Here is a 72089-nt window from a genome sequence, read left to right on the forward strand (position 1 = left end):
TGAAGCCCCACCCAATTTTCGGTATTTTGAAATTTTGTCACAGATATCCCACCGAAGTGGCTGAAATTTGGTATTTGGTCTTCGTACTTGTCGTTATAGGTCTGAAAGCTTTAGTCATAACTGAAATATGGTATTTAGTCTTCGCTAAATGCACAAAACATTTTTACAGGCACAAAACTTCAGTTGCAAAAAATCAGACAAAATCGCCGTTACGGAAGCCCACATTTAAGATTTTTTGGAGATCTTAGTCACATTTTCTACCGAATTGATTGTTAATTTACTCGCAAAATACTATCCATGTGTATCCGGGTTTTAGCATTGGCGGTATTTCCCAATTTTATGTATTTCGAGGGTTTTCTGTCAAATTTTCGAACCGAGATTGCTGTAATTTAGTAAATATTGGTCCATGTTTTGAAAAGAACAACTATGACGCATCATATGGGCTCTTTTAAAGGGAATAGTATCAGTTAAGATACTCTCTCCTGCAATGAATAAAAGGAACAGCTTAGTACTTTCGTAAACGAAAGGGTACTAATTGTTCCCATTCATTACAATATAGTTCGTGTATAAAAAGTTCGGCCAGGCCGAATTTAACGCTTTTTTACTTGTTATTGATTTATACTGCTTTAAACCTAAGCGAGTACATTTTAGTGATTTCGAACAAAACACAAAAGATAGGTTCACTTTCAAGATAAAATCGATTCATGCCCAAAATGCAGACAGTCGGCTTATTATACAATTCACAGGTATATATATTATTTATATTTGTATTTAGATGTTGTCTATTTTCCATGTTTTCATCACTCTTTCACCAACATACAAACAATATACATAATGTGAAGAAATATTGGTTTGAATAGCTACCATCGCTGGAACCGTATTTCAAAAGACAGGTATGACAGACATTTCTTCAAAATCCTTTAGAATTTTCCTTAGCTTAACTAATGCGGTTATTGTTAAGCAAATGCCAATGTGTTGCTATCCTGTCACTCTACCGTGTTTTTCATTCTTTTTCTTTCAATAGATTTCGTTTTGTTTTTTGTTTGTGTTTCAGACTGTTTGCCCCGTATATTGTTTAGGTGTATTCATAAATACATAACTCCAATCTGTTAAAGAAAATATTCTATGGGAAGCTCCTTTTCTTTTCTGTTTTACATAGATTTTTTGTTTTGTTTTATTCTGAAATTTAAGTGAAAGAGAATTCGTAAGCGTAGCAAAATATTTAAGCTGTCACAAACGTGTTTACACCCTTTTTGGATGTGTGACTGTGATTTTTTTAAAAAATTATTTGTCTTCAAATATTCTTCATGAAATTCATTGTACGTATTGTGTACATTCAGTGCATATAAAAAGAGTGTCTCTATTGGCATTATGAAATATCGAAGCATAGGAAAATAACTTGAGAACAATATTATAATAATCCTACTGAGAAAAGACTTAAGCTTGGAAATGACTTGAGAATATATTGTAAAATACTTGTGCAGCTGCTAAGCTGCTAAACACTTTTCCAATTTGTGGACTTTTTATAAAACACAACATGTGGAGGTATTTAAATCGAAATAACATATTAAATCGAAACAACGATCCTGGCCGGCTTTAACATGTCAAAGCCCTGCATTTATCTTGGTCTCTTTTTCATCTCAAGTGGACACTGACCTCCCCGTGGTGTCACCTGGGATACCTTTAACACCCGTTAAAGGTAGTGAGCTAACATTGCCGCTCGTTCACCCACAAGAACGTTAAAAATTTGGATTGGGCGTTGGGCTTGTACACCATCCCTCCAAAATTCAACATACTATGAAAAAACAATGAAAAAGAAGAATAAACTCCTCTAAAGTTGACGACCCCCGGAAACGACCATGATCTGCGAATCTGCACCTGGAATAGTAACACTCTTAATTAATCAGTTAAATTAATCAATTAAAGCCATTTCCCATGATTTTATTATTTTTTTTTTTCAAGAAAACGATGAGATTATTTTTTTAGATGTTTGTTTTATCTGAAAGAGCATATCTTAATCTACTTTCGAATTTTTTTTGTATGTTTATATAGAACAAAAAGATCTAGTCCATCATGGATCGATTCTTTAAAAAAATATTAAGTTTAACAGAAATGTTAAAAAACCTGACGTTTTTTGGTCATAAAATGTGACAATCGGTTTTTAATTTTTTGAGCTATAGTTAGCACCGTTTTTAAAATATCATTTCGAGAAAAACACGTTTTAGATTTCTATGCTACATACAAATCACAATGAATATTTCCCTTCTAACAATCATATCGCAGTAAATTTTGTTCCGATTGGCTTGAAAGTTTTACCACATATTCTATGCTACTTATACTTTAACATAAGATTTGAAGTATAGTCTCCAGATATATTCGGATAAAAGCTACATTTTTCAACATCATCTTTATTTGCGCTCATGCTCCCACTGGAGATAAGGACTAACAGACCAATGATATATTTTACTACCGCTTAGAAAAAACATATGGCTGTTGCCCTGCACATGACATTAAAATTATTCTAGGCGTATCTAATGTCAGAATACGAATGGAGAATATCATTTCCCCAACAGTCGGGAAATTTAGTCTCCACAGTGAAACGTCTGACAATACACACTGGTCTGAAATCCAATTTATCTGGCCAAAACTATTTGTACGTCCGTTTTGTATTGATATTTAGTTTTATTTATAATTACTATCACAACATATTAATTCAGAATTATTTTCACCCTCAATTTTCGGTTCAAAATTGTGTTTCTTAGAATTACATTTGTACCAGCCAAATATGAAATATTTCGGAATTTGATGTAACCTGAAAAAATTGTGCTTCATTTACCGCAACGAATCGCAGCTCGAAATGATTTTTTTATTAATGTATACACATCAAAGTATTTTTGATTTTTTTCTAACATCGACCACTAGCGACCAAAATTATTTCGGTCCAGAACAATTTTACCATTGAAACAAAATGTAAGAATTTAAGAGTGTTCCAGAAATATGTTGATAACTTTGTTCTTAGACAGAATTTTTCTTCTGTTCGTTTTGGAAAATCAATCTATTTGCATTCGTCTTTCTTTTCCATATTTGAGTTTTACCTTTACATTTTTACTTATTGCTATTTTATAACCCACAAATTATCACAAAATACTGCGCACTCAACTCGATTAATAACGCAGTAAACAAATCTCTACTTTGACTCCATCTCGTCTAACGATAAATGCAAATTTGGAATAAACAATCTTTGTTTTTGTTGTTTTGGAGTGTTTATTGCGAAGAAAAAATCTCAAAAGAAGAATGTCAAAAAATTGACTTTTGGGCAAAAAATTCACATTTGCGACCAATGCGCAATGGTATGAGGGTGACAGACATCTCAGCGGATAAAACCTGGTAGTTAGTAGTATCAGATTTAAGCATCATAAGGACACCTGGCTGTCTCCAGATCAGACAGCAAGAAAGCAAATTGAACACGTTGTGATTGATGGTAGACATTCATGGAGCGCTGTGGACATACTTTCGTAGCAAATACAGACTCGGACCAACTCCTTCTTGCAGCAAATGTACGTACCCGATTAAACGTTGCAAATAAAGTACAAACAGACACAACAAGAAACTTGGACATCGGTAAGCTGCAATCACAACAGATAGCCACATCATATTCTACTCAACTAGCCCAATTGCTTATCCAAACCACTTAACATCTTGATAACATATTAGAACAGTGGCAAATTATTGTCCAATCCATACAAACAGCCGCGAAATCTATACTTGGATACCAGAGACCTCCACCAAGGGACCTATGGTATGGTACAGGCACATCCTCTTGGTCATTTGGTAACTGATACAGATAGTTTGCTCAGGATATGGAAATATCATTTTTCCAAACTGTTCGAATCCAATAGTAGCGAAGACGACAAAAATACCACAGATCGCCCAATGAGGTAAAGACAGCAAAAAACCGGCTGAAGAATAATAAGGCAGCAGGAGCCGATGGTTTACCAGCTAAGCTGTTCAAAACCGGAGGCGACACGCTTATAAGGTGTATGAATCACCTAGTTAGCACCATCTGGCATCGTGTGGCCCGTTCACGAGAAATTAGATAAGACTATATGCTCTAATTATAATGCAAATGGCAAATCCACCATTGACCAGAATGGAAAAACCCCAAGAGAAGCAGATCGACACCTACCACGTTTTTGTCTATTATAAGCAGCTTTCGACTGTCCCCTACATTCAAAGGTATTCCAAAGCAGGTCTGAATTTGTATCCCAACAAAGCTCATTCCGCTTTGTAAAATTACATTAATTGATACACGGTCCACAGATAAAGTAGGAAAGAACCTCTCCCTACAGTTCAGTACCAAAAGAGGTTTCAAAAGGAGACATACTTCGTGTGGTCTCTTCAACATCCTGCTGGAAAAGGTTATACGAGATGCAAACGAAAGTTGAAGGAGAATCTGCATAAGTGAATCTGGCGGTAAACGGCGACAAGACCAAGTTGATGGCGTTGACGCGCAATGCGTACAGAGAGCTTGGACCAACTGTGGCAGTTAGTAGCTTTAATTTTGAGGTAGTAAAATACTTCGCCTACCTCGGCACCGCCATAAACACAACAAACAACATCAGTGGTGAAATAAGAAGAAGAATTGTATTGACCAACAGATGCTACTTTGGCTTAATTAAGCAGTTTAAAAACAAACCCACATATCATCCAACAAAAATTGCGTTCTACAAAACACTTATACTACCCTCGCTAATGTATGGCTCCGAAACCTGTTCGCATGTAGATAACGCAGTGCTTGGTGTGTTTGAGAGAAAAATATCCACGGGATAATTTGCGTTGACGGTGAATATCGACGTCGTATGAACCACGAGCTGTATGTGCAATACAGCGACATCAGTATTAACACTTGATTAGGGTTTTGGGTACGGAAATACCGCTCCGGGAATTCCCACGAATTCTCGTTGTTTTTGACTACGGGATTTTTCCCGCAAATCGGGAAATACCTATTTAAATTTAGCACAACTCATAAACAGAGTAATATTTTAAGAACCTTTGGTGAGGAATTATATGCCCGCCTCTTTTATACAATAGAATCAGAATTCGAATATATTGTACAGAATCAGGAAATGACAAAAGGGTTGGAAATAACTTTAATCCGCAACATTTTTCATTGTTATAAGTTTTTTTTGGTTAAAGTTATAACAGCACGAGAAAAACTTTGGCTATAAAGACATACTTTTGTCCTATTTCATATTTTACAAAACATACGATTTTCGAGTTCCATAAAATTGGAAATCTCTTTCCATCGAGCGATTTTATTAGCTTTGAATAATGGAAATGATCAGTGTGGGGTTAATCCGGACACTATGGTGGCAGAGGCGCAAATTCGTAATACAATCCAATCCATGGATTTTTTTTTGGCATATATTTTTCTTTTCTACTTGATAGAGCGAAAACGCGTCAGCCATTTTTCGGACCAGAACTCTCTGAAAAATTTGGTCTGTGTCTCTGATAAATGAAATCGGTATTGTATTTCATATATGTATGAAGCTATGGGAAGATGGAAAAATGACGGAAACACTGATCCAATTTTAAAATTTCCCGGAAGTCCCGGATACGGCGATTTTGTGATAACCGTTTCCCGGAAATGATAAAAACCGTGAAAACCCAAAACCCTACCCTTGCTTCATATTTGCCCAATGGTATGTTGCATGCTTTTTATCGCCGGATCCGAACGGCGTGTCTTAAGACAACAGTTGTAAAGAAATTTTACAACACTGAAATCTTCAAGAAATGTTTCGTGTATTGTGCTGAAATGAAAGTGACATTCTTTAGTTAGAATGTTCCACTTCTCCTAGGAATAAGCCTTGACGTTACGGAAGAGCTTACTATTTTCTATTTAACTTCAATACAATTCGTGGTGGAGGGTATACAAAAAGTTCGGCCCTGTCGAATTTAATGCTTGTTAAACTATATGAAGTGTAAGAAATTTCGAGATAGTGCAACAGAATCACAATATTAATATGGTTGAATTTTGGCATTTTCAATTAATTTCAATCACTCCTAAATCTCTATTAGTTTACCCTTTATTCACCGACTAAGCTATGACAGACATCTAGACGCCTGTATGTCATGCTTGTTAACATAAAATGGTGCACAGTAGCAGCGCCCTTTTTTGAAATACTTTATTTTTTGTTTCTTCTTTTTAGGGGGATTATTCCTTTGTAAAAGTACTTTCGGATTCGTGAATTCTATCCATTTCTTATACATTTTTTTCTTTGTAATTTGAATTTCTTTTTCATGGTTTATTAGCATAAGCCTTTGTCGTCAGGTTACAATGCTCGGGCACATTTCTATTTAGCGTCCATACACAGTTTTAAGCATACATATGTATGTGCATACATATGTATGTATGTGCATACATACATGTGTATGTATTTTCCTCGATTTCTTCATCATATCCATATTTCAATTCAAAGCTATGAGCATGTACGGTTGCTGTTGTCTTTTGTTTGGATTTCTTCTTGCTCTTTCTCTGGTTCCTTTACCCTTTCCATGAGGGTTTCATTTTTCATTTACACGAATCCTCGTAGATACTTGTCATCGTAATGCATACAACTTGAGTTGCTTGGTGCATTGTGTTGTTCCCCTTTAGTAATGTTTGCAATGGTGCGTCATTCAGTCAGATTTGCAGCATTCAAATAACACCTCTATTGCAGTGAATTACTTCTTCGCCTCCCTCCATGCCGAATAGAGAATAACAATTGAGGGTCGGTGCAAGAGAATGAGTGTCATGAGTTTTACACGGGACACAAAATGTTGCAATTATTGTGATTTCCATTTTGATTGTTCTGACGATGTGATATGGTTGACGATGTTGCAGGAATTGCTTTTCTTTTCATTTTCCATGTGTTTCGAGTATCATTATCTTAAGCCATTGAAATGCAAAATGTATACGGTTTTAGTCAAATTTTACCTATGTTTGTATGTTTGTTTGCAATAATAGGTCGTCATAGATTCATATGGCTTTTGTTTGTAGTAAAAAATGAAAAGTCTGTTAATTGACTACCAAGCGTTGCTGATTACCTATACAAAAATCTAAAAAGTCATGCCTTGCCCTTAGATTCCGTGATTACTTGTATGACTTCTACTTATAAACACCTTTTGTTTATATTTTTTAATTTTGGCATATCACTTATGAATACATTTGGTAGGAAAATATGCTATCGTTCTGAACAAATGCATTCTATAATGCTGTCATACTACCGCTTATTATTTAATATTTAATTTAATATTTCATAATATAAACAATTTTCAAACATATATGAATTCCCAAAAAACTTTTATAGAAGTTTCTCCATGCGATGTCATCTTTTTCATTCATTTAAATGAAGTCGTGAAAGATCACGTCTTTTCTTCAGCATTTGAACGAATTCTGTGAATGTTGAATGCAATTGCAATGAGAATATTTCGTCATAACCTACTCCACAATATGTAAAGTTTGGTTATTAGACCCCCATGTGGTACCATACCATTTTTATACCGCGGGGAGATATAGGGATTTAGCGATGTAGTCCGTCCGTGACGATTGTCACGAAATTTTGTTTGGAGATCATGTTCCGACCAGAATAAAATTGATTAGTTATTGGTGATGATCGTAAATTATTTGAGGAGTGAAAATGGACCACTGCAATGTTGGTCGCATCAATAGCCCGCGCTCGGCTCGAATTTTGGAGAAATGTTTATGAAACAGAAGAAGAAAAGAGCAGAAAATTGGTACAATTCTTGATATAATGAATAATCCTTATTCCTGGGAGACATCTTTAACCCACGTAAGTTATATTTGGAAGATGAACTCCAGCGGGTAAGTTTTCTGACCACTAGCCAAATCCCAAATGTAGCTAGAGACGTTAAAAGTACCTGAAATCGGCCGGTTCTGATATATGGGGGCTATAAAAAACGTGGACCTATGTTCATAATGAAAAGAGAGGCTATATAAAAATTGTCACATTTCCGTATAGACATACACTTAAGCCAGTATGGAAAAAATATTACTATATGGGTTATTTTATTAAGTTCTCATCATTTAAGAAATTCTGTGCCATTGACATAATCTCTTAAGTTTTTGAACTCGCTTGCCCCAATTCGGTTGAGTTTTTCTATAGTATCGTTCCACAGGATTTGGTTTCTCAGCGTCGCGAAGGCTGACAGAAATAGTGTTCCAACGTTTCGTCGTCCTCTTCACATGATCTGCATTCACTGCTTTCTGCACAACCTATTTTGTGCAGTAAATGTACTTACTTAGTTGGCCCATTACAGAACATTTGTTCCATAAGCCAAACTAAGAAAAGATCTCCAATTCCCTCTGGTTGTTGCTTGGCTTTCTGGAATAACGCGCCTTTTCATCTCTTCATCCACTTGATTGCTCCATCTAAGCTTAGGCCTACCAATTCTGCGTGCACCGCCATGTGGCACGTATTTATGCGCTTATTTAAGGGGGTTCATCATAGCACAATCGTTGCATCTCGATACGTTTGACTATCCTGATGCCGTTGTATAGCAAATACAGCTCATGGTTTATACGACGTCGATATTCAACGTCAACGCAGATTGGTCCATAGATCTATCGAAGAATTTTTCTCTCAAACAAACTAAGCACTGCCTTGTCTGGTTGCGCACGTACCCAGGCCTTGGAACCATACATCAGCACGCGTAGTATCAGTGTTTTGTAAAGAGTTATTTTTGTTTGACGAGATGTGGCTTTGTTTTTAAAGTTCTTATTTAAGCCAAAGTAGCATCTCTTGGCCAATACAATTCTTCTTTTTATTTCACAACTGATGTTGTTTGTTATGTTTACGGCGGTGTCGAGGTAGACGAAGTCTTTTAATGCCTCAAAATTATAAGAACCGACGTCAACAGTTGGTCCGATCTCTATGGACTCATTGCGCGTCGATACCATCAGCTTTGTCTTCTCGCCGTTTACCGCCAGACACACATTAGTAGATTTCCTTTCGACTTCTGCAAAGGTATCAGTTACTTCCTTTACCGATCGACCCATGATGTTAATAATAAGCAAGTTACATATGGCTGTTTGTATATATTGTGCCACTTCTTTTAACCCTCGCATCTCGTATAACCCTTTCGAGCTGAATGTCGAATGAGTCACACGGGAGGCCGTCTCCTTGTCTGAAACCTTTTTTGGTAATAAACTCTTCGGGGAGGTTCTTTCTTATTTTAACTGAGGACCGAGTATCAGTTAATGTCATCTTGCATCTTCTTTAGTTGTTCGCACACTACCTTGTAGGCAATAGGGAGAAGACTTATGCCCCTATGGTTAGAGCATGCAATCTTATTTCCTTTCTTGTGAACAGGGCACAGGATGTTCAGTTTCCAATTGTCGGGTACTCCTTCTACCTGCCAGATGGTGCTAACTAGCTGATGAATTAACATCTTATCAGCGTGTCGCCTCCGGTTTTGAACAGCTCGGCTGGTAACTATCGGCTTCTGCTGCCTTATTATTCTTTACGTCACCTTGGCTGGGAGGTAAACTTTCAATACCATCTTCTGGGATTGGATCTGTGGTATCTACGCCGTCTTCGCTACTATCGGATACCAACAGTTTGGAAAAGTGTTATTTCCATATCCTGAGCACACTATCTGTATCACTTACCAAATTACCGTGCTGGTCTCTGCAAGATCATGTGCCTGTACCAAAGCCATCTGTTTGATATTCCGCTTTTTTGATATTTGATCAATTTGATTACTTGTTCTTTGATCTGGAGACAGCCAGGTGCCCTTATGAATATGGAGATTCTTAAATATGGTACTGCTAACTACCATGTTTTTTAACGCTGCAAAGTCTATCAGCCCCATTCCATTGTCAGACGTTTCACTTTGAAGACTGAATTTCCCGGCCGATTAAAATCGCCTAGAATAATCTTAATGTTATAGGCAGTGCAACGGTCATATATTTCTTCTGAGCCCTCGTAAAATATATATTTTGTTTGTTCATCTTTGTCTTCAGTGGGAGCATGAGCGCAAATAAAGCTGATGTTGAAGAATTTTGCTTTTAATCGAATTGTAGCGAGTCTTTCATTCACTGGGGTGAAGCTGGAGACCAGATGTTTTAACCTCCGACCAAATCAGCAACCAAACTCATGCTTTACGTCATAGCAGCTATAATACAGTGCGTCATCTTTAGGCGTTGTTGTGGCGCTTTTCCTAATCCATCGTATTTCCTGTATGGCAGTATATCGGCCTTGTACTTTTCATGTACATCTGCCAAAGCGTAAACTGCACCTTCTCTAAAGAGTGCGAACAGTCCAGGTGCAGATTCGCAGATCATGGTCCCTAAAACGTTTGCGGGCTTCGTCGAATTTAGAGCGCACAGTGGATCCACTTGTATGGAGAAAGTGGCCAAAAATATGTAGAGTGTAATAATCAAGGCAATGCGCCGGTTACAGCTTTGTGCTGCTGCGAAGAGTGTTTTAAGAAACCACGAGCGTAACATTCTCCCCCCATGCCCCTTTCCCATCTGGAGGGGGTATACGGTAAGAATCGTTTTATGCTGTTAATACAAAATGACATGAACAAAGGTCATGATTATCTTATGATGCAAAATAGGCTTGGGGAAACAAAAAAATCTCCAAAACAACATAAAATACAACCAATTTAGCGGATTAAAAAAATCAAAATTTTTGTCCGAAAATTGGTAAAATTTTTAATATAGATCTTATAGTGTTTTTCCTGGAAGGCACGTACCGCCAACGTAGGACAAATTTGGAAGAAGATTTCTTCATCTTGCCACTGATACCAATTATGTTAATGTACGTGGTCAGATAACAGAGTTATACGCTAATATATTCATAGAAACCCTATTCTAGGACAGCTTTAGTCAGCGGCCCACCATTTATAGTCTGGCACTAGATGGCAGCTGATTTTAATACTGAATAATCTTAAACCCATAAACTACGTTGGAAAATTATTCCCGAGGTGGGCACTGGTGGGCATCATGACTAAACCCTTAAGTCAAATTTAAGTATATGATCGAATTGGCATTACAAGATACACTAAGAAAATACGCAGAATTCCACAACACGCTAAAACACTACTTTTTAATGAAAATTAAGCTGTTACCTCCTCCTTCAAAATCCCCTATAATATTTTGCTATACGTATTAGTTTCACGATATTTTGAAAATATTTACTTGCACTTAAAATATAGGGTGTACTCACAACAAAAAATATTGGTCAAATGTTCCGACTTTTGAAGCTATTCTTAAGAAGATCGCGTTCTAATGAAATAAAAATTAATATATTTTTAAAAAGGTCCATGTCATAGCTGTCAGATTTGCCAGATGTTGTACCAAAATTTTGACATTCATTTTTTTATTTTTGGCCAATGGGTGGATCCACTGTGGAGGGGTTTGTTTTTCTTTTCTTTCGTTTTTTCATAGTAGCCCAGCAAAAATTCGGATCCATTAGTCATTACGTAACCCATTACAAAGTAATGTAAACAAGCTTCTTTTCCCATTACAAGTAATCTGAAAAGTAATGGGATACTTCTTAAAAAAATTACAAGGCAAACCTACTTACTTTGCTCCTCACTAAGTAATGAGGACGGCGGCACAGTGAGTGCGTGTCCGACTATAAATCCTAGGGTTGTGTGTTCAACGCTCACTGTCGGCACGCGAGTTTTTTTTTTAATTAAAAAGTAGCAGTTCGTGGTGCACATGTGTACTGCACATTTAAGTTCTTAAGCAACCCTTAATGTTCGTGTGCGTGGCATAGTATGTAGTGTCTTTGGCTAGAAAACAGAGGGTTCGTGTGTTCAACTCGCACAGCGAGCGAAATAAAATAAAGTAAAATAAAAGAAGTGTGATGAAATTAAAAAAATTGTTCTAAAAATAGAATTTTTTCAACTTACTTTTCAACTTTTAGTGGCCACAGAATAATTAGTTATTCTAGTGGTCATAAAATAACTACAAACTGAGTGCGACATGCCCTTGTAAAAATAATGGGGAAGAAAGGAGGTTTGCGACTAGTTACGGCTGCAAAAAATCCCTTACAAAACCCATGATTTTGTGAGGACTTTTTTTGCTGGGAAGCTGCTTTTTTCTAGGGGAGGGTTACTAACCCATAACCCATGTTTGCTCACTACCTTTAACGGGTGTAAAAGGCAGTTCCCCAGGTGACACCACGGGGAGGTCAGTGTGCGTTTGAGATGAGAGAGGGACCAAGATAAATCCTGGGCTTTGCCATGTTTAAGCCGGGCAGGACCGTTCCTTGGTATTTTTATCCTCTACGTCACCCACTATACAATATTTAATTCTCGTCTGCTCTTACAAAAGTGACTGAAATTTAATATGGTTTTAGTCTTTTCTGGGGCTACAAAAATTTCCCCCAGAAATTTGGCTGTATAGGTCCACGTTCTGATATAGCCACTATAGAAAGGTACCTCCAGATTTTCGGTATTTTGAAGATCTTAGACACATTATCCTACCGAAATGACTGTAATTTGGTATTTGGTTTGGTTTGGTTTTAGGACGCGCAGCTACCGTTGTTGGCAGCTACTTCACTCGGAGACCTTGAGGTCCATTGTGATCATCCTTAGAGAAACTGTGTGTTGAGGTTGGGCTATATGTGATGATGATAGATGCTGGACTATTGCGGATTTGTTGTGAAGTTGAGTATGTAGGTGATGCTGTGATGATGGGTGTGAGTTTATAGGTTGTTGCTGAGGTTGTGATGGTGGATGTAAGTTTATAATTGTAGAGTGGTTTTGATGGGATGGACATGATAATGAATGATGCTGATTTATAAGATGGGTGTTGAAGGTGGTGCCTGTATTGTTCTGAAGTAATATGTGGTGGTTGGTTTATTTCCGGTTTGTTGATGTAAAGTGGTTTGGTGTGATGGGTGCGATGAGCAATGTATATGGATGCGCGGCTGCTGTGATTTGTGACAAAGATGATGATGTAGTGGATGTGATGTGGGTGTGTTGCCGCTGAGGATGTTGTTCAGTGTTGAGCCGATTTCTATCCCCCTGTGTGAAGGAGAAAGAAAAAGAAAAAACAATGATTAATTAGTTTTGTTTGCCAGCCATGTGAGGTTTTTGGCAAATTGGTACAAGTAGATGGGGTCTATGTCGGAGAAGAAAGTCAGAGTATTTATCTCATATCTACCGAAGAATCGATGTCTCCTCGTGAGTAACGAGGGGCACCTACATAGTAGATGTTCGACCGTCTCTGTTTCTTCTGGATCTTGACATAGCCTACAGTAGTCTACACTGCTGTTGTCCCATCTAGAAGTTAGGGAACTGACCATGTTGTGTCCGGTAATGAGACCTACAGTGATCTTTATCCCTAACTTATTTAGTGAGAAAAGAGAGTTGGTTCTATGCTGAGAATAGCTGGGCCAGATTGCCTTGGATACCTTAAAGCCAGTTTCCATTTGCCATCTTTGCCCCGCCTTCTCATGGAAGTAACCTCGAAGTTTCCGGATGTAGTAGCACTTTGGTGGTCTAATAGATGACTCGACTGGTAAGTCAGTCGACTGAGAGCCACCCCGTGCTAGTTCATCCGCCTCTTCGTTTCCCTTTATATCACGGTGTCCTGGAACCCAGCAAAGATCAACGAAGTCGCGTACTTCAAGCAGAGCGTTTTTGCAATCGAGGATAGCTTTTGAGTTTATGGTCCATGACTTGAGAGCCTTAAGGGCCGCTTGACTATCGACAAAAATAGTCACCGGTCCTTTCAGGACACTCCCAAGTTCTTTGATCATCTCTGCTGCTTTCCTAATTGCAAAAATCTCTGCCTGAAAGACGCTGCAGTTATCGTTGAGTTTGAAGGATTGCTTAATTTGTGGGTTTTCGCAGAAGACCCCGGCACCTGTGCCATCCTCCATCTTTGAACCGTCGGTGTAGATGGCCAGACCGCCAAGAGGAGGGCTACCACTAGACCAGGCATCCCTGCTTGGGATTATGACGTTAATTTGGTTGAAATTGAGTGCAGTGGGTATATAATCACTGATGTGATCGGGTCCACTGGACTCAAGTAAATCGGTGAAGGGGAAGAGGACCTTTGCATGTCCAAATCGTGAACACTGCCACATACCTGCCTCTCTAAGCCTGAAAGCCGTTCTCGCCGCCTGAAAGTTGATAGTGATGTCCAGAGGTTGGAGATCCAGTATCACATTCAGGGCGGCTTGAGGTGTACTTCTAATGGCACCAGAGATTAACAGAGATGCGGCTCTTTGAACACTAGATAATTTGGACAGAAGTGCACTGTTCCCGAGTGCATGCCACCAGACAAGCCCTCCATAGGTAAGGATTGAGAGAACCACGGTATCATACAACCAGTGTATGATCTTTGGTTTGAGACCCCAACTTTTACCAATGGAGTTCTTACAGGAATACAGTGCCATAAAACCCCTCTTAACCCTCTCCTCAGTATTCCTTTTCCAATTTAGGCGTTGGTCCAGGATAACACCGAGGTATTTGGCTTCCGATGAGAGTTTTAGGGCAACACCATCCAGCTCTGGTAGCGGGAAATCGGGAATTTTGCGCTTCTTCGTGTAGAGTACGGGCTCGGTCTTCGTTGGATTCACACCAAGTCCATTGGTGCGAGCCCAGCGAGACAGCTGCACTAAAGCACGTCGCATAAGGTCTGATATAGTCGACAAGAATTTGCCGCTTATGAGGATAACAACATCGTCAGCATAGGCTACCACCTTTGTCCTTAGTTGGTTGAAATTCACAAGAATTTCGTTTATTACAAGGAGCCAGAGGAGGGGTGGTAAAACTCCTGCTTGAGGCTAACCCCTGCAAACCTTTTTCCTTACGGAACTCTCTCCTAGATGGGAGTTGATGATTCTACTCTTCAGCATTTCATCAACCCACCTAACAAGGATAGAGGAAACTCCTGCGTTAGTGAGCGAATTATGAATGGATTCCAGCTTCACATTGTTGAAGGCTCCCTCTATGTCGAGGAAGGCTGCAAGTGTGAAGCACGAACCCTCCATATTCCTCTCAATATATCCAACCACCTCATGTAAGGCGGTGTCCACCGACTTGCCTTTAATATAGGCGTGCTGCGAGTTGCTTATAGTATTGGAATCTAGATGAGACCGTATGACGCGGTCGAGTAGTCTCTCTAGAGTTTTGAGGAGGAAGGAAGAAAGACTAGTAGGTCTATAGTCTTTAGGTAGTGTGTGACTAGGCTTCCCAGCTTTGGGAATGTAAGTTACCGTTACCTCCTTCCATGAGTTGGGTATGTACGACAGACGCAGGCAGGCCCTGTAAATTTCCTTTATGGTTGCCAGTACCGAGTCAGCTGCATTCTGCAGCATGGCCGGGATAATGCCATCCGGTCCAGGAGACTTATAGGGTTGGAAGCTGTCTATCGCCCATTTTATTCTTGGGATGCTAGTTAAGCTGTCAATCAGTTGCTCGTCCTGTGCCGTACAGCCCTGATTGTGACTCGTTCGTTGCGAGTCACTCTCTAGGTCAGTACAGCCTGGAAAATGCACTTCAGACAGCAGATTTAGAGTCTCTAGACCAGAGTTAGTCCACGTGCCGTTTTCTCGTTTGATACTACCCATGGGTTTGGGATCCTTGGATAGAATCTTACGAAACCTGGCAGCTTCGTTTACTCCTTCTACAGACTCAGCGAAGCAAGCCCAAGATCTCTGTTTAGCCTTTTTAATTTCACTCTTGTACTTATTGAAATTAACCCTGTAGGTATCCCAATCTGTACTGAGAGAAGATTTGTTGGCTTTGTTGTATGATTTCCTGGCCGCCTTGCGAAGACTGGCCAGGTCTTTATTCTACCATACCGGCTGAGATTTCTTCCCAGGGTAGGTTATTGGGCAGGAATCCTCGAAACACCTCAGGAGGGACTTACTTAGATCGTTTACAGCAACCTCGACTTCCTTTGATGTAGACAGCCTTTGAGGATTGCCTAACACCGAAGTCGTTTGTAAGCTGTAATTGTTCCAGTCTGTCCTCCTGGGATTCCTGTATGGTTTTTGTTTCTCCGAACTTATGGGGACTTTGAAGAGTATCATCTTGTGATCTGAAAAAGAGCACTTTTCAGATACCTTCCAGTCCATAGCTTCGGAGTCTTCCAAATTAGTTAGGGTGATGTCAATTACTTCGCCTCTAACTCTATTTTGGAAAGTGGGTGTGGTACCCCTATTACAAATTCTTAAATTGTTTTGCAGAATGAATTTGAAAATTGACTCACCCCTAGTGTTGGTATCGCTGCTTCCCCAATGGAAGTGATGAGCATTTGCATCGCATCCCAGAATGATGTGGCCTGTGCTCCCCATTTCGTCCATTAGATTTTTTATGATACCGCCGGGTGGGTCGGGGTCTTCATAGGGCATATAGACAGAGGCCATTATAAGGCGTTTTCCATGCCCTCTGTCCATCCTTATGGTGGTGATGTCTCCTCTGCTGAAATTAGAGAGAAGCATTAATTTTAGGTTCTTTTTTGCGACTACACATGTTCTCACCTTGTCTCCGTTCTAGGCAGCGAGGACAGTGTAGTTGTTATTACTCAGTCCAGCAACCTTATTATTGTATAAATAAGGCTCCTGGACTAGAGCAATATCAATCTTGGAAGTAGAGAGTGTGTAGGAGTTCGGTAGCAGCAGCTTTACAATGATGCAGATTAATCTGCACCACACTGAGCTGCTGTCGCCTACCTCCTACTGTTGCTTTGTTGGGATTTTGAAGCATAACCTTCCCAATCCAAATTTAAGCAACCCCTCTCGACAACGTAAGTAGGCTTCCCCGCTAACATCCGTTGCAAAGCGAATGACAAGACCGGCGTTCTTCGGATAGGAGCTGAGAATTCTCCAGTTCTCCATCTGAAGACCGACGTTCTGCCTCTCACCATCCCACACGGAATCTCAGCAATGCTGACAGCAGCCAAATCACTCCGTAGATCTAAGGAAATCTGCAGATTCCTTATTCTCGCAGTTAACAACCATGATCCCCTTATAGGGGGCAGACTGACCGAGTCTCACTTTACTGCGATCCACCTCGTCTGAGATGAGGACGTCTCTAAGATGACCATCGATTTGCAACCAATGACTTGTGCTGATCCTTCCATTGGGGTCAGCCTTGTCAATGATGGCCACTCTCAGGTCATCCGGAACTGTCCGTCGCAACGCACTGTCACCCTGCTTGGATGTGCAAGGTTTCTCTTGAGACCCGCTGGCTGGTTCACAAGGTTTTTGTGAAGGGACAACGATTGTGGAAGTATTACTCTTCCCTGTGTTGTCCTTCACACTCTCCTTGATCACCTTCGGCTCGCAAGGTTTTTGCGTGGTGGCGGTCGCTGCGGAGTGTGTAGCCCCACAGTTACTGGCACCTGCACTGACCTTGATTACCGGTATTTGGTATTTGGTATTTAGTATTGCACGTTTTTATATAGCCCTCCTAGAAAATGTATTTCGGGTTGTCAGATTGGAAGATACTACAATGAGAAGCCTTTTAAAGGATTTGTCAACTGTAAATTGATAATTCGGTTAATCAATGAGTAGAACAACTCAATGAAGAGAATGATCAATATTGGTTTACATATATTGTGGTATACTCCCAGCATAAAGGTGCCTCCAGATTTTAAGTATTTTAAGCCTGTACGCTAGGGCGGCCCAACACACGACAAAGTTTTTTTGAAACGCCTAACCACTAATTTTTTCCATTTGATCCAAAAACCTTATATATGTATGTATATATATTTATATATAGGGGTTTCAAAAACAGATCGTGTTTTTTGGGCCGCCCTGTTGTACGCACATCGTCCAAATGGAGGGACTGGAACACGGTAACTCTATCGGATTCATAAACAAAAGGAAACTAATTGTTCCATTTTACTTCAATACAATTTGTGGTGGAGGGTATGAAAACTTCGGTCCGGTCGAACTTAAAGCCGTTCCTACTTATTTTTTTTAATTTTTTTATTTGTATAATTTATTTATTAGGGCTTCACTTTTCTAACAAATAGGATAATATAAAAAAATTCACAAACACTAATATTTTGATGCAAAATATTAAAAAACGCAAATATTGAATTTGTAATTTTATAAATTTTATTTAATATTAGTTTTCAAATAGTTTAATAGTTATTTAATGTTTAATCTTTTGTTTTCTTTTGTTGAAAATTTTTCACGTTTATTGTTTAAACAGTACCTAGACATTTGCCAAAAGTATAAATTTATTAGTTAAAAAGGTTTAAGTAAGTGCATATATATGTATTTGCCTTTTACGACAAAATTAGATTTTGTGAAAATAATTATGCCTGTATTGAGTCGCAGACTAATATTTGTTCATTTTCGAATAAACAATTACGATCCATTTCCTAGTTTTATCCTGAATTTCTATTCTGATTCTACCAAAATATGTTCAATTTTATGTCGATTGATGAGATAAATACAAACAAATGCTATTCTTTGCAACCAATACAACAAATCTACAACCAATAAAATGTCAACCGTACTTATAAAAAGCTTGTTCGAAAAGGTCAAATAGAACAGAAAAGAATAATTTCTGTGGTTTTCCATAACACCAGAAACAAAATAATGTGCGAAATTTTAGTAAATTTTTGCACCCCAATTATTTTTTATCGGATAACGAATTTGCCACAATACAATGCTGAGGATGTTGGCCGATTTTGGAAGTTCGACAGCAACACGTTTTAAGGCATTAATGAGTACGGTTCTGTTGAGTGTAATTTTTGGCATTGTTATGCTGTGTTTGAATTAACAAAAAATTAAAGCAAAAACAATTGTTACACTTAAGATTGTGTCCGATTATTTTGTCGGTTGTTTTGTTCCATTCTTTGCTGCTGTGGCTGACATTTCTGGCTGGGTTATTAAATTTCATTCAAAACCCCAACATACCGCAAAATTGTGTAGTTTTATATAATTATCCTGGCAAACACAGTAGTTACATAACGACAAAATTGTTGAAGAATTTTAGGGTATGGAACGATGTGTGGAAATAATTTATATTTCAAACATACATCACGGAACGTGAACTCATTCCATTCGGCCACATTTCGCGACTATTTTAGCTACGTAAAACTTCTCGTTATAAGGTGTCATACCCACATATGTTCATATTTAAAGAGATGAAATTAAATTCTGCATGGTTTACGAATGCAAAACCACTGAATGATGGGCATAGCCGAAACAAAAAACCTGTCGGCACCAACTTTAAAATGTACAGTGTTGGTCACGTAATTAGCACACCCTCTTGAAGCAAAATTATTTCAGCCAGCTAATGGTTTTGTTGGGGTATATTGAAACATTTTCGAATTCAAAATCCTTCCCTATGATGTACCAAAGCAGATTCAATAATATGTGTAAATAGTATCATCCGCGGTTGTTTCAAAATAGGGGATATATAAATTACCACACCCTACAAAAATTAATTTATGTAGAAGTTAAATCTTATTGATGACGTATTGAACAAATAATTACAAATGAGCAATAATTAGTAATGTACTCTGAAACTTCAGAAAATTAACAAAACTTAAAAGAAAAACACTGCAACAAAGGTACAATTGGATATGAAATTATTAGAATTGTTAACCGATTACCGAAATTTTAATGTGAAGTGTAAAAACTTTTCAAAAATTGTTTAAGGTCGTGTATTTATTGAAGGAAATCCTCGACCTGGATAGTCTTTATAGATAGGAGATCACCTATGTGAAGAAGTATCAATTTATAACACCATTTGCAATTAAAAACAAGTAAGCCAAGGCTATAGTCGGACGGGGCCGACCATTTGATACCCTACACCACTACCCCTGGGAATTAGCTTTCCACGAATCAAAATTTCTTTAAATTTCCATATGTAGGCTACTTTGCCGGTATATGCCCTCCAGGAAACAAAATATAGACCAAAAATATTTTTTATTTTTCATACAAAAATAATGTTCCTTTTCACCCGCTAAATAACATCAGATCATCATACAAAATTGTAGGCATCTTCTTCTACCTAAACTCCTACCTCGTGCAAAATTTCGTGATTATTGAGCTATAATTTCGACCTCTAGCGTGTTTATGAATACACTAAAAACAAATAACTTGGTATATTAGGCTGTAACTCTGTTATCTTATCATTAGACATCGGATTTTAGCATGTTTTTTTATTTCTTATCCGATTGGACTCAAATTTTGGATCTAGGCGTTTTGTGGGTCAATTTTTCCATATTTGGAGTCATATCAAAACCATGCAAAAAATATGTAAAATATATTCAAAAAATATGCAAACAAGTAAAAAAGTATCAGTCGGCTTTGCCGACAGAGGTATACCCTCAGCATGTATATATTGAAACAATTTTTTCCCAAAATACGTATGTATTTAACGGGTTTTAAAAAATTTGGGCGTTTGAACCGACAAAAATGTTGATTAGGATTAAAGATCAAAAATTTTGCGGAGGAGATACTAAAAGGAATGGATCGACATTGACCGTTATGGAAGTGGATCTCCAGCCACAACATATGGTGTCATAGGGGGTTTTTACACTCTTCGGGCTGTTTGCTCAAGAAGTATGGACTTGCCCCTAAAAAACATTTAATATCGTAATTGAGGCAGCGAATGCAAGTTGCTTCAATAAAAATCAAAGTTAGTCGATATTAGGTCTTAAAGTGAACTTATCCGACATTTTGTGTGGGATGTACCGGATGGAGTGGACAAGCATAGTCCATATTTGAACCTGATCTATATCTGGTAGATATATTAGGATGTGTAAAGTATAGACCAATTCGGCCACTCCCTTCAAGAGTTACCGTACGAACAATTTTTCCGAACATTTTTGAACTTTTGGGGGGGAGGTACCTGAAGGAGTGGACCGATATTGCTTATCTTCAAACTTAAACTATGTGTGAACAGAATGTTACTAAGGCCATATTTTGGACCGAATCGGCCAATCCGTTCAAGAGTTAACTTGCGCTCCAACCACCTCACAGGGTGTCATAGGGGTTTTTTGCAACTTTCATGCTATTTTCTCAGGAAGTATGGACTTGCCCCTGATGAAACTTGTACCGTTGTATGGAGGGCAGTGAATACAAGTTGCTAAAATAAAAATCAAAGCAATTCGAGAGATGACCCTAAACTGAACTTTTCCGAAATTTTGTGTGAGAGGTACCCGAAGGAGTGGACCTATTGAGACCATATTGAAACCTCATATTACTCTGGTAGAAAGTTTACACTAGACAGAGTATGGACCAAATCGGTAACTCCCTTCAAGAGTTATCGTACGCACAAACTTTCCGAACATTTTCGAACTTTTGTGGGGGAGGTACAGGAAGGAGTGGACCGATGTAGCTCATCTTCGAACTTAAACTTTGTTTGGGCAAAATATTACTAAAGCAAAAATTTGAACCGAATCGGTTCATCCGTTCGATAGTTATCGTGCGCTCCAGCCAGCAGTACAGACAGACAGACGGACGGACATGGCTAGATCGACTCCAAATTGTCTGAAACACATTTCGTCCAAACATACATGGGGTCTAAAACCACTATTTCGATGAGGCACATTTTCATCGTATCAAAGTGTATATACCCTCCTTAGCCTAAAGGCTGAGGGTATAAAAATATGCTGAATATGCAAGTGTTTTTTATGAAAATCAATTAAATTTGGAAAATCATCAAAAAAGCGGGAAAAAGTACTAGAGTACCTTTACGATTCCAGGTTCTGGAATATAACTATAATTAGAAGTATACGTTTTGAATATCCACATATTAGATTTGAATATATTTTATAGTGTTTAGTCCTTTATCTATCTATATATATAAAAGAGTAGTGAGGTGAGTGACTGACTGACTGATTGACTGACTGATTCATCAACGCCCAGACGAAACGGCTGAAGCTAGAAAGTTGAAATTTTGGGTGTAGGTTGCTGTTGGTGTGTAGGGGTGAGATAAGGCTGGGTTTTTGGAAATTCGACCTAGAAGTGTACGAAAAGTACCAAAAGGTACTAAATATGGTACCCTTTGTATTACGCGAACGCGTAGAGCTAGAACTCTGAAATTTGGAATGAAGGTCACTGATAGAGAGTTAGAAAGATGTACCAAAGCGTTTTTGGGAATTCGAACTACAAGGGTACGAAAAGTACTAAATGGTACTAAATTTAGTACAATGTGGATTTGTGTGAACGGATAGAGGTGGAATCCTGAAATTTGAAATAAGGGTCAATTGTGGAGAGTAACAAAAAAAGGTTTTTGGAAATTCGAACTATAGGTGCACGAATAGTACTAAATGGTACTAAATTTAGTACAATTTTGATTTGGGTGAACGGATAGAGCTGGAATACAAACATTTGGAATGAGGGTCACTGATGAATAGTAACAATGAAAGGTTTTTGGAAATTCGAACTTTAAGGGTACGAAAAGTACTAAATGGTACTAAATTTAGTACAATCTTGATTTGGGTGAACAGATTGAGGTGGAATACAGACATTTGGAATGAGAGTCACTGATGAAGAGTAACATTGAAAGGTTTTTGTAAAGTCGAACTATAAGGGTACGAAAAGTACTAAATGGTACTAAATTTAGTACAATTTGGATTTGGGTGAACGGATAGAGCTGGAATCCTGAAATTTGGAATTAAGGTCACTGATGGAGAGTAAAAAAGAAAGGTTTTTGGAAATTCGAACTATAAGTGCACTAATAGTACTAAATGGTACTAAATTTAGTACAATTTGGATTTGGGTGAACGAATAGAGATGGAATACAAACATTTGGAATGAGGGTCACTGATGAAGAGTAACAATGAAAGGTTTTTGTAAATTCGAACTATAAGGGTACGAAAGGTACTAAATGGTACTAAATTTAGTACAATTTGGATTTGGGTGAACGGATAGAGCTGGAACCCTGAAATTTGATATTAGGGTCACTGGTGGAGATTAACAAAGAAAGGTTTTTGGAAATTCGAACTATAAGTGCACGAAAAGTTCTAAATGGTACTAAATTTAGTACAATTTGGGTTTGGGTGAACGAATAGAGCTGGAATCCTGAAATTTGGAATTAAGGTCACTGATGGAGAGTAAAAAAGAAAGGTATTTGGAAATTCGAATTAAAATTATAAGAAAAGTACTAAATGGTACTAAATATAGTACAATTTGGATTTGGGTGAACGGATAGAGCTGGAATACAAACATTTGGAATGAGGGTAACTGATGAAGAATAACAATGAAAGGTTTAACTAAATTCGAACTATAAGGGTACGAAAAGTACTAAATGGTACTAAATTTAGTACAATTTGGATTTGGGTGAACGGATAGAGCTGGAATCCTGAAATTTGGAATTAGGGTCACTGCTGGAGAGTAACAAAGAAAGGTTTTTGGAAATTCGAACTATAAGTGCACGAAAAGTTCTAAATGGTACTAAATTTAGTACAATTTGGATTTGAGTGAATGGATTGAGCTTGAATCCTGAAATTTGTAATGAGGGTCACTGATGGAGAGTAACAAAGAAAGGTATTTAGAAATTTGAAATATAAGTGCACGAAAATTACTAAATGGTACTAAATTTAGTACAATTTGGATTTGGGTAAACGAAAAGAGCTGGAATCCTGAAATTTAGAATGAGAATCATTTATGAAGAGTAAAAATGAAAGGTTTTTGGAATTCGAACTATAAGTGTGCGAAAAGTAATAAAAGGTACTAAACTTATTACAATTTGGGTTTGGGTGAACGAATAGAGCTGGAATCCTGAAATTTGGAATTAAGGTCACTGATGCAGAGTAAAAAAGAAAGGTTTTTGGAAATTCGAATTAAAAGTATAGGAAAAGTACTAAATGGTACTAAATATAGTACAATTTAGATTTGGGTGAACGGATAGAGCTGGAATACAAACATTTGGAATGAGGGTCACTGATGAAGAGTAACAACGAAAGGTTTTCGGAAATTCGAACTATTAGGGTACGAAAAGTACTAAATGGTACTAAATTAGTTACAGTTTTGATTTGATGATGGAGAGTAAAATGGAAAGGTTTTTGGAAATTCGAATTAATTTTGGATATGGGTTAACGAATAAGGTCGGAATCCTGAAATTTGGAATGGGGGTCACTGATGAAGAGTAAGAAAGGTGTACTAAAGGTCGAAAAGTCCTAAATGGTAGTAAGTTTAGTATGATTTGGATTTGAAGAACTGGAATCCTGAAATTTGGAATTAAGATTACTGTTGGAATATAGAATCGAGATATGGAGGTAGCTTTGGAAAATCGTACTAATGTGCACGAAGCAGTACTAAATGGTACGGAATTCGCTACAATTTGTATTTGCGTGAACAGATTACTGTTTGAGTGTAGGATTGAGGAAGTTTTGGAAATTCGTACTTTTGGAAAAGTGCTAAATGGAACTACATTATCAATAAATTGGGTTTAGGTGAACGGATAGAGCTGAGATATGAAAGTACATTTCGGAAAATCGTGTACGAAAAGTGCTAAATGGTACAAAATTTGGTACCTTTTGGTATTTGGTATATAATTTTGTACAATTTGTGATTTTGTAAAGGGTAGAACTGGAATTTCGAAATTCGGTATTAGATTAGCAATTGGTGTTTAGAGTGGAGGTAGGGGTTTTTGAAAATTCGTACTTATTTATAGTACCATAATGGGTTTCAGGGGAACAGATAAAGCTGGAAAAGTGAATTGGGGTTAGGATATATGTTGAATATAAGGAAGTAATTTTTGAGACGTTTACCTATGTATGTGTACGAAAAGTTGGGTAACATGTACCAAAACCATTTTGGTATTGTGTAAACAGTTAAGGTACTAAATTTGGTGTTGGGTGTAGGAACAAAGCTGGGATTATATAATTTGGAAATACGCTATTTGTACAAAAAATACGAAATGGAAAAATATTTGTTATGAAGATCACTCTAAAATTCGAGACAAAGTTCTGAGTTTGAAAAATTGTACTGAATATTGTTCCATTGATTTGATGTTAACGCCAAGTCGTTTCTAAATAATGTACTGAAATTAAGTAGTCAAACGTAAAGTATCTTTTCAAAAAATGTTTTTTGTTCTGACTGCTTTGGTATGTGAATTTGAAAACGTGGTCCAATGCGACAATTTTGTTAACTAGAAGTTATTTACCCCCTGGTAATAAAAAAGCCTAAATTGAAATGCCTCCAAAAAAATTTCCGTTATATACGGTTGACATACCCGTGCACATTAAGTAAAATTTTTTTTGTAAAAAAAGTTTTTCTAACCTTTCATTTTGAATTCCGAAAATTTAACGGACCTATTCGGGTTCTGGACGAAACCGCTAAAGCTAGAACCTTGCATTGTAAATGTGCGTGATTGTTGTTGTGAAGGGGTGAGATAAAGTTTAGTGTTTGGAAATTCGTACTGAAAGGGAATGCTGTGTTAGTGAAGGGTTAAAACCAGGAGTCAAATCTAAAATTTGCAATATGATACGTAGTTTCGAAAATTCGAAATAAAAAATATGGTAGTTGTGTAGGGATGCGATACGGCAGATATTTTTTTTTTTTTTGTAATTCTTACTACAATCGAAAAATATATTGGTAATAAAAATAGGTATAAGTACAACAGAATCTCCAGTATTCACCATTCCCGTATTAAATATTGTTTATATATATTTTGTTCCCTTTCCGCATACGAAGTAGCGGGCATTTGCTAGTCTATATATATAAAAGAGTAGTGAGGTGAGTGACTGACTGACTGACTGATTCATCAACGCCCAGACGAAACGGCTGAAGCTAGAAACTTGAAACTTTGACTGTAGGTTGCTGTTGGTGTGTAGGGGTGAGATAAGGCTGGATTTTTCGAAATTCGAACTGGAAGGGTACGAAAAGTACCAAAAGGTACTAAATATGGTACCCTTTGTATTACGCGAACGCGTAGAGCTAGAACTCTGAAATTTGGAATGAAGGTCACTGATAGAGAGTTAGAAAGATGTACCAAAGCGTTTTTGGGAATTCGAACTACAAGGGTACGAAAAGTACTAAATGGTACTAAATTTAGTACAATGTGGATTTGTGTGAACGGATAGAGGTGGAATCCTGAAATTTGAAATAAGGGTCAATTGTGGAGAGTAACAAAAAAAGGTTTTTGGAAATTCGAACTATAGGTGCACGAATAGTACTAAATGGTACTAAATTTAGTACAATTTTGATTTGGGTGAACGGATAGAGCTGGAATACAAACATTTGGAATGAGGGTCACTGATGAATAGTAACAATGAAAGGTTTTTGGAAATTCGAACTTTAAGGGTACGAAAAGTACTAAATGGTACTAAATTTAGTACAATCTTGATTTGGGTGAACAGATTGAGGTGGAATACAGACATTTGGAATGAGAGTCACTGATGAAGAGTAACATTGAAAGGTTTTTGTAAAGTCGAACTATAAGGGTACGAAAAGTACTAAATGGTACTAAATTTAGTACAATTTGGATTTGGGTGAACGGATAGAGCTGGAATCCTGAAATTTGGAATTAAGGTCACTGATGGAGAGTAAAAAAGAAAGGTTTTTGGAAATTCGAACTATAAGTGCACTAATAGTACTAAATGGCACTAAATTTAGTACAATTTGGATTTGGGTGAACGAATAGAGCTGGAATACAAACATTTGGAATGAGGGTCACTGATGAAGAGTAACAATGAAAGGTTTTTGTAAATTCGAACTATAAGGGTACGAAAGGTACTAAATGGTACTAAATTTAGTACAATTTGGATTTGGGTGAACGGATAGAGCTGGAACCCTGAAATTTGATATTAGGGTCACTGGTGGAGATTAACAAAGAAAGGTTTTTGGAAATTCGAACTATAAGTGCACGAAAAGTTCTAAATGGTACTAAATTTAGTACAATTTGGGTTTGGGTGAACGAATAGAGCTGGAATCCTGAAATTTGGAATTAAGGTCACTGATGGAGAGTAAAAAAGAAAGGTATTTGGAAATTCGAATTAAAATTATAAGAAAAGTACTAAATGGTACTAAATATAGTACAATTTGGATTTGGGTGAACGGATAGAGCTGGAATACAAACATTTGGAATGAGGGTAACTGATGAAGAGTAACAATGAAAGGTTTAACTAAATTCGAACTATAAGGGTACGAAAAGTACTAAATGGTACTAAATTTAGTACAATTTGGATTTGGGTGAACGGATAAAGCTGGAATCCTGAAATTTGGAATTAGGGTCACTGCTGGAGAGTAACAAAGAAAGGTTTTTGGAAATTCGAACTATAAGTGCACGAAAAGTTCTAAATGGTACTAAATTTAGTACAATTTGGATTTGAGTGAATGGATTGAGCTTGAATCCTGAAATTTGTAATGAGGGTCACTGATGGAGAGTAACAAAGAAAGGTATTTAGAAATTTGAAATATAAGTGCACGAAAATTACTAAATGGTACTAAATTTAGTACAATTTGGATTTGGGTAAACGAAAAGAGCTGGAATCCTGAAATTTAGAATGAGAATCATTTATGAAGAGTAAAAATGAAAGGTTTTTGGAATTCGAACTATAAGTGTGCGAAAAGTAATAAAAGGTACTAAACTTATTACAATTTGGGTTTGGGTGAACGAATAGAGCTGGAATCCTGAAGTTTGGAATTAAGGTCTCTGATGCAGAGTAAAAAAGAAAGGTTTTTGGAAATTCGAATTAAAAGTATAGGAAAAGTACTAAATGGTACTAAATATAGTACAATTTAGATTTGGGTGAACGGATAGAGCTGGAATACAAACATTTGGAATGAGGGTCACTGATGAAGAGTAACAACGAAAGGTTTTCGGAAATTCGAACTATTAGGGTACGAAAAGTACTAAATGGTACTAAATTAGTTACAGTTTTGATTTGATGATGGAGAGTAAAATGGAAAGGTTTTTGGAAATTCGAATTAATTTTGGATATGGGTTAACGAATAAGGTCGGAATCCTGAAATTTGGAATGGGGGTCACTGATGAAGAGTAAGAAAGGTGTACCAAAGGTCGAAAAGTCCTAAATGACAGTAAGTTTAGTATGATTTGGATTTGAAGAACTGGAATCCTGAAATTTGGAATTAAGATTACTGTTGGAATATAGAATCGAGATATGGAGGTAGCTTTGGAAAATCGTACTAATGTGCACGAAGCAGTACTAAATGGTACGGAATTCGCTACAATTTGTATTTGCGTGAACAGATTACTGTTTGAGTGTAGGATTGAGGAAGTTTTAGAAATTCGTACTTTTGGAAAAGTGCTAAATGGAACTACATTATCAATAAATTGGGTTTAGGTGAACGGATAGAGCTGAGATATGAAAGTACATTTCGGAAAATCGTGTACGAAAAGTGCTAAATGGTACAAAATTTGGTACCTTTTGGTATTTGGTATATAATTTTGTACAATTTGTGATTTTGTAAAGGGTAGAACTGGAATTTCGAAATTCGGTATTAGATTAGCAATTGGTGTTTAGAGTGGAGGTAGGGGTTTTTGAAAATTCGTACTTAATGGGTTTCAGGGGAACAGATAAAGCTGGAAAAGTGAATTGGGGTTAGGATATATGTTGAATATAAGGAAGTAATTTTTGAGACGTTTACCTATGTATGTGTACGAAAAGTTGGGTAACATGTACCAAAACCATTTTGGTATTGTGTAAACAGTTAACCCATTAGTGCATAGCGTCCGTTTAAACGGACGTTTTTATTTCTTACGCCAATTCTTTATTCAGGTTGATGCACTGTATAAAACTGTTTGGGATGATTGACAACATATCACAATTTATAATTATGAAGTGATTTCCTCCAAATTTCAAGTTTATAGTGCTTGTTTATTACAAAAAATGAGAAAAATAGTAAAGTTCATTGTTTTCAATATATGTTAACTCGATAATATTCGTTACGACGTAAAATATCACATGATTTACTTCAATCAAACCCAAATATTATGTCAAAAAAGTAAATGAACTTATCTCAAATACAACAAACAACGTAAAACCAAGAACAGTAACAAAATATATCTCACGCAAAGTGTTCCAATTGGATAGCGTCCGATATAACCGACGGTCTGTAAAACCTAAGATAATTTATAAATGACAAAAGTTCTTCTTGAAATGTTTTATTTATCTCATTATTATTCTAAAATAAACAAAAAGTATGAATAAAAGTCGCCAGGAAACTTTATGCACTAATGGGTTAAGGTACTAAATTTGGTGTTGGGTGTAGGAACAAAGCTGGGATTATATAATTTGGAAATACGCTATTTGTACAAAAAATACGAAATGGAAAAATATTTGTTATGAAGATCACTCTAAAATTCGAGACAAAGTTCTGAGTTTGAAAAATTGTACTGAATATTGTTCCATTGATTTGATGTTAACGCCAAGTCGTTTCTAAATAATGTACTGAAATTAAGTAGTCAAACGTAAAGTATCTTTTCAAAAAATGTTTTTTGTTCTGACTGCTTTGGTATGTGAATTTGAAAACGTGGTCCAATGCGACAATTTTGTTAACTAGAAGTTATTTACCCCCTGGTAATAAAAAAGCCTAAATTGAAATGCCTCCAAAAAAATTTCCGTTATATACGGTTGACATACCCGTGCACATTAAGTAAAATTTTTTTTGTAAAAAAAGTTTTTCTAACCTTTCATTTTGAATTCCGAAAATTTAACGGACCTATTCGGGTTCTGGACGAAACCGCTAAAGCTAGAACCTTGCATTGTAAATGTGCGTGATTGTTGTTGTGAAGGGGTGAGATAAAGTTTAGTGTTTGGAAATTCGTACTGAAAGGGAATGCTGTGTTAGTGAAGGGTTAAAACCAGGAGTCAAATCTAAAATTTGCAATATGATACGTAGTTTCGAAAATTCGAAATAAAAAATATGGTAGTTGTGTAGAGATGCGATACGGCAGATATTTTTTTTTTTTTGTAATTCTTACTACAATCGAAAAATATATTGGTAATAAAAATAGGTATAAGTACAACAGAATCTCCAGTATTCACCATTCCCGTATTAAATATTGTTTATATATATTTTGTTCCCTTTCCGCATACGAAGTAGCGGGCATTTGCTAGTTCAGTATATACAGACATAAATTGACAATTTTTGTTCTTTGTGGTCAAAAAGCTTCTTTGGAAAAATGCTCTAACTGCCGCATTAATATTGATTACATGGTTTTAGTTTAATGCATAATTTTATAATATCGATCTATATTGTACGCATACAACCGCTTAATGCAGAATTGGGAAACGTTCACTCCTCGGCTAAAAGTAATGCATTATTGTTATACCCATCCACGATGAATAATAAGCAAAATGAAGAAACCCAATGATTAGTGCAAAATGACATCACTCAGAAAAACCACACAATAGAGTGGTAGTGGTAAAATAAGTCAAAAACCTTGGAATTATCTTTAACATGACAAACCACTCACATATTTCTGCCAGAAAAGCATTTGGAATGCTAAAAAAATATAGTTCGTTAATTCCTGCTTTAGGAAAATAATTTTGATAACACAGTCGAAAAGTCATAACCCTTTTGTATACACAATTAATTACCTTATACCTACAAATGCTTCGAATTTTGACAGTTGTTTAAAGTTGGTTACACATTGTCAGTTTTGAATGACAGCTTTGTTGTTGCTTGCAAGTGTGGCCGTTCATTTTTGTCATTCATCATACAACCACAAAATGTTTTGTGGTTGCTGGACGGTTTGACAGTTATCGATAATTGCGAAATATCGACATTCAGAACTGACAATGTGTACCCAGCTTTATGGAGAAGTTGCTGTAAAAATTGTTTCAGCAACATTTAGTAAAAATTATCGAGTACAAGGATATAACACCTTTCATAACACATTAGTTTTGTTGTATAGGATATAAATCTATATATATAAAAGAGCTTAGTGATGAGTGAGTGAGTGAGTGAGTGAGTGACTGACTGACATATCATCGCCCAGACGAAACCGCTGAAGCTAGAAAGCTGAAATTTTGACTGTGGGTTGCTGTCGGTGTGTAGGGGAGAGATAAGGCTGGGTTTTTGGAAATTCGACCTAGAAGGGTACGAAAAGTAATAAAAGGTAATAAATATGGTACCCTTTGTATTAGGCAAACGGGAAGAGCTACAATTCTGAAATTTGGAATGAGGGTAACTGATGGAGAGTTAGAAAGATGTACCAAAGGGTTTTTGGAAATTCGACCTATAAGTGTACGAAAAGTTACTAAATTTGGTACCAATTGTATATTTTGAGCGGATATAGCTACAATGTTCATATTTGGTATGGAAATCAAGGTTGGAAAGTGGTGTTAATATAAGGAAATGATTTTGGAAGTTCGTACTTATGTGTACGAGTAGTACTAAATGGTACTAAATTTGGTACAATTTGGATTTGGGTGAACGGATAGAGCTGAAAACCTGAAATTTGGAATTTAGATTACCGTTGAAGCGTACGATTGAGATATGGGTGTACTTTTGGAAATTCATACTTATGTGTACGAAAAGTACTAAATGGTACCAAATTTGGTACAATTTGGATTTAGATAGGCATGGAAACCTGAAATTTGGAATTAAAATTACTGATGGAGTGAAGGATTGAGGTAGTTTTGGAAATTCTTACTTATGGGTACGAAAAATAGTAAACGGTACTAAATTTGGTACAAATTGGATTTGGGTGAACGGATAGACCTGGAATCCTGAAATTTGGAATTTAATTACTTTTGGAGTGTAGGATTGAGTTAGTCTTGGAAATTTATACTTATGGGTACGGAAAGTACCAAAAGGGTACTAAATTTGGTACAATTTAAATTTAGTTGAACGGATAGAGTTGGAATCCTGAAATTTCGAATTAAGGTTACTGATGGAGTGTAGGATTGAGGTAGTTTTGGAAATTCATACTTATGGGAACGGAAAGTACTAAATGTACTAAATTTGGTACAATTTATATTTGGGTGAACGGATGGAGCTGGAATCCAGAAATTTGGAATTAAATTACTTTTGGAGTGAAGGATTGAGTTAGTCTTGGAAATTTATACTTATGGGTACGGAAAGTACTAAATGGTACTTAATTTGGTACAATTTAAATTTAGTTGAACGGATAGAGTTGGAATCCTAAAATTTCGAATTAAGGTTACTGATGGAGTGTAGGATTGAGGTAGTTTTGGAAATTCATACTTATGGGAACGGAAAATACTAAAGGTACTAAATTTGGTACAATTTATATTTGGGTGAACGGATAGAGTTGGAATCCTGAAATTTCGAATTAAGGTTACTGTTGGAGTGTAGGATTGAGGAAGTTTTGGAAATTCGTACTTATGGGTACGAAACCTACTAAATTTGGTACAATTTGGATGTGAGTGAACGCATAGAGATGGAAAACTGAAATTTGGAATTAAAACTATTTTGAAGTGTAGGATTGAGGTAATTCTGAAATTCGTACTTATAAGTACGGAAAATACTAAATTTGGTATAAATTGCATTTGTATGGAGAGATAGCGCTGAAATCCGGAATTAATAATCTATATATATAAAAGAGCTTAGTGATGACTGAGTGAGTGAGTGAGTGACATGTATATCATCGCCCAGACGAAACCGCTAAAGCTAGAAAGCTGAAATTTTGACTGTGGGTTGCTGTCAGTGTGTAGGGGTGAGATAAGGCTGGGTTTTTGGAAATTCGACCTATAAGGGTACGAAAAGTACTAAAAGGTACTAAATATGGTACCCTTTGTATTAGGCAAACGGGAAGAGGTAGAATTCTGAAATTTGGAATGAGGGTAACTGATGGGGATGTTAGAAAGATGTACCAAAGGGTTTTGGGAAAGTCGACCTCTAAGTGTACGAAAAGTATTAAATTTAGTACCAATTGTATATTTTGAACGGATTTAGCTAGAAACTTGAAATTTGGTATGGAAATGTGGGTTGGGAAGTGGTGTTTATAAAAGGAAATGGTTTGTGAAATTCGTACTCATGTGTACGAAAAGTACTAAATGGTACTAAATTTAGTACAATTTGGATTTGGGTGAAAGGATAGAGCTGGAAATCTGAAATTTGGATTTAAGATTACCGACGGAGTATAGGATTGAGATATAGTTGTAGTTTTGGAAATTCGTACTTATGTGTACGAAAAGTACTAAATTTAGTACAACTTGGATTTGGATGAATGGATAGAGCTAGAAACCTGAAATTTGGAATTAAGGATACTGACGGAGTATAGGATTGGTAATGGGGGTAGTTTTCGAAATTTGTACTTATGTGTACGACAAGTTCTAAATGGTACTAAATTTTGTACAACTTGGTTTTGGGTGAACGTATAGAGGTGGAAACTTGAAATTTCGAATTAATATAACTGTTGAAGTGTACGATTGATATATCGGGTAGTTTTAGTACTTATGTTTACGAAAAGTACTAAATGGTACTAAATTTGGTACAATTTGGATTTGGTTGAATGAATATGAAAATTTGGAAATTCCACCTATAAGTGTGCGAAAAGTACTGAATGTTACTAAATTTGGTACCAATTTTATATTTCGAGCGGATATAGCTATAATCTTTAAATTTTGTATGGGAATCAAGGTTGGGAAGTGATGTTGATATAAGGAAATGATTTTGGAAGTTCGTACTTAAGTGCACGAGAAGTAATAAATGGTACTAAATTTGGTACAATTTGATTTTGGTGAACGGATAGAGCTGAAAACCTGAAATTTGGAATTTAGATTACAGTCGTGAAATATGGGGGTAGTTTTGGAAATTCATACTTATGTGTACGAAAAGTACTTAATGGTAGTAAATTTGGATTTGGATAGACCTAGAAAACTGAAATTTGGAATTAAGATTACTGATGGAGTGAAGGACTGGAAATTCGTACTTATGGGTACGAAAAGTATTAAATGGTACTAAATTTGGTGCAATTGGATTTGGGTGAACGGATAGAGCTGGAATCCTGAAATTTTGAATTTATTTACTTTTGGAGTGTAGGATTGAGGTAGTTTTGGAAATTCGTACTTATGTGTAAAGTTGTATACGGTACTAAATTTGGTACAATTTGGACTTGGGTGAACGGATAGAGCTGGAATGCTGAAGTTTGGAATTAAGATTACTTTTGGAGTGTAGTTTTGGAAATTCGTAATTATGGGTACGGAAAGAACTAAATGGTACTAAATTTGGTAAAATTTGGATTTGGATAGACCTGGAAACCTGAAATTTGGAATTAAGATTACTGATGGAGTGAAGGACTGAGGTAGTTTTGGAAATTCATTCTTATGGGTACGGAAAGTACTACATGGTACTAAATTTGGTACAATTTAAATTTGGTTGAACGGATAGAGCTGGAATTCTGAAATTTGGAAGTAAGAATACTGTTGGACTGTAGGATTGAGTTAGCCTTGGAAATTCGTACCTATGGGTACGAAAAGTACTAAATTTGGTACAATGGTACTAAATTTGGTACAATTTATATTTAGGTGAACGGACAGAGCTGGAATCCTGAAATTTTGAATTAAGATTTCTTCTACTGGGGTGTAGGATTGAGCAAGTTTTGGAAATTCGTACTTAGGAACACGAAAAGTACTAAATGGTACTCAATTTGGATTTGGATGCACGGAAAGAGCTGGAATCCTGAAATCTGGAATTAAGGTTACTGATGGAGTGAAGGATTGAGGTAGTTTTGGAAGTTCATACTTATGGGTACGGAAAGTACTAAATGTACTAAATTTGGATTTGGGTGAACAGATAAAGATGGAATCCTGAAATTTATAATAAAGGTTATAATTAAGGTGTAAGATTGAGGTAGTTTTGGAAATTCGTACTTATGGGTACGGAAAGTATTAAATGGTACTAAGTTTGGTACATTTTGGATTTGGCTTAACAGATAGAGCTGGAATCCTAAAATTTATAATTAAGATTACTTATGGAGTGTAGGATTGAGGTAGTTTTGGAAATTCGTACTTATGAGTACGAAGAGTACTAAATGGTACTAAATTTGGTTCAATTTGGATTTGGGTGAACGGAGAGAGCTGGAATCCTGAAATTTAGATAATGTTGGAGTGCAGGACTGAGATAGATTTGGAAGTTCGCACTTATGGTTACGAAAATACTAAATGGTACTAAATCCTGAAATTTGGAATTACTCTTGGAGATAGTTATTGAAATTCGTACTTTCATACGAAAAGTATTAATGGTATTATGAATAGAGATGGCATTCAGAAATTTAGTATTATAAACCCTCTTGATGTGTTGAGATATGGATGTGGTTGTGGATATACGTACAATAAGTGTACGAAAATTACAAAAGACTTTGGTTCAAATTTGTATTGTGTAAATTAGTAGAGCTGAAATTGTGAAATTCGGTATTATGTATACGAAAAATAATAAATTGCGGTTGGGATTTAGTTTTGGATAAAAGGCAGTAGTTTTTTAACTTATACATATTATAAGTACTGGATTTGGTACCAGTTTGGCGTTGCTTGAAGGGATAAAGGTGGAATTTCGAATTGTTGGATGAGGGATGGTGTTGGTGTTTAGATACGGATTTTATGAAATGCATACAAATTCTGAAATTAGGCTGAGGGCTGGCTGACTTTCTGAGAAGTACGAAATGTGCTAAATGGTATTAAATTTGACGTTGGTGTAGCAATGAAGCTGGGATTATATAATTAGTGTGTGCAAAGTACAAAATTGCAATAAATTTGGTATTGGGCTAAGGAATAGAAGTGGAATTCTGGTATATTATTTATTTGTCAGGTTAATTGTTAGAAGTGGTCGTACAATAAATGTACCAGAAGTATTAAGTAATACTAAATATTGAAGAACTGGTATTGAGTGAATCGATAAATGAGATTTGTTGTGAGGATAACTGTTAAGATTGGATCAGAATGTTTATTAAAATCCACATTTAAAAGTATGAACGATTTCTACATGTAATACCATTGGCATTGGGTGAACAAGTAGAGCTAAAACTGTAACATATGAGCTAAGGTTCTGGATTTTAAAAATTGTATTGAATAATGTACTATTGTTTCTATGTTAACACGAATTCGGTTTCTAAATAATGTAATATATGTTCCACAAACATCCCAGACGGAACAAGGGAGACTTCTCTCATATCAATGAGTGCACCCCGATTCATATTAGCTCAATGATATGGGATCTACTGTTTATCGCCGAGTCCGAACGGCGTGCCTTACGACACCACTTGGAGAGAAGTTTTACATGGCTGAAATGCTCAGGAAATGTCGCCAACATTACTGTGAGGTATTTTGCCACCGTCGAAAATTTGATGTTGCCTGACCGGGGAATCGATCGGTTTTCTACATTTTGATATCACAAATTCGACAATTCGGTTGGAAAATGTGGATAAAATTTTCAAAATACCCATACCGTTCTAATAAAACATGGACTGAAATTTAAAATCTAGGCCGCTGTTGAAGTGCAGAGGTCTTTTTTTGAGATTCGAACAAAACGTGTACGAACAGTACTTGAAAGAAATTAAATATCAATTCAAATAGGTATTAGTACATAAAACTTTTCAGTGTTCACCATATTAAATATGTTTTATTTGAATATTATACCTTTTCCGCATACGAAGTAGCAAGCATTTTGCTAGTATATTAATATTTAATATTTAATGTATTCGCCGCAATATTGTCATTAAAGTTGCCAAATGCACTCACTATACATCTAAAAGGCAAAGATTTGAAGGAATCTTAATTTCCAAAAAAATTAAATTTCACATCTGTCCCGTGTTTTGCTTACATCCTGATGTAAACTTTAAAAACGTCATATCTCTTGCTCTACTTTCACAATCTGATTGGCTTTTTCTGTAATTTGGGAAAATTGAGTCTTGTTGCATTGGTAAATTGTTAAGAAGTAAGGAATGGAACAAATACGGGCAATGCCAATAAAAATGTCCGGATTGTCGTGTAGAAAAATCTCACTATTTTTACACGTAGAGCACTTTTTACTTCTTTATATTATTTAAAAGTTCGGTATTAGCAATTACAATTTAAAAAAGTTATATTATATAACTACCACGAGTGATTTAATCATAGAAAATAATTTGTTTTCTTTACTATTCGTTGATCCGGACAATTTGATAATTCGGACACCGCCGAAACCTGTGGTGTAAGGATTATCGAGATTATACTGTATATATGGGAGCAATATCCAAATCTGAATCGATTCTTACCAAAGTAAATAGGGAATTGGTCTATAAATGTGACCTGAACTTTGTTTTCAAAAAGACATGACCAGATGGATAAGTGCGAATCTATGCAGATCATCAAATGGAACTGTGGGTCTATTTCGTTTCTTTTTGCATGTTGCCAGCTCGTTCACTAAGACATAATACCCTTAGGGTGTTAAAATATAGTTATCACAATTTCACAATTTTTTATTTCCATATTTATGCCCAAAAAGGCAATATTTTTGTCGGTTCGACTAGAATACGCCATAATGAAACGTATCTAGTAGTTTTCAACTTTTTCTTATATGTTATATGCTTTTAGTAAAATATGAAAGATTTTATGTAATATTCAATATTTTCTTAGTCTTCATTTCTGGCTCATTTGTTATTCTGTCAGACAATTTTGGCCGAGCAGAAACTATCAACATATTTGGATACGTTCATTTCTGATAGAGTTTTGGAACAAATTTGTATTAGAAAGCAACTTATGTTTTAATAAGAAGGCTGGGTTATAGGAAATTTATGTAAAAAAAAAAAATAGAAAATATATATTTATGTAAAAAAAATAAAAAATATGAGCCTGTCATTGCATTCAGTTTTCTTCAAAACGAATTTTGGTCCAATCAGATTTTTCGTATCTTTATTAATAAAAAATATGCAAAATCCGATGTCTACTTATCATGTACACCAACACAATTGACATCAATAGAAAGGTCAAGCATTCCTCTTCCAAGTATAGCTTACTTGCCCGGAATGTCTCTTCCAGAAATAAAGATATAAGCTGTATATAAAAACTTTCACACAAAAGTTGTGGTCCATTTAACCCAAAATTTGATTCGTGAATTTTCTTAAAAAGCCTATTTTTTGTGTGTAAAATTTATAGGTGTCATTCAATTTACTTTGAACCCCACCTGAATTTAGTTTTCTTACGCGACGGATCTAATGAGCCCTTCCGCGATCGAATCCATCCACTAAAACCGCGGATATATATTCCTTGGAAATAGGAAAATCAACAATAATATAAAAATATTCTCTTTCTCTTTAAAATTTTATACATAAATGAAAACCTTTGTACGCGATTATAATATTTGCGAAAATGCGTGTCATAAATTTCAGAGATACGCGAGTAATTTGGGTCTTTTAAGCAAAATAGAATGTGGAGGCACATCCGCGGTTCTTGATGAATCTATCTGAAATAGGTGTATACTGATGTATTTTTTATGGGCGCTAATGAAACCGGATGCGCATCAAAACCGTACGCACATTGCGCGACTTTTACCCACTTTAAGGTTTTTGGCATTGTGAGATGCAACAGAAGGCACACAATGGCCGCTGAGTGAAACATCGATTGATTCGCTGTATCGAAAATCGGATGCGCATCAACCGACTTTAACTAATTCGCGAATGACACGCTTTTTAATTTTCATATTTTTTGAATGATTGTAATTTCAATATTACTCTTAATTTCCTATCCTTAAAAGTTATCACAGTAAGTAGTTAAGCTTTCGCGATGGTGAACTATATTTCTTGATAAAGTTTTAGCAATATACATTAATTATTGAATGGAATTTCAGTGAAACAATTGGAGAACTCCCAAATATTTTTTTCAAATTTTCCTAACCGAACCAAAAAATATATTTGGAATAATATTTTAACAATAAGTTTTTTCTCTTTTGTTGTTGCTACAAAATACAATTTATAAAGCCAATGTTTATAACATTGGTTTCAAATTTTTTACTCGTTGTCTAGATTCTGCACGCATTTTTAATTTACTTTTTAGAGGTGTATACGGACTCTGAGGTAGTAAAATTTTGACTTGCTCCCAGATTTTTTATATTTTTTTGATTTTCTGCGAAAATAAAAACAAATTTTAGAAATTATGGTGTATCTATGGTTGGATGTCAAATGCTGTTACTGCGCATCGGCTAATTTTGTGAACGCGAACAGATTTGAAATCAGCATTTTTTCCTTAACCTCTATACCGAAAATCGTAGATGTGCTCCCAAAAATTTTTAATTTTCTTCAAATGGAATTGTATAGGAAATTTTGTTTTTACCATATACTATTCAAGATAAATGATTTCTGGAGTAATGAATTTAAATTTAATCGTTTTGACCACCGGGAAAAATATTATCTTGCAGTCTTACTAAACTATCGCCCATTTGCCTTACTTTTAGAAAATTATTGGGTACATCCCACTATTCGTAAATCTACTAAGATGAACAAGATTATGATGTTTTATATGATGTTTCTATGAACTGCTTCCCTCAATTAATTTGTTTACATGTGAAAAAATCGAGAAAAACCAAGAAAAAAACTGCAATTTTCATCAGTCTTTGGGACCCAAGGTGTACCCTATTAATTCTCTTCTGATACTGAAATTTCGGTGACTGATGGAGAGTATAACAAGCAGATTGGAACTTATGCCCAAACGAAATGGATTTAAAACTGAATATGATCGAAAATATTGAAATTATTCACAAAGTTAAAGATTTTTTGAAGGTATTCTAATTATGTGTCCAGTGAATCTAGGGCATTATTGGGGCTTATTCAAATTAACAGTTATGTTTCAGTTTCTATATTGCGTAGTGCTCTTTATGCATACTACTGAGAATATATAAATACAAATACTTTATTAAATACAAATACTTTTGAAGGTCATTTTAGGCAAAATGAATTTTGGTAGTGATGTGTGCTAATTATGTGACCAACACTGTACATCAAGTTCTAAGCAGGTCTATCTATATTGGTACCTCCCTTACAAAACGATCGATGGTTTCGGCCGAAATTGAATGCTACTTGGTATTAAGGGTTTGCAGTGGTTAAAAAACTTCTCCACCAACTGTGGACAATGGGTCATGAAACGAAAACGAAATAAAGGGTAAATATACGATTTGTTTATCTAACAACATAACTATTTTGTGAAATTTAAAATTTGAAACAAACTTTAAAAATTTGTTTTAATACGCAAACATCAGTGTCTTCTCACATGCAGTACGTATTTTCTTTTCATGACTTTATAGTAATGCCTGAACTGCAATACTGGCACTCGTTTATAATGGGGTTTCATTGTAAGAGCTTAATTGTGCTCTGCGGTATTGAAATTGTGGTACTTTCCATTGTGAACTTCTTGTGGTAATTCACATTCATATTATGTCCATATACACCGGCTGGCTATGCACTTCTCCTATGCAGTAACCATCGAGTCATCGTCTCCAACCCATCTTCTTCTTCTATCCATCATCTGGATTAGTTTGCTTGTTGTTCAGCGGTTTCCGGTATTATGTGTTACTTCTTGGGTTTATTTAATGTACACTAAAGTTACTTGCCAGAAGACCATCTTTTCAAGTCTTTCCAACAACACTCTTCAAACAAAACCCGCATTCTCATCGCATTTCACATTGAAAACAGAAATGCAATAATTGTTCTGGAGGGCTTCGCCAAGAGAATGAGGCCTTTGTTTTAAAATTCTGTTTCTGAGTATTTAATTTACTTGAATTGTCCGCGTCTCAATGACTGCAACCGCACCTTTCTAAGCGACAAACAGCTGATTTGTGTTGTTGTTGTTTTAATATTGTGGTATGCAACTGAAAAAAAAAAACTTAAACTCACAATGTTGCAAATATGACACAGTGGCATATTGATGATGCAATAAATGTCCGAGAGGAACTTTACTGCACGATATGATTGAAAAACAATGATATATTCTCAACTTTTATGAACTAATTTTTGCGCACTGGGAACCCCAAATGCCTAATTTTAGCTAATGCAGTTAGCTAAAAACGGTTCGGTACCGTTCTATGGGGGCTATGTCACAACGTCGACCAATATCCACTGGGAATCATAAATGTCAATGCACATCTAATTTTGCTCGAAAATATAGGTCAAAACTAAAAAAAGGGTACTACCGTTTTTAATGGTGTCTTATGCTGACAATTTTTGGTGGAGAAGTTTTGTGAACATTGGGAACCTCAAATCTCAAATTACTGCTATTGCCGAGCAAAAATTCGGATCCGTTAGTTATTATGTAACCCATTACAAAGGAATGTGAACAAACATAACTACTTATATTACTCCTTACTAAGTTATGAGTATGGTGGTACAGACCGTGTGTGTCCGACTACTAATCCGAGGGTTGTGTGTTCAACGCTCGCCATCAGCCGGGTACTTTTTGTTAAAAACAAAAAAAAAAAAAAAACAAAGAACAGTTTGTGGTGCACATGTAAGCATTTTAACAACCCTTTATGTTAGTTTTCGTGGCCTACTGGGTAGTGTGTTCGGCTACAAATCAGAAGTTCGCATGATCCAACCCCGTTGGGAACAAAATAAAATAAAAATATGAAGTTTGTAGAAATTAAAACAAATTCCCACCTTAACAGTTCTAAAAATAGAAAAAAGGATATGTTTTTAGCTTATTTTTCTACTTCCAGTGGCCATAAAATAACTCGTTATTCTAGTGGTCGTAAAATAACTAGTTATTCAGTGCGACATGCCCTTGTCAAAATAATGGGTTAGTAGTGGGTTTTGTAAGTAGTTACTACTACCAATGAGTACTATAAAAGTCCATTGTTTTTTTTTTTTGCTGGGTTCGGTAAAAAACGTAGCATAAATTCTCAAAATATCGAAATATTGGATGTACCGAAGAAATTTCGTGCAGGAAACCTCAAATGCCAACAATGTGTCCAGCAATATACATCAAGTTCCAAGCAGGTCTCGGACAACACGTTCCTGCCTCACAAAACTATCGATGTTTCTCATAAAAATATCGATGTTTTCGGGCGAAATTGAATGTTACTTGGTATTAAGGGTTTACTCAAATGCCAAATTACCGGTAGTTAGGTTAAAAAATGTTGCTAAATTGCTCAAAATACCGAAAATCGAGAGGTATCTTTATAAGGGGATGGGTGCTTTACCTATACTTGGATCTATTTTCGATGGAAAATTTTCGTGGCTTCAGGGAACATCAAATGCCAAATTACCAGTAGTTCAGTCAGAAATTTTAGCTAAAATCTTCAAAATACCGGAAATTGGGAGGTACCATTATATGGGATTTATACCAAAACATGGACTTATGTTGACATTTTTTGATGTGACCACTGGGAAACTCAAGTTCCAAATAACAGATAGCTAGGTCAAAACATTTAACTAAAACACTAAAAACAGCGAAAACAGAAAAGTTGTGCGTGTCTCATCCAGAATAAATGATACACAACGAATAATTGATTTCACTAGTTTTTTTGTTCCTTAAATTGAGGTGTTTTAGTTTTGTCTACTGATATTTGCAACATTATATGTTTTCTAAATTTTAAATTTTTTATTAAATTCAGAATTCCTTAAGCTTTTTAAAAAGATATAAATAAATAAAAAACAAGTAAGAAAAGTCTATAGTCGGACGGAGCCGACCATGGGATACCCTATACCACTATCCCTGGACAATCGCTCTCCACGGAACTTCTTTCCAATGATTGTGAAAATTTAATTATCAAATATCAGAGATGTAATGTATAATACTTATGACCAAAACTAAAAAGTTATCTAGCATGACAATGGCATTTTTGTAGCAGGAAAGGAAAATTAATTCAAACAAACGTTGGTTTGTACGCTTCTTCTTCATCATAAACTCAAGCTTTGTTTAAAATTTTGCGGGTTATTAATTTGACTTACAGAGCCGCTACAAAATTGGTTAAAATTTTGTTTTTGGTCTATTTCATCCCCTGAACATTTCACGATCATCACCAAAAACTAATCATTTCTATTCTGGCCCGAACCCAGCCTCCTTACAAAATTCGTTACAATCGGTCCATAATTGCGGCCTTAAGCTTGTTTACAATTTTTAATGGACGGACACACATCGCTAAATCGCTTTATCTCGTCGAGATATTAATTTTGGCATACCAAATAAGGGGTCTAGGACGAATATTTCGTGGTGTTACATAAACTTTTGGAGATACAATATGTAGCATGGGATAAAAATATGGTTCTCTACACAGAACCCATTATATATTATCTAGCAAACACTTTATCGCAATTTACATCAAAGAAAAGATCAGTAGTTTTTTCCTCTAGGAATTAAAATATCGACCAAGAATACAATTTTTATATTTTTCATACAAAAGTAGTGGTCCATTTCACCCGCTAAAGAATATCAGACCATCATTCAAAATTGAAGGCATCTTTTTCGACCTATACTCTTACCCGGTGCAAAATTTCGTGACTTACATCAATAGTCACGAAATTTTGCATTGCGACTTCTAGCGAGTTTATTATTACACTACAAACAAATAACGGAATATATTAGGCTGTAACTCTGTTATCTGATCATGCACACCAACATAATTGGCATCAATTGAAAGGTCAAGCGTTCCACTTTCATGTATATCTCACTTGTCCGGAATGTCACTTCCAGGAATTAAGATATAAGCTGTATATCAAATATTTTCACAATTTTCACACAAAAGTTTTGGTCCATTTAACCCTCTTAATATTATCCGATCGCCATCTCAAATTGCAAGCTACTCCTTTGTGATATACTCTTACCTTATTTAAAATTACGCGTTGATCGGACTATTATTGAGACCTACAGAGCCGCTAGAAAATTGGATAAATATTATGTGTTTGGTCCATTTCACCCGCTAAATATTTCACGATCATCACCAATAAGAATAGGGATCTATTCTGATCTAAACCCGACCTCCATACAAAATATCGTGACGATCGGTCCATAATTGCGGCCTGGAGCGTGTTTACAATTTATAATGGACAGACGGACGGACGGACGGACTGACGGACGGACACACATCTTAAAATCGCTTTATCTCGTCGAGATATGAAGATTGGTATACCACATTGGGGGTCTCCGACCAATATTTCGCGGTGTTACATGAATTTTTACCAAAACAAACTTATAATACCCTTTTCCACATTGTGGTATAGGGTATAATAAATAAATAACTTTGTTTTCTTAAAAAATTATCATTAAAAAAAATTTACGACTTTGCACGGAGGAAAAAAGGCCTTTCTAACATATGTTTCAAACATATTTCGCAGCAAACATATATTTGTTTGCAACCAGTCCCAAAAATAACATATGTTTGGGACCTGCAACCAAATTTATATTTGGTGGCAAAAAAATACTTATTTGCGTGAAAACAAATATTTGTTTGGATGTCATATAAATACAAAACCAAAGGCCATAAAAAACAGACACATACATACACATTTATAAATGGTAGTGTTTGTTTTTTTTATTGAAATATATAGATATACCAAATACAAAAGCAACAACAGATGCGTAGGTACATACACAAAATTCCACATCGCACAAGAAATACATAACAGACTTTAATGAAAGAAAAAGGGACACTGTGAAGTATATATGTATACTTTTTAGTGTCGCAAATGAGTATTTGAATGCGTTAGAAATGGAAAACAAACTTAATATACTCTCCGAACTATGGTGGAGGGTATACAAATTTGAATTAGGCCAGTGGTGCCCGATCTCTCGAATCTCTCAATAGAAACTAAACAAAAATGAAGGAACAAGGGAAATTTTCCTATTTTTCACCGAGCCAGAATGCAACTTATGGAAAAGTTTTACATGATGAATTGTTGCTAACGCTACACCGAGTGGTTTAAAAGTTTGATGTTGTACTCGCGAGGACCTTAAATGATATATGTATCAAATCAGATTCAGTTCTTTAAGTTTTGTTGGACTACTCGTCATGAATACTTGTAATAATGTAGCACACTTTTTACGTTACACACTGAGTTCAAAACAGTTTGGAAGAACCACGACGAACAAATCGACTTTTTGGAAGCTATCCTTTTCCGCTGCCGGCCTGCAATTTCCAGCTGCAATATATATGATCTTTTTTATTTTTTGCAGGGAAGTTCCTTAATAACTCAAGATGAAAAAATACAATTACTTTAAATTAGTCCATTTAACGAATGCTTTTCTATACATTTTCTTATTTGACAAATATTCACGATTTGAGCAAATTTCCCCATAGTGCTGTGATCAGATGTTTTTCTTCTTTATGGTTTGCTGCAAGCATGAATTTATTTTACCCGTATAAGTATCGCGCACATACCACAGTTGTTTTTAAGTTCTTTCTCAACATAGTCATTTTTTTAGTAAATAATTAAGGTTTCACAAGTACACGGGAGCAAGAACAATGCACTTCATTCATTCTTTTATTCTTTCGCTACACTTATTATGTTTTCTTGAAGATGCCCTTTTGCTAAAAACCTTTTGTGTTTCGTTGGAATTTGAGCACCTAGTTAAATGCAGCAAAAAACAATGTAATAATATTAAATTAAATTTACAAAAAAAATTCTTTTGTACCAATGATACTTGTGTTTGGTTGGTTTAGAATGAAATAACACAATAATTTTAAAATTACTTTAGATATTATATTCATAGAAAGAAATTAACAGCCTGTTTCTATAAAATTCTAAACCAACGAATTCGTTCTAGTTACTACCTCACTTGGTTTTTGAGAAATATTCCATTCATGCTTTATTTTGAATTGGCCAACATTTAGTTAGCTTGAATTCAAAATTAAAGTTTAAAGACTAAAATTGTTAGAATAGAATAGATTAGAATTACAAAATTATAAAGAAATTTTAGAAGTGTGTATTTTTTATACATAGTTTATTTTGAGTGACTGCAAAATCCCCACAAATGGCCGCGAGATTTATTTATTCGATTCTATATGCAAGATAAGTTCTCTGCACTTAACAAAGTCTAATGATTTTGCGTAGTCTGCATTGCACCGCGGACGCATAAGCAGACCATTTCTTGGACTTCCTATAATACTAGTTTTTTGATATTACATTTTTATCCATTACGTTTTTGAATAGCCAGTGTTTCTATCATCGTAGGATTGAAACCCCATTTAGAGCCAGCCTATAGCACTTCTACAGGTAGACCATCATCTGAAAGCTTTGTTAGCTTATTCTGGGAGATGATGTTTCGATTTAAGTTTCCCATCCAGGATTATTCTCAGATATCAGATATTCAACTTTACTGGAAAGCAACTTTGATGACAATGCATACAGCCATTACATGTTATTTGTATATGAACGTATCGTTTGAGATTTAGCTATTGGTTATGTATATGAATAAGTAAAAAGCGTTAATTTTGACCGAGCCGAACTTTTTTATCGCCTACGCCTTGACATACTCTAAACATATATGGAATAATTAATTTTCTTTCTATTACGAAAGTACCGATGCCCACAATTTTTGGCGGAGAAGTTTTAAACCAATGCATAGAGGCCAAATTTCCGAAAAAACTGGCCAAAAATCGAAAAAAATATATCAATTCACACTAAATAGTGTCAAATATTGTTTATAGGATCCCACTTCGTGTAGCTATGAAAAAATATATAAGTTTGTTCTTTAGTAAGTGGGTGTAAAAGCAGGTCAAAGTGACCCTATTTGGAATTTTTTCTCAATATTTTAGTTGTTTATTAAAATAATATAATATCCAAAATAAACAACGGTTTATAAATATTTTTTTTTTGTTATTGTAAGGAGAGGTATGTGAAATGAATATAAAATGATCAGTATCACCAATGAAGTGCACGTTTTTTTTTTAAATTGATGTCCGTGTTTCTTGACTATTTTCAAGGTCAATTTTCACAACAAATGATGGAAACAGTTGTGAGTAAGAGCGAGTTGGGCTGTGTACCTTATCATTTCATAGTAAGGGAAGAGTTTTTTTACCAATTTACATTGAAACATCCTGCACATATCTGCACTTTTCGTTTTTAAATGATATTTTGTCTTGCACATATGTACAGATTTTCTTTCATTCAGAATGTTAGAATATAGTATAGGGCCACTTCCTGGCGTTTGGGTATAATTTAGGACCTATAGTAAAACTGTATGGCGAACAAGTTTCTACAATATTTTGATCTGATACATTCACATTTTATAGGAGATTTTAAAGATTTTTGGAAAAACGGCTGTGTACCTTATCATTTCATAAAAAGGGAAGAGTTTTTTACCAATTTCCATAGAAACATTCTGCACATATTTGCACTTTTCGTTTAAAAATGATATTTTGTCTGGCACATATGTACAGATTTTCTTTCATTCAGAATGTTAGAGTCTAGTATAGGGTCACTTGACTTGATCTGATATATTCACATTTTATAGGAGATTTTAAAGATTTTTGGAAAAACGGACCAAAAATACCCCTTTTATGACGTGCACAAGGTTTAATTTTTTGAAGAAAAATATTCCTCACATTCTTGTTAGTAAAGTTGGCAAAGTCACCATATACGCGCAGAGAAAAAATATTTGTCGGTTTTGTTGGAACAATAATATCTATTTTGGTTCCAAAAATGTGTTTGTTTTGTACAAACATTGTAATCCAAATCCAAAAATACCATATTTTGTTCCGAACATAGAAAACAAAAACAACTTTCGAATTTCCGCAATATTGTAAAAATCGTTAACAATACCGATTGTAGGAACAATCATAATCTAAATTTTTTACAAAACATATTGTCAGCCCTGAAAACCAGATACTAAATTTTTTGATTTGAGTATATATATATATATTTCTCATATACACTTTCCACACAACTTTGATATAAATATCGCGTATAATATTACGAGCATTGATGAACGCAATACATGGTTTGCTACTTTAGTTGACAACAAAGACAAACGAAAAGCCACAAGCAGACACCACAACATAAGGAATAATTAAACACCATAACAAACATGAAAAGGAAAGAAGAATGAAATAAAGAAGGAGAATGAAACAAAACAGAAACAAATAAAAACAAGAGTCTCATTGTTGGTATACATACACACAAAAACAAAGATAAAGGCAGCATGTCATACAACAAATACCACAACTCACCAAAATTGTTTTTTCAACACGGCATCGAATAGCGAGAGAAGAGAAAAAAAATTTCGAAGATAAGAGAGAAATATTGTTCAGTTAACACAAACTATTTTTGGATTTAACAAACACGATTGATGGATTCACAATACTACATAAGGAATCCAACAATATGTTAACAATACCTATTTTACTCTTGGAATATTGTTGGATCAAACATATTTTTTTCTCTGCGTGTAGCTAAAGTACAAGGATACCACGTAATCTTGACTCAAATATTTCCAAACCTTAGAAATGGTAGAAGCTTGCACTCCTATTTTAGTTTATTGGTTTTTTTTTTTTTGGCAAAATTGATACCGATATTACCTTGGTATGTATAGTGAAATTTAGCGGAGAATATTTTTTTCGTTGACGCCACTCGTCTATAATGATGGTTTGTATGACAATTATGCCAAAATTCACATGAAGTACGACCTTAACCCTAAACTGTGTTTGTAATTTTGGATATTTCTGGGGTTTTGGTAAGACATAGAGTTTTGGCGAATTCTAGGCAAAACTCTAGCATCTTCCTTTCAAATATTCTTACCTTCTCCATTTGCCTCGATGATATATCGAACCAAATGGGGAAGGCATATGTAACAATTGGTCTTATAAGTTGTTTATACATACACATTTTTATATGGGAACTCAGTCCTCTTTTGCGATTTAATAGACTTAATATTTTATTTAGTCCTGTCTTTGCCTTTCGTAAAATATAGCTTATATGCTTATGAAATGAGAAATTTTCTTGGAAAACTACACCCAGATACTTTAATTCTGGAACGTTTTCAATTGTCTGATTATTAATTTTAATTGATGGTTCAAATTTCCTGCCCTTTTTATATAACCGATCCTTTTTTCCTTTTATGATAATGGACGTACATTTTGATATATTTAATTTTAATTTCCATGTTTTAAAATAATCTCCAAGTATTGCCAGATATTCATTTATTTGTGTTTGTGCTAATTTTGCCTTAGGATGGGTGGCCGCGATTAGTATGTCATCTGCATATGTCAATATTAATTGACCATGTTCAGGTTGTGGTATGTCTGCAAGGTACAAGTTGTACAATACTGGACCAAGGACCGAGCCCTGTGGTACTCCTGTTCTTATTCTTTGTAAACCAGATTTTTCATTTTCTACTGATACGGAAAACGATCTGTCCATTAAATAATTTTGCACTAATCTAGTTAGAGAATTATCAAATCTATAATTTTCGTGCATTTTTTTAATAATCCCCATTTGCCACACTGTGTCGAACGCCTTTTCAATGTCAAGGCTAACTACAATCGTGGCGCTCCTATTGTTGAAGCCATTGGAGACTTTATTTGCAAATGCCAGTAAGGCATGCGTGGTTGATAGTTGTTTTCTAAAACCAAATTGGAAATCTCCCAATATGCTATTACTTTCAATATGATCATTAATTTTTTTTAATATAAATATTTCAAAAAGCTTTCCTATATTGGATAACAAGGAAACAGGTCTGTAATTAATAGCAGCCGTTGGGTCTTTACCAGGTTTTAGAATGGGAATGACTTTGGTGCTTTTCCATTTTCTAGGGAAATGTCCTATATTATAGCAATGATTGAAAATAATTGATATTGGTAGCGATCAGTAAAATTTTGCAACACTGTCATTCGTTTTGGAAAGCTTTACTCTCTGTAATAGGAAGTAATGATGATTAAGCCATTGGGGTAATACGCCAGACTTAAAAAACAATCAAATGAGATTGAAACTTCAACCAAAAGCAAAACAAATGAAATAAAACATTTAATTTGGAACAAAACAATTGTTTAAAAATCATTATTTATTTTAGAAGAAAGGTATAAGAAAACATATATGCAAACTGTATATTATACTAAGTTAAAGGACAATTCACAGGATATTTACTATTCTCTGAATTGTAGTCTATGCATCCCTATTTTGTTGATCCAATTGATTCTTTACATTTTTGCAAATAAAAGTAAAGTTCTGAGAAGTCGTCCTTGTCTTCTATTAAAAACATTATGGTCTCTATGGGAAATCTTACTGAATACCCTGTGACACAAAATGGAAGTCAAGATTTGGGGTGGAAAAATTCCTTTTCGGAATTAAAGCCGCATCAATCATTGAGAAAATAGCTTTATATATGGTAATATTCAAAAAAGTTTTTCAATCGTTGAAGTTGAGGTTCACCATTTAATAAGTCGCGAACTGTTAATATATTTTATAAAATATGAATATATTTATATTAATTGAAGTGTTTTAGCCATATCTCATAATATGGACCATAACAAATCATTTTCGTGGAAGCTGTGTTGGTGGTAATATAAAAAAATGGGAAAAATGTGTTGAAGTAAACATGTGTTCTTTTTTTGATTTCTGGCCAAATCACGCAAAATTCGAACCTGTGCTCAAAGAAAGAACTAAACAATACCCCTTGGGCAACATGGTTCTAGTGTATGACTTTTGGATATATACACTGCATCCCCCTAAAAGCGATGCTGACATTTTGAAGTTTTGATTTCAGGATTTTCGAATTTTTCTTATAATTAGAGGGTGCAACTAGATAATAATCCAAACTAGTTTATAGGATTGTAGAACTCGCGATTCCACGTCGTTCAATGTATATCTCATCAGTGTGCTCCGTACAGCTTCCTAGTAATAGGAGTCCAAAGGCGAAAATTTTGTGCTTAAATTTTCTGAAAAAACCTTTTTTTGGCTTTAAAATTTACAACAATCGTACAGGTACCCCTGAACCCCGCGTGATTTTAGTTTTGTTTACGTGCCGGATCTAATGAGCTCTTCCGCGGTTGAATCCATCCACTAAAACACCGGATATAGATACCTTGAAAGTAGGAAAATCTGCAAAAATATATTTTGACAATTCCGCGAATTGAACCGCGATTTTCTTTGATTATTTTTGCATAAATGTAATCCTTTATGCACGATTATAATATTTGCCAAAAAGGTGTGTCACAAATTACAAAGATTCAGGAGTAATATCCCTATTTATCCCAAAATAGAATGCGGTGGCACATCCGCAGTTCTTGACGAATCTGTCTAAAATAATTTATATTGACGTATTTTTAATAGGGGGTCATTGAAATCGGATGCACCTTATAATTATATGCACATCGCGTAATTTTTGCCCACTTGAAGGTTTTTTGAATAGTAAGATGCAACTGATGGCACACTTTGGCCGCTGAATGAAACCTGGGAAAATCCATGCATATTGATAGACATGGACTCCCTGTATCCGAAAAGCACATGCACCTAACAACTTAACTTCTATGTTTTTTCTTTGATTGTAATTTCAATATTACTCTCTACTTCTTATTTCTATTGCTTATCACAGAAAGCAAATATACTTTCACGATGACTAATTACTTTTCTAGTAGAAGTTTAAGCAAAATACTTCAGGATTTAGATCGAAATTTAGCGAAACAATAGAATAACTCCCAACATTTATTTTTCAAATTTGTCGTATTTAACCAAAAATATATTTTTGAAATAATTTCCAACAATAAGTTTTCGTTCTTTGTTGTTGCTGTAATATGCAAGTTATAAACGCGATCTTTATAATTTTGGTCTCACATTTTTCTACGCGTTGTCTAGATTCTGTTCGTATTTTTAAATAATTTTTTTTAGAGATTTTTTGGACTCTGATTTAGGATAAATAAAATTTATTCCAAGATTTCTTCAATATTTTTTGATTTTCCGCGAAAATAAAAATGAATTTAGCAACTATTTTAGCATCTACGGATAGATATCAAATGCTGCTAACGATTCATATATACATGTTCTTATTACAACACAATAGGAAGTTTTAAATATTTTTTCTTTACAAGAGAGTAAAACCGCATATAACTTTTGAGTGCAGCATCCAATTTTGTGAACGCGAACAGATTTGAAACCACGATTTTTTTCGTAACCCATGTACCAAAAATGGTGGATGTGCTCGCCAAAAAAGTTTTTAATTTTTTTCTATGTAATTGTAAAGGAAATTTGTAATTTACCATATCTGTGTGGAGATATAGTTTCAACATTTTTAGATGACATGTTTTCAGTTAAATGGAATGAGGAACCTTTCCATGTCCTTCTGTCCTATTTGTTTTTGAACTCAAAAAGTTAAACAAAATGACATTTTCTACAAAAATGTTCCACCGAAAATTATATGTACATGACAATATCGATTTTTTTTTAAATTTTGCCTTTAAAGGCGAAGATAATTTTTAATGATTTTTATTAATTTTCTCGTTTAGAGTTAAGCTTGATGATCTAAAATTGTTTGCAAGTGAAAAAGGAAAGCCAAGGACTAGAACCCACACAGTCACCAAATTACGTGACCAGGTTTCGCTATTAGTTGAGTAGCTCTTCAGACGTATCGACTGTGGGATGGCTTCTCTGTCCTAGAACTTTTGGTTTTTCAAATGCAAATGTGTTTTTATACATTCACGGATATTTGGCCGTTGAATTGTATTTCTTCATGACAAACGATTTCTTGTACTTGCGGACCGTCACTACATAAAATTTCCGAGCAAAATTTTTGTAGAATATTTTCAGGCACGAAATCTCATTGTGTACTAATTTTTCAGTTCCAGAAAACATTCATCTACGTATAGTAAAAGAGTAACTTAAATTATTTTTAAAGTTCCTTAATATAATTATTCTGACTTACAGCTCTTTGGTTAAAGAACACTGTTTAGTATAGACGTGATTTACGAATTTGATGATTTTATTATCTTAAATTTATTCCAAAATGAAAATTGTATATTTGAATGGTCATGCATATTGTCGTACAAGACGATTTCGGTAATTTCGTCAATGAAGCGTCGACGAAAATGTCGTCGAAGACTTGATTTCCTATTGGGAATTAATATGTAAGGAAAAACTAACACATTAGCCTATACAGGCCAAAATATAGGAAAAAGTTAAAAATTTGTGCACAATTTATTCATTTTTAGTTGTATAGGAATTCAGTCTCGGAGTCGACCCGGAGTCGTGAAAAAAACTCGCCTGGAGTCGGAGTCGAGCCAAAAATACCTCGACTCCGAAACCCTGCTCAAAATACATAAAAACCTGTTAGGGGCTCGCAAATTCGATTCGATGAGTTGCAAACAGAAAAACAAACTTAAATACCCTCCATAGTATGGAGGTGGTGGTGTTATCGACCCTTGCGACTTAGGAATGTTTTTTCTTTCTTTTCTTTTCTTTTTTCTTTTCTTTTCTTTTCTTTTCTTTTCTTTTCTTTTCTTTTCTTTTCTTTTCTTTTCTTTTCTATTCTTTTCTTTTCTTTTCTTTACTTTTCATTTCTTTTCATTTCTTTCCTTTTCTTTTCTTTTCTTTTCTTTTATTTTCTTTTCTTTTCTTTTCTTTTCTTTTCTTTTCTTTTCTTTTCTTTTCTTTTCTTTTCTTTTCTTTTCTTTTCTTTTCTTTTCTTTTCTTTTCTTTTCTTTTCTTTTCTTTTCTTTTCTTTTCTTTTCTTTTCTTTTCTTTTCTTTTCTTTTCTTTTCTTTTCTTCTCTTTTCTTTCCTTTTCTTTAATTTTCTTTTCTTTTCTTTTCGTTTCTTTTCTTTTCGTTTCTTTTCTTTTCGTTTCGTTTCTTTTCTTTTCGTTTCTTTTCTTTTCTTTCTACTTTCACCTAATGCCAAGGTTTTGGGGTAAACGCAAATTTTAGGCACGCTTTGAAGATTTCGCCTAGTTTGAAAGAAATGTAGTCCATCTCCTTCTAGAGTAAAGCCGGAAATAACTCATCTGGTCCAGCTGCTTTAAAAGGCTTAAAACTCTTGATGACATCTTTAATGTACGCTTCTTCAACTCGTAAAGTTTCTTCGATAAAAACATTTTAACGTTTGATACGTCATTCACGCTGTCGCAAGGACACTTTCTTCGAATGACTTTAATAATAATAATAATTGTCGTGGTTTCGCTTTTTTGTCTTACCTTTCCAAACTTTGTCCAGTTGGTTTTGCAATTTGTTTCACAACGTATAGGTTTCGGCGGTGGCCGTGTTCTTTGAAATCTTACGAGCGAAATTAAAAATATTTTTGGACGCCATTTGAGTTTTTTTTTGGAAAGTTTGACAGCTTTTAGCCTAAACGTAATCATTGAAAAAATCGCTTTGCAAAACAATGGAATTTAGTACTTCGTCGGTGTCATGCTTAAGTGTTCCATACGCCATTTTTGACTTTTTGAGATACAGGTGGTGTTTAGAGTTTTCCGGTATGCTCTTTCTGAATTTCTAGTCGGCTTTATCCTATCTGCTCTAGTTCCCGAGATATCCAAGCCTCGACGGAAAAGCATAATTTTTTTCAGTTATGAAATTAATATTTTAAAAACTTACAAGTTTAAAAACACATTTCAAAAATCAAAATTTTAATTTTCGATTTATAAGTATTTAATTTATTGAGGCAAATATGGACAATTTTTTTGTCACTTTGTTCCACGTGATTTACAATATTTCACATTTGTGTCATAAGTGCGGATATGGAACAAATCGACAAAAATTCTTTTTTAAAAAAAATCTCTCTATAACTTTTATATTCCAATACATATTCCTCTAAATTTTTGCAAGTATGTTCTATATACTATTATTAATATTTCAAGTCAAAAATATAAATATTTGCTTTAGTCAGCTCCACACAGTTGTGACGCAAAACATTAAAATGCGATTATCTCAAAACGGGCAAATGGCGTATGGAACACTTAAGCATGACACCGACGACTTGTGAACATTTTCGTCAGATCATTTTACACAACTTTCTTCGTGGATAATCTCGGATAATATTTGTATGTCGATAAAGGACCATCCAAATTCTCTATGAAAAACTGGTTTAGTGAATTCAATCGTGGCCGACAGTAGCTAAAAAACGAAGATCGTAAGGGTCGTCGAAAAACGGCAGTTGTGTTAGAAAAAAAATTTAGCCGTGCGTAAACGGATAATGCAAGATCGTTATGTTATATACCGTGAAATAGATTTATCCTTGGGCTTGAGATAGAGGCATCCTTGGGCATTTATTCCACCAACTAACATTTGATATTGCATGAAAATGGTTTTTTTATCGTTGGATCCCGTGTTTATTGGTGCAAGAAATTTCGAAAAAATACAATCTTGGTGCTTCAAAGCCGTTTATAAGATGGATTCAGGTGACGAACTTGGGGCCAACTAGTTCATCAGATTATTCTCTATGGAAAATATAGAAGAGGACCAAACATCAACAAAACACGAACTACCCAATTCGGAAGAGTGACAACAGCTGGACGAAAAGTAACTCGGAAAAGGCTGCCACATTTGTCAATTACTTATACGATGTTTTTACACCCAATAGTACATACTGAAAAAACTCCACTTTATATTGAAACTTTTCTAAATCAAACATACCAACTTGATCTACCTATAAAAAAGTTTACAAAAATTTATGTTTCACAAGTGATAAAGAATCTGAAAACCGCCAAAGCTCCTGGCTATGATTTAATTACACCAAAAGTTCTGAAAGAGCTCCACAAGAAGGTATAAATCTAAATACTTATGTCTTTAACGCTTGTTTATCCCGTAACTTTGTTACACCGCGCAATAGGAAGTGGCTCAAATTTCTACGATTCAAAAGCCTGGTAAACCAGTTGATCAAGTGACTTCTTATAGACCAATTAGTTTACTTCCCATTCTCTCCAAAGTTTTGGAATCATTGTTTCTCAAAAGACTAATGCCGATCATTGAAGATAAAAAAATAATTCCACCTCATCAATTTGGTTTCCGAAAAAACACGGAACCATAGAACAAATTCACCGTCTGGTAGAAACAATTAATTCTGCGTTTGAATCAAAGAAATATTGTACTTCTACATTTTTGGACATTGCACAAGCCTTTGACAAAGTGTGGCATGATGGATTACTATATAAAATTAAAAGTCTCCTTCCTATAAACTATTTCTTATTTATCAAATCATATATACAGAACGGATTCTTCTATGTTCATGAGACAAATGAAATGAGTTCATTAAAAACCATCAGAGCCGGTGTTCCCCAAGGCAGCGTTATGGGACCAATATTGTACCTACTTTTCTCAGCTGACATTCCGCAATCTGATACTACAGTTATCGGTACATTCGCCGACGACACTGCTGTTCTCGCCGTGGATAAAAATCAGTCAGTGGCAAGTGAGTTACTTCAAAGTTACCAAGTTACACTTAGTAACTGGCTAAAGAGGTGGCGTATAAATGCCAACGAAACCAAATCTACACATGTTACATTCACACACAAACACGGAAGCTGTCCTCCAGTCCAAATGAATCAAATTGAACTTCCAATGAAAAGTGAGGTCAAATACTTGGGCATGTACCTAGATAAAAAACTTCGTTGGAAAACTCATATCAAAACAAAAAGAAAAGCTTTGGATATTCAAGTCAACAAAATGAACTTTCAAATGAACATTAGAACAATTTCAAGCAAAAACATTACGAAAAATTACTGGTGCTCCGTACTACATTACTAATAGACGTTTACATGAAGAGCTGGATATAAGAAATGTCAGAGATGAAATAACACACCAATTGATAAATTACAAAAAAAGATTAGAAATGCATCCAAATCCCCTAGCAACAAGTCTAATGACTAATGTAGAAACATTTTCAAGACGAAGAAGGAGGGCCCCACAAGACCTTTTGTGAAACATCAAACATTAAAATACATATATTATAAAAAAAAAAATAATAATCTGTAATAAACATCTGAATGTTATATAGGCGAACCACTGGGTGAACCTATAAGAATCACTTATAAATCATAGTAAGCTAAGAATAATGTAAATATCATTACTAGATAGAAGGCATTACTAAAATTAAATTAAAGGTGACGAATCATGGAACTATGCGTATGAGCCCGCAAAATAGCCGCAATCGCTAGAAGATGCTGTAAACCATGTTTTTGATGTGTCGCAGTCGGAGTGGAAGTGGTTTGAGCGCATGAAAAAGTGTATAAATCATGCTGGAGATTACTGAAGAATACAATAAAACTATTTTTGATGGTAAATATTCGCTTTTTCATTGTTAGGCCAGAAACTTTTAGACCCCCTTCGTATATGGTATGGTATGAGAAAGAGTGCCCTTCCGCGAACATTCAATACTGCACCTGGTTTGAAAGAACATATACTTATATCCAATACCTCCTCCCTCACTAGCCGTAGCTGTTACGACGTAGGTGATAGCGAGTCGAATGGTAGATATTTTGCCGTACCCTGCTTCAGCGGGGTTGCGTTTGATGCTGACAGATCTGGAGAAAAAAAACATAATTTTTGTGGCACATTTTACAGATTTTCGACAGACCCCTTGTTTGCATAGAAACTTGGCAATTTATATAGTTCAGCCCGAGACCTTGTTGTGCAGAGTCCAAGGTTCTTGGATTAAACCAATATGTATTATTTTCATTATACCCTAAGCTACGATTTGGTAAATTACGTTTTATGCATATGTATGTAATATGCATAGGGAAACGAGGCAGACTCAAAGTTCATTTTAGGGATATACATACATAGAAACACTTTCTTTATCGAAATCGGTTCAGATTTGGATATACCTTCCATACATTTTATAAATTTGTGTTTATTCGACCTTTTGAATGTATATTTTTAAATAAAATTCATTATTGAGCTTGAGGTCAGTGTTGGTTAATTTTATTGTTTCATATTTTTCCCAATATTTCCCAATTTTTGAACTGCATCTTCAGGGGATGATCTACAATGACATTACATACATACATATTTTCGGCTAATTTGAAGTATTTGACGCACCAAACGCACGTTATCTGTCCCACATTTATTTTTTCCGATTTCTTGTATTTGTCTATAGTTTTCATATTCACAGTGGTGTAGGTCGGGCGGGGTAAATGATATGATACATATACCCCGCCCACTACATCAGGATCAGCGCCGATTGAGGTTTGTCATGATTACCTAAGTCATTGGTCATCCAGAAAATGGGCCACTTGGGAGTCGCTGATGATTTCGCCTACATCGAATGTTTAGTCGTCTGACCGTGTATTTTGTGTAACCTACCAGATCCTCTGCTGGTGTGGAACACCGCATAACTCGTCCATGTTATGGGTTTTTCACATTTTTTTTGCAATGTCGTAAGTAGATGTCGGCTCCGTCCCTATGTGGTATTTCGTTTATAATTCCAGAGGAGTTTGAGATCGGGCTCACCTGCTTCAGGTCCTAGCTCATTTTGTCATCCACATTTGAAGGTGGGAAACTCCTTTTCTTGTTAAGAGGTTGAGTCGTGTTCTGTACTTCAGGAGATCGGATCCTCCCTCATCCTCTTTTTTCCTTTAGGTTGTGTTCTTCGACCACAATTACCTTTGAGAGATGGCTGCTCACAATCTCTTTATAACGACGAGGTATCACTAGCAAGCAGGTCACTTGTCCCCGTCGGCACTGGGTTATTAAGACCATGTACCGAAACTTTTATTTCATTTTCAGTCTGTCCTTCTGTCCATTATAAATTGTAGGCTAACTGATATACCAAAGCCTTGGGAAACGTTATTTCTTCAGCCCTATCACGCTATATTCTTTTATTACCAGATTGCCTTTATCATCACTAGTGGAGTAGGTGCCCGCCGCTTTCGTAAAATTTTCATACTTTATTCCTGAACATATGTATTTGTGTTCCATTTTTTCCGATATTTCTTTTGGGCACTACCGGTCTTTACCGAACCAATTCTCTTATTCTCTTTTTTCAAAATTTTTGGCAATTGGGGTTACCAACCGTTAATACTTGTATGCCCTTGACATTCTTAACTGAAGTGATCAACATCCTGTCCTCTTTGGCAAACCACTTCCTATAGACCATAAATTCGGAAGTAATAGGATTTATAATTTGAAACTGTGGGTTCAAAAATTATTGCACATACATAAGTGTTTTAGTTTGGGGTATACATTTTCCGTCCAAATATATCCCTTTCTTAGTTGTTTAATTATTTTTATGTCAAAAGGCAATAACATGATAGAATCCTCGAAAAATATGCCATTATGCATACATATGCGTGTGGTGATTAATCATAGGCCAACTCATTTTAGGATTCCAAATATATAAATTATAGACGAATATAATTTTAATATTAAATAGTTTTACACATCAATGACAGACATGCCAACTCTTGGAGTCGCCATACTTGTCACACATTTAGAATATTAAAACTTTGGATGAATCATATGCTGTAGCTGCCTTGTCTCAGGCATATACACATAGTGTGTATATGGCCACCAAGGCTCCCTTCGCTCTTTCTATTGGTTTATGACTAATACTTAATATTTTTATAATGGCATATTACGCATTAAAAATCATTTCGAATGTCTTGTACTTCATTATACAACGCACGATTAATTTCATATGTGCAAGTTGTGATTCGGCGAACCAGAGAAGAAGTCGAAGTAGAAGTAGAAGAATGATGGCAACGAAGAAATTAACCAGCCGCCAAAGGAATTGAAAATTTCTTGTCGTCGTTCTTTAGGATGTTAAGCGGGGAAGGGCAAAAAAGCAACAATTTAACATGTGGACGCATGTAATGTCACATTATTTATAACAATGTTGCAAGCGATTGCAGCACTCATTTGAAGTCTTTCCACACATGTTGCACTTGACGCATGGTGTACTGTTTGTGCTGTTGTTATTGTTTCTAGGGTGGCTTTGTTGATGCACGTACTATTGCTGCTGCTGCTTCTGTTGCTTGAGTCTCGTTGGCTGTTGTGCTTCTTTTAATAATAGCGAGGCATAAATTTCAAATGTGTCACATACGGCATACACTACAAATTAACCGAACACTATAGCTACCATAAAGGAAGGGCTGGCTGTTTGGCCTGTAGAGACCGAAACCATCATCACGGGCCAATGCATTCTCCATAGCCGCTCCACTGCCATCCCTTTGATGAGCTACTCATGGCTGTTCATTTGTGGAGATATAAATGCAACGCCATAAATCAGTTAACAAGTCATAATAATTGCTACTTTATGCGTAATTACAAGAACAACATGCCACAGATGCAATGTCTTGGTAGTATTTTGTTGCCTCTGTAATACATTGTTCAGTGAAAGAGTCTGTTCGGGGTGTTTGAATTGTTTGTATGTCGAACGAAATCTGACATCAGTAAAAAAGGAGCAAATAAGTCTCAACAAATTCTACTTTTTAAATATTTCAATGAAAATTGTTTATAGTCACCAAATTGAAAATTGAATCTTCTTAATAACTCCCGTTTTCATATTAGGAAAGAAGACAAAAGAATACAATGAATGTATAAAGAATATTGCAACATCTTCCGAAAGTAATGTAGACTTTATTTATGTTTATAAGTCTGTGCTGATGAGGATATATGTATAGCATCAGAAGTGGAAGTACATGCTAGAGGTTGGCGCGTGCATTATGCATGTATAAACACGGACCAAAATTTTTATACACTTTCACGCACAAACACGGGTTTTTTCGAGAAGGCGCGAACACGCACTACTCGCAACACCCGTTCTCCTCTAGTACATACCATAATTTTGTCCAATTAAATTTTAAATTCTCCATCTCAAATCAATGTGGGACAAGGGTGAACATTTCTCAATTTAAGCTTCTAATTTTATATATCGCCTATTTGAATCCCTATTAGCTTGAGCATTTCTATCTTTCAGCGAGGAGGAAACTAATGTTTTGGTGTTTCGCTTGTTGTTGTTGTAAGTTAAGATATGATATTATGTTAATTTTCCTGCCAAATCGGGTCTATGAATGTGTTTGTTTCTTTTGGTTGTAGCCACAAAGCGACTGGAGTTAGTTGAGTAGGTTTGGCAGGGCAGTTGAAAAGGTAAACTGTGTCGTGCGGCCTTTTATTGTCATTAATCCTTGCCCTATAGGAATTTAGACGACTGCACCATCCCAAACGTAATTGAGCCAAAACTAATCTGCTTACGTTGTTCAGCTCCTATAAATGGGGGATGTACTCCGAGGACCACATTCACACGATAGTTGTTTATGGAATCTGCGACTGCAGTTTTGTGAATGCTATCTAAACCAGCTTGAAAGGATTGTTGATCTTGATGTTCTCTCTTATATCTTTGGAAATCTTCGATTTCTCATACAGATGGTCGTCCACTGATGGCATAAGGAGGCATCTTGTTGCATTCTTAGGGCGACTTTCCGACAGGTTTGAATACTGTTCCATCACGTTGCACTTACATATATTTGAGACCACACTGGCGCCCCATAGTTTACCACTTCAAGTCTGCACCTCGTGTGCCGGCTAAAGACTTGAACACCTACATCTCACCTTGTCGCTGGTAGCTGCGGCATGCTGTCGAATGTGATACTTCTTGTTGAGTCCTCGGCCAATATGCGTGGAGATGGCGTCAGCGTAAAGTTGGCAAACAATCGATGGCACTATCGATAATATCGATTATTTTTTAAAAATGCAATATGGATAGATAGTTTTGTCAATCGATATAATCGGAGTAAAATAACCTAACCTAAAATCTATTGAAATGAATAGAAATTAAGCAGTTTTTCAGTGTTGTGGATGTGAGAAAAGTAAGTCCGTAGTCACACATACAAAATTTTCGGAAAAATAAATTGTGTTTTTGTGTGTTTTTATTAAATAAAAGCTATTGTTTTTTTTTCCTTTATATTTCTGTGAAATACTGGTGCAAAATATCAACAGAAGCATAGAAATTTCCGCCGTTTTTGTTTCCAAATTAATGGTGATGACAAATTAATGATAATATCGATAGCTATCGATTTTTTTAAATAAAATATCGAAAATATCTAATCTTGGGAATATCGATAGTTTGCCAGCTCTACGTTAGCGCTATTGTTGTGCAACTGGATAGCTATTTCTGCTGTTGAGCAAGAGTAAAGCCTCAAGAGACTTTGATACAGCCGACAGAAGTGAAATCGGTCTGTAGGAATCACATTTGCTGAAATCTTTGCCTGGTTTTAATATTGGAAACACTCTGTCCATTTTCCAGGCTTCGAGCACGATTTGGATGGCTAGTAACAGGTTGGGAACTTTCCTGAGATACTCAACTCCCGTCTTATCCAGCTGTTTCAGCATTTGGCATAACGCTTTGGACGATTTAGCGTTCCTAATGTCATTTGCTACACCATCCATTGTAAATAGTGGTGGTTCCTCCTCGGCAGAAAGAGATCTAATGCGACGTAGTACTTTTCTGTTCGCCCCATCACTTCTGCGGTGGTCGACAAATTGTCAATTAAAATAAATTGCGCACTTATTTGGATCAGTCAGTGTAACGTCGCCAAACGTGACTGATGTTCTATTTTCCTTCTTTGAAGGGTTCGCGACTTAACCGTTGCCCACAATTCACTAATTCTGCGTCCAATTTTCTAACTCATCAAATGATCTGTGGGAAATTTGTCAGAACAGGTGACGTGATGGTTATGTCTGTATGTAGGCCAATAACCTAGAGTACATTAATTAATAGTTGAGCAACCCATTAGAGCCAGGCTGAAACGAGATTGGTCTATATTGGAAAACTTGTGCTACAGGAAAGCTAGCCTCCACTCTATTTCTAGAGCGATCCTACCTCAGAACGAGGTAATCATCACAACGCTGCCGTTGTTATTCTTCCGTCTAATAAAGTCCACCATTTCCTCGATCTTACCTCCGGATCCATTGCAAAAATAACGCATTTCTAGGGATTGGAGCAGCATGAGGGTGTGATTGCTGTTGGGGAGTCTCGTATTACGATGACTTACTGCAGCTTGCAGCAACATAGTACCTGTCGTAGTCTCACAAGGGCGAGTCCAAAGCAACCCTAAGATGCACCTACTCCCGACAGTTTTTGCATCTAACCGAAGCCAATGTTGTCCTTGGTATTTCTCCGTCCACGCATGGATCAAAACAATTAGGGGCAGGCATTTCAGGATATGCTGCTTCTAACACCAAAAACGGTACAAATACAAACATATGAACATCACTTCCATTTTCGTATCGACGCACACTGGTCTGAAATCCAATGTTTCTAGCCAAAATTATTTGTACGTCCTTTTTGTATTGACATTAAATATTATTTATAATTACTCTAGCAAAATATTAATTTATCAGAATTAGAATTATTTTCACCCTAAATTTCCACAAAACCGTTAAAATACATTAAACCGGGTGATCCCATTGTATATGGTCTAAACTAAAACTTCGACCTATGTTTATTATTTTTGGTGCAAAGGATTCTTCTAAGAAAGCAAAATGTAAAATTACAGCCAAATCGGCTTAAAAATATGGTTTAAATTTTCAAATTATCTTAATTTGGGGTACCCTTATATAGGGGCTATACCCCAACCTGGACTTATGCAGACAGTTTTTGGTTAAAATATTCTTTGGATTGCTGCTTATAAAATTAGCAGCAGAACCACCATAATTAATTTTACACACAAAATCTACTTACACAAACTGCGTTGACGCAAGCATCACAAATTTGCACACACAAAACAATCAATGATTCAGTTAGCTCATATCGTTCAGTAAATCATATCGTTCATCTCGTTCTTTTAGCTTCTTTCGTTCATATGTCCCGGTCAACACTAGAGTGATTTCATTGAAAAAATTGCATGAAATTATGCGTCTCTAGATCAATGTCGTGCTTTGATATTGTTAAAGTTACGAAGTTTTTCGCAATTCACACACACACGACCCGAACGCAACGAAAGAGCGCACAAATGTTTTGATTTGTTTTTGTTTTGCAGCATGCGTGCATACAATGTTACTAACACACTGTCAAAAGTTGCAAATATTGAGAATTTTGTGTGCCCTCTTCTTGGTCGGCTGTGCTCTAGATCGACCTCCATGGTAGAGTAAAATCATAAAATTGCTGTAGTGGGGAATTCGATTTAAGAACACCTAATTTCATGAAATTTTTTAATGAAATTCACGCTAGTGTGGACCGGGACTATTTAAAACCACCAGAACGTTCAGACAACCACCCCTATTTTTTGCACACAAACAAACTCACAAAAGCTGCGTTAACGCAAGCATCACAAACTGACACACACAAAACAATCAATGTAGAGAAGAGGAACCATGAACGATATTCAAAAGGAAAGGATGGGCTAAAATCTTTTATTGAATGAAAAAGAGCTAACGAACGCAGTAACGACCCGGATCCTTTTAGTGAACGGAATGAAAAAGATCGATCCGCTCAATGAACGAGGTTGCCCAACACTAAAAATTTGGCCTTCGTAATAAGCCATATCGGTCCACTCCTTCAGGCACATCTTCCACAAAGTTCAAAAATGTTCGGAAAACTTGTGCGCACGACAACTCTGGAAGGGAGTATCCGATTTGGTTTACTTTACCCATCCTAATATATCTACCAGATATAGATCAGGTTCGAATATGGACTATATTTGTCCACTCCTTTGGGTACCGCCAACACAGTTTCGAATAAGCTCGATTTAAGACCTGCTCTCGAATCGCTTTGATTTTTGTTGATGCAACTTGCATTCGCTGCCCCAATTACGGCGGTAAAAGTTTTTTAGGGGTAAGTCCATATTGAGAAAACAGCGCGAAAGGTGTAAAAACACCCTTTGGCAACATATGTAGTGGCTGGAGAGCATGATAACTCTAGAACTGATCAACCGATTTGATTCAAAATTTGGCCTTCTTCATATTTTGTCAAAACTTAGTTTCAGTTCGAAGATGGTCAATTCCGGTCTACAACTTCAGGTATTCCAAACATCGATCAAAATTGTTTCGGTCCAGAACAATTTTAACATTGAACAAGTGAGCCAAGGCTATAGTCGGGTCGTTGCCGACTATGTGATACCTTACACCACTACCCCTGTGCATAGGCTTTTGACAGGTAAAATTCAAAATATTAAAATTGGGATAGCTTAGCGCCTTTGCTCTGAATGTCTTTATTAATACAGGTCAATTTTGTTGAAACGCATTTAAGTGCATCGTCAGTACAACTCAAATAAAACAAGTGAGCCAAGGCTATAGTTGGGACGGGGCCGACTATGAGATACCCTGCACCACTACCCCTGTGCATAGGCTTTGACGGGTAAAATTCAAAATATTAAAATTGGGATAGGGGTACAATAACTTTGATATTTTAGCATCAATGTCACTTTTTGTATTAATTTAAAGGCATAAGATCTGTCAATAGGAGAAAGTCTTAAATCCCGGCTGAAGGCCGACTATTTTCAACAAAATTTAATTTTTGAAAACTTTCTGCTGAAAATGTTCCAAATTCAGCCACTACATACATTCAACTTGCTCCACTCAAATAAAAAAATGGAAAAGTGGGATGGACCCCAACCTATCTTGCATCAATATAAATGTGATCTTTTCTTCTTCCATTGACAGGCTTTGTCGTTGGGACACCCCTAGTAGAGGCGGAGATATTCGCATAAGAATTAAACTTTGAATTTTTTCCAGATAAGTTTTTTGCGCCCCTGAATGTTATTCTAAAATCACCAAACGCTTCTTCCTCTCTGTTACCCACATTCGTGACGATCCAATTATGCATTACTGACAATTGCGATTTTTCCGTTCTTTGACCACCTACGCCAACCTATTTTGCATCAATGTAAAGGTTATCTTTTCTTCCTCCATTGACAGGCTTTGCCTTTGGAATACCCCTGCCGAGATATTCGCAAAAAGAATAAAACTTTGAATTTTCTCCACATACGTTTTTGTCCCGTGAGTATTATCCTACCATTACCAAAATCAACAGGTTTCTTCCTCTATGGGACTCCCATTAACACCCAAAATTTCGTGACGATCTAATAAAAATTGCGACCTTTATCGTGATTACAAAAAAAAAAAAAATGGAAAAATGGGACGTATTACCGACTATTGCGATATCTTCACCGACCTACTTTCCATCATTGTAAAAATGGGATTTTCTACTTTCATCAGCAGGTTTTGCTTTTGATATTCCCCTTTTAGAAGGGGAGATATTCGCTTTGAAAAAAACGTTGACTTTTTCTAAAAACAAGTTTTTTTGCCCACTTATCCATCACCAAAATCAGTAGTTTTCTTCCCCTCCAGGACCCCCTTTAACCGCCAAAAGTTCGTGACGATCCGATCAAAATTGCGACCTGTAGCGTAATTACAAGGTTTAGATGGACAGACGGACACACATAGCCAGATCGACTCAGCTCGTCGAGACATTCATTTTGGTATATATATGTATGGGCCATTATTTCAAACTTTTTGGCCAAAACCAACTTATAATACCCACTCCACATAGTGGTGAAGGGTATAAAAATGGAAAAGTGGGATTTACGCCAACCATCAATAGGCTTCTGTCTCTGTGATACCCCCAAAATTTCGTAAGGATCCGATCAAAATTCCGACCTGTAGTGTGAATGCACAAAAAATGAAAAAAGGGATGCATTACCGCATTACCGACTATTGCGATATCTCTGTTGTTTGACCACCTATGATAACCTACTTCGCATCGTTGTAAAGGTGATATTTTCTACTTTCCTTGCCAGTTTTGCATCCGATATACCTCTTACAGATGAAAGATATTCGCTTTGAAATAAAACGTTGGCATTTTACCCAAATAAGTTTTTTCACATTCCGACCCCTGAATGATATCCGACCATTACCAAAATCAATAGGTCCAATCAAAATTGCGACGTGTAGCGAGATTAAAAAATTAAAAATGGGATGTATTACCGCCCAGCAAAATGTTCGATGCCAAAGATGCCATTCAATAATGGGTGAAAGTGATCCGGCATGTCATCTTTTTAGCATCTTCATCGATGAATTTTATATGAGCGTGGACCCCAAAAGATGCTATTCATTTTTGGATCCAAAACATGTCATTTACACCAAGGCTTTGAGATGCCATTTTCACCAATGCTTTGGCATGTCATTTCCACCAATGTTTTGGCATGTCATTTTCACCAACCCTTTGCAATGACGTTATCATTACGACGAGAGTTTTAACAACGTTGGTTGTGAGTTCGAGTCTCCGACAACATCAAGCCTACTGTAAATAATTAATCTTATATATTTAGAAAAATGTGTATAAATAAAAACACAAAATTCATCTCTATTGGATCGATGGTATGGGTTCAAATGCTGATGAAAAGATTCGATCTTTAACGTCTTCCTTTTCATTGGTAAAAATGATAATGAAAAGATCGGATCTTTCACGACTTCTTTTGTACCAATGCAAAAGATGCTATGAAATCACGTCATCGTGTGGAACCCCTTTCTTCAAATTTTGCTGGGCGACTATTGCGATATCTCCGTTATTTGGGCACCTACGACAACCTGCTTTACATCATTGTAAAGATGGGATTTTCTACTTTCAGAGTCAGACTTTGCTTTTGGAAGGTCACCAACCAAAGCTGTGAAATTTGATGACAGCTTCTCGTCTAACGGTAAATGCAAATTTGAAATAAAAAATCTTTGTAATTTTTATGCCGGATACTTATAAAAAAAATATAGAACTCATAGAACACCGGAATCGTGTTTTTCTAAGGATGAATGTCTTATATTCCAGCCAAATATACCTATGGATATCCACGTAAAAATTATTTTGTAAATCTAAAAGTTGATTTAGACTCTATGGCCATCGTTGGGGATATTATAAAGACCCATTATTAATTATGGTCCCTATGGCCGTAGGAAGTTATGGCAGCCTGCCGAAATGGACGGAAATTTCTTTTTAACATACATTATTAGTTCATTTTCTTCATTTCATTATCTCTAAACATACATATGAACACACACATTGGTTTGTATCCCCAATACAAATGCTCCCAAAAATCTTGGAAAGATTATGATTTTTGCCTTCTACGTTTCAGTCTTTTGTTGTTCTTTTCCGTTACGCCCTGGCTTTTTATTAATAAACAATTTTGAAAACATGAAATGGCTTCTCCTCGTTCATTCGCTCGCTTGATTTAATAAAATATTAGCCATTTACTGTTGCATTCAACGTAAATCTTATTGACCACAGGTCGGTCTTCTTCCCTTTGTCTCGCCCAAAAACAAATTGTATTTGTTGCGTGGCAAACTGTTCAGATCTTTGCAGCAATCTACACTCCCCGATTTACTGGTGGCAAGGTTTGAGCACGCACATCCTATTTTACTCTTTTCGCATACAAAATGTCTAAACTGGCTGGCTATTGCGTGTTTCAAGCCACAATAGATGGATGGTGGTTAGTTAGGTGGTGGTTGGTGCTTGGTTAGTTGGCTGACTGGCTGGTTGTTTGTGTTAACCGTGGCCAAATGAAATGTGAAATGTTCAAATTTGAAAAGTGCAAAACCAAATGAAATCCTATTTGATTCTTTGCCAAGGCACGCACTGCATCCAGCTATGCAGTCCCCCTTTTAATTCGTTTATGCGAATGTGCGTTGCATAAAGGCTGTGATTGCCAAATGCAGAGCTTTTATTGTTGTTGTTTTGTATTCTTAGCTGCCAATGTTGGCCGTTTTACGTACGAACAAACTTCCTTCATGTACTGACCGACTGTATGTTGCATGTTAAGCCTTTGTTTGGGATATGTTGCATTGTTGTGGTCATGTGATGTTTACCAAGAGGATGGATGATGATGAAGATGACGACGTGTTTGCTGAAGGCTATGGCATTGTGTATTACGAACTGAATTACCCAGCCTTCCACACATGTAATCTATTGAGCACAGTGATATGGTTTCTGAAATCAGGATGGCGGAGACATTTAGGAGAAAATCAATTTGTTAAAATATTAAAAAAATGCTTCTGAGCCAGCCGCTCGGGTATCAAGTTAGAAGATGGGGATGTGGGGATCAAGATAGAAGATTGGCTATTTCGGCCAATGTTTTGTAGTAGCCCCCATATAACGGACATGTAGGTTTCCTAGAGGTTATACAACTTCTCTACCAACAATTGTGGACATAGGTCTAAGTTTTGGAATGGCCCCCATACGACGGTACCGCCCGTCTTTAGGTATTTTCACGTTTTTATCGATATTTTAGCCCCAAACTGCATGTAATTTGGCAATTAGGTTTCAAAGTGGTCAGAAAAATTAACCAGCAAAAATTGTGGGCATAGTACGTTCACATTTTGAAAGAGCCCCATATAAATGTACCGACCGATTTCAATGATTTTGACGTTTTTAGCTAAAATTTTTAGAAGAACTATCTGTAATTTGACATATGAGGTTCCAGTGGTCCCGAAACGTCTCCACCAAAAGTCGTCAACATATGTCGTTGTATTTACATTTTAGGTCCAAACTGGATGTAATTTGCCATTTAGGGTTCAAAGTGGTCAAAAAACGTATCCACCAAAAATTGTTGGACATACATATATGCAGTAAATTTTCGGTACAGGTTAATGTTTTATACAGCCGCCATAGAACAGCATTCCCGGATATCGTTATTTTTACAGTCTTATCCATATTATTCAACCGGAATAACTGAAATTTGGTACAAAACATGCCCACAGGTATAAAATACTCTTGAAAAAAATCAAAGGTCCACGGTATAAATCCACGTTTTGTTATGGCCCCCAGGGTAGCTCCCATTTAAGATATTTTAAAGATTTTAGTCACATTTTCTACCGAATTAATTGTTAATTGAAACTCGGAAAATTGTAAACATTGGTCAATATTTTGTAGGGAACAACGTTAAGATATTCTGCTTCTGCAAGCTTAGTACTTTTATAAACGAGAGGAAACAGTTCGTGGTGATGGGTATAAAAAGTTCGGGCCGGCCGAATTTAACGCCGTTCTTACTTGTTTAAGTTTTAAAGGGATCAAAAACATTCTCCGCCAAAAATGTGGACATAGGTTCAACATTGTAGAATATACCCCATATAATTGTTATTTTTTTGATATTTTCCGCCCAAATTGAATGTAATTTCTCCCACATATAACCCCAGCAAACTTAATTGGAAGTAGTGCAATACAGACTAGTTCGTTCACGTCATGTTTTGATGCAGTTCTAACGGAGTCGTGAAAAAGGCATTCCCCACATTTTATGCGCATTCGGATGCGATCCAACGAATGGCATCTGGATGCAGTTCAATTAGATTCGAGAAAAATACACTCCAATTCCTTACATTTTAACTGCATTCGGATGCAATTCAAAGATTGACATCCATTTCTCACATTTTAATAGCATTCGGATGCAGTTCAAACCGAGTCGTGTAAAAGGCACTCCGTTTGTTACATTTTCTTGTCAGTTGTTAGAGGTCCCTACAAGTACATAAGTCAATTCTCCCAATCCTACATTTCTCCCAAAAACAGAAAAGCGTTTTAACATATTCAAAAATTTGTTATAAAATAAAATAATTTGAGAAAAATTTTGAGGTAATTTATGAGAAGAACATTTTTAATGAAGTGATGTTGGAGAACATGTCGAAATCTTAATTGGCGATGGGAAGACAATAAAAAAAGATAAAAACGCCTTTAACATATGAAGCAAGAACAATACAGCTTGGATTAAATGGAGAGCGGAGGAAACAAACACAGTTGCGATATGTACGAACATATGTACACTTCCGGTTGGCGCCCTGAGAACACCAACAGTGTGCCTCCTCATCACTCTTGTGGACCATCCACACGAGGAGGCAAATATTCTTCCAGCACAGAGACACAAACACATGTTTTAGTTGCAGTACATGCACTGATGTTACCGTGAAAGCCATCCCAATCACCATATGGTGGCCCATTCAGGCAGAGAAGAAGAGGTCCAGTGTTACAATAGATAATGTGCAGCCGTATAAACTTCTATTGAGCAAGGATCGACTGTGAAAACATCTGCCCGCGTGCGGCACAGGCCCGCAAAACACACGTCACTTACTCTATTGAATCTGTGGTTACATCCTGGGACTTGAGATTGACCCAGAGATAGATTAAGCAGAAGAAAGAATACGAGTATACAAACATAAATACAAAACACTGTTACAACTACCGTTGAGAATGAAATGAAGAAATTTCATTATTAGTGTTAATGTAATCAAATTTGTAATGTTTTTGTTTTATACAAATAATAAATTATTTTCTTTTTTTCTGGGATATTTTGCAATGTCTTGCATCTTTGAACTGCATAAAAACATTCCGAAGAGTGCCTTTAAACCCCATCCAAAGCAATGCATCAAAACTCGTGCTTTGGATGCAAATTGGGCTGCATCATATTCAACCCTAAAGGGCTAGTTAAAGTGCGATTCCAAAGGAATAGATAAAATGCGGTGCATCTTCCAGTAGTCACGCTCTTGTAAAAATCATGAGTGAAAATGCATAATTTGATGCGCTTCCAAATCACTTGTATTAAATATGATTTAACTGCATCTTTGGAGGCAAATTTTTTGCTGGGATGGCGCAGTCCCTTTTCAAGTATTCAGAAGTTTTTAGATAAATTTTCGTCCCGAAGTCGATGTAACTTAGTATTTAGGGTTCCAAGAGGTCATACAACTTATCCACCAAAAATTTCGGACATAGATGCACGTTTTGGTATAGCATCCATATAAGGGAACCACCCGATTTGAGGTATTTTCCTGTTTTTATCTAAATTTTCGGTCTAAATTGACTGTAATTTGAAATTTAGGTTTGCCAGGAGCCAGAAAACTATCCTAAACCGGCTGAGCTGTATCTAAATCTGAACCGATTTGGAACATATATTTCTACACAAATTTCGTTAGTGGAGGGTATAAAAAGTTAGTGCCGGCCGATTAATGCTTTTTGACTTGTTTATATGTATATACGCGGGTACTGAGGTAAATGGAGTGATCTACTCCCTTAAAATTTTAATTTTTCAATTCCCACAGGTGCACTATAAGTAACAGCGTTCATTTGGGTTAGAACGAATAAAATAGTTAAAATGAGGATAGGAGTAGGAAAAAGAAAATTTGTTCGTTATATCTGGCGTTCGCTATAAACGTATGTATTCATCCGTAAAATTCTTATTAAAGCTTATTTTTAAATATCATATGTTAAGATATTTGAAACAGTGCTTAAATTCGTCGCTATCCGCTTGTGCCTTAAAGCGGGCCTGTAAAGCCCTACCAATAAATCCTGACAATAAATACAAAAAATCCTAACAATAAATACAATACAAAATTCTACTCGCGTGGTAAACAGGCCATTACC

The sequence above is a fragment of the Musca autumnalis genome, unplaced genomic scaffold (assembly GCF_047663935.1).
Source record: "Musca autumnalis isolate F117 unplaced genomic scaffold, ASM4766393v1 scaffold_4, whole genome shotgun sequence".
NCBI lineage: Eukaryota > Metazoa > Arthropoda > Insecta > Diptera > Muscidae > Musca > Musca autumnalis.